Source organism: Thalia democratica, chromosome 4 (assembly GCF_965202585.1).
Source record: "Thalia democratica chromosome 4, ktThaDemo2.hap1.1, whole genome shotgun sequence".
Taxonomy (NCBI): Eukaryota; Metazoa; Chordata; class Thaliacea; order Salpida; family Salpidae; genus Thalia; species Thalia democratica.
Window position 1 is genome coordinate 68600805 of NC_139168.1, and position 72089 is coordinate 68672893.

Here is a 72089-nt window from a genome sequence, read left to right on the forward strand (position 1 = left end):
TTTACACATATAATAAAAATAGTTTAAAAAAAAGTTTTTATTGTTTTTTAAACAGTTTATTGTCATCAGCTGCAGAACACTTCAAAAGAAATATTGCTTACCTCAATGTGTTTTCTTACAAAGTGGGTTTAATGAACTGCAAACAATGTTAAACTTGACCACATTGTGATCTACTGCACATAGTCAACCTAAACAGCACAAATAGTAAAAACATCGTCCTCCAGCAAATCCTGCGGAAAGCAGTGTTTCCATACAACTCCACTCTCAACTAATGCATCGTTCCGGTACTCGAACGTTCTTATTTCTTTTGTTGCCATCTCCGAGTAATCGTTCTCCTTGTAGTATCTCCACATGTAGACCGTGTCATTGCTGTCCACAGTGTAACAAGGAACACAAAACAGCTCGGTCACAACGGAAAAGACTTCAGGGTGCGGTAAGTCGGGAAGGATGTTTTCGGTGAAATAAACGCACTGGTTTTTGAAATCAAAAACTAAAAAGAGACCAGTGCTAGCAGTTATAACAACTTTTTTTGCCGATCTTAGAACAAACAACAGCTCTAGAGAGTATTTCATCAATTTTTTGATGTTTTTCTTTTGTGTGGTAGTTCCTCCTGTTCCGAAACTTATGCTTTGACCTAATTTTTTATTGCTTATAATGTTCATTGTTTTAATGCATATTGTGATCATGTACACATCATTATGAAGGAAATCAAATAAGGACTTTTTAATTGGGTAAGCCATGAAGTAATAACATATACTTAGCTTATCGTTATCAGAAAATGTAAAAGCGATCAAAAACACTGTATCAGTATGAAATTCTTGACTTAAAATAGCAATATTTTTAGTTTTAGAGACTTTTAATGCTTCATCATTTTTTGTTTTATTTGATACCGAAACAAAAATTTAATAAATTTTATTACATTTTGTTGAAGTAATCACATAGAGGTTTCTTTTATCCGAACAAACTTGCGAAAATGTGGTATATTTTACTTCTGTATGGTACAACTTACCACTCAAAATACTATATTGTAACAAAACTGATTGATACTTTGAATGATTCAAAGTACGAATTATCAAAGTGTTTGAAAAACTGTGTGATAATATAAAACTCTGTCTATAGTCACCTAGATGTATCTTGATTTCGTGTTCATGTTCGTCTGTTAAAATTTTTAAGAAATAATCATCATCGTCCGGCGATGACAAAATGTAAAGACCTTTAAAAGATGGCCAACCATTAGTTTTGAATTTTAATGCATCTATTATAAAGTCTCTGTACAACTGTGGGTGTTTGAACAAAACGTTTAATTGGTAGTCAACACAACTTTTGTTCAAGCCATAAATAAAACTGTCTAAACACAACTTGCTTAAACATTCAATTTGTAAGTAATCTGAGACTTCATAAATTTCAAACATTTCATTATCAATACTATCAATGTGATCAGTAACTATATATTTTATTACTTTTTTGAATATTTCAATACTTGCTGGAAAGGTCACTTCAGCAAACTTAGATTTGTGATCAGCAAAATAAGGTTTTGTAATTAGTCTGAAGTAATGTGACTTTTCTAACAACTTTGCTTTTTTTACCACAAACACTTGATTTTTATTTAAACGTACTTTTAAATACTTATTGTCAATGTTTTGAATACGTTTTTCAGTGGTAATGTTTTTATCAAATTCTAATGCATCACTGTTGTTCATTACAAGTTTTAGTGGTAAACGTTATAATGTAAAGCTGTAAAAGAAGTTATATTAATTTGTTGAATTTTAAACATAAAGTATTGACTCATTAATTTTCAATTCATTTCAGTAAGTAAAAAAAAAGTGTATTGTCTTGGCAACTACTGTCAAAGAACTATGGTGAAACAATTTTTGAAAAAAAAATCAGGTAAAAACTATTCTTAACTCCAGATGGTTTAATATTTAAATAAGCAGTAATTCAGCGTACAACTTCAGATTTTATTATTTTGTTACTAATGTCTGTGAACACTTATGCGCTACACAAACTAAGTTGTAATAAAAAGTAACCTTTTTAAAATGACAGAAAAAAATGTTTGTATATGCTTAATAATTTAAAACAATAATTAAAAGAAAGTAAAAGTAAAATCAACAAATTTATAAAAACTTTATTTCGAATATATTTTTTATTAATTTCAGTAATTTTTTGTTATAAAACAATATCTGATAGCCTTTAAACTGTACAGAACTTGTTAAAAACATTTACCTAAGAAAAACTATTAATGAAGTGTTTTTTAAAATTTTTTAATACTTTGATAAATTTTAGATATTAAATATGACAAATTTTATAAACAAATTCAAAATGATAATTTTACATGGTACAGAAGTCTTAATACTAATTAATTTTAGTTTTATGTGTTAACAAGTGTAAATAAAAAGATTTTAAACTAGATTACAACTAAAACTAAGCAATTATATTTATGTAACTTAAGTTTGTTTACTGTTTAAAACTTTTAAGTTATAATTTATTTTCAACTACACTAACTCAATTCAACAAAACAAACGTTTTAAACTTCAATTTCAGTTTAAAAATTAAATAACAACTAAACAAATATATTAAACAAAATGAAAACCTCAATTTTAGTTTTGTAACGAGTAACAAAAACTTATTTAAATCCTAAACTTACTTTACCTTTAAGTAATAAAACAAAGTCATAAAACTAGACTGAATTAGAAACGTGATTATCAATATAACCAGTTTTTTTAAAGCATTTTAAACAATATTTGTTGAAAACTCACATGGCTACCTTTAAAAAATATTATTCTTTTTTTTTGTATTTAACTTTGCTCTCTCTCTTTAATTGGTACTTTTCCATTACAAAATACTTGTTATTTGTAAAACTGTAAAACAATAAAGTTAAGTAGTTATTGCTTGCGCTAGAAAAATTAAATTTTCTTTTGGTTTTTTATATAATTTTTAACACTTGGGATTTCTGCATGTAATTATTATCGTATAATCAGATAAAAACTCTTTTAAAACATGTTTTAAAAATGTTAAAATATTTTTTGTTTTAAATATTTTTAAAATTAGACTTCTAAAAATATCGAAAAAGTAAGCTACTAAAATAGCTTTTATTTTATATAACTACAGTAATAAAAAAACTGCAATCAACAAAATATTCTAGCTTAAACTTTAATAAAGAGTATTGTTTTTAAAGTAAAACATGTGTATACAAAAATAATATAACTTCATTTATCAGTAAGTAAAAAATCTCGATTGAATATTTTTATTACTTATCAACACCAATTCACATTGAAATGAGATGGTGTTAATGGGAGAAAAGATTTTTTTTTTTCAAATTTGAACCATACGCGTCGGCTGCAGTTCTAAGGTCGCTTCTGATTGGATAATGTTTTACTTATTTTCATTTCACTAATAAAAATGGGGAAAACGGATTTCTTCAAAAAGAAAAGTTTTATTAATCAAATAAAAGTCAAGTTGTAACTAATAAAACTTTTCTTTTTGTTTTTTTTTATGTTTGGTTACGTAGGGTTAGGGATAAGGGTATGAATGTTTTAGATATTCTGCTGTATAGTCAGTTTACTTCATTTGCATAAATTTGCATAATGTCATTAATGAAAACATTTTCAACAACTTACAACTGCAGCCGACCCGAAGCTTACTATAATAAGTAATATATAGCTACCTTGAGCAGTGACTTGAAGAGAATACTTTTTTAAAAACAAAAAGTGTATAGTTTAATGTCTGGTAGAAGCTTTAAAACAAGCTTACGAAATGTTGCATTAAATTTACTTAATTTACTGGTAGGCTTAAATGGTTTGTTTTTAAGATGTTTTTACTCGATCTATATCAAAACTGTTTAATTTTTCGCTCAAAATTCTACTAACAACAAAACTTTAATAAACAACAACCAATGTTACTTTTAAATATACTGTAACAGACTCCTACTGGTTAAAAACGTTGTATTTTTTGGAATTAAATAATATAACTAAAGTAAAAAAATTGGAAAAACTTGTTACTTAAAAACGATTAAAAGACTTTTATGCTTAAGATAAGTGTTTATTAGAACTATAACAAAATATCTTTTTTCGTTTGCAAGCATAAAGTTTTTTGAAACTTTCTAAATTTCAAATGCATGTTTAAATCAAAAGTTTTAGAAGTTTTAAAAATATAAAAAATTTGATTTTAATTTAAGAGATAGATTACTAATAAAAAATCAAGCTTAAAAAATTTTTCACAGTCAATGTTTTAAACTCTAGTAAAGTCGCATTGATTCAGCTAAAAATCAGTCAGTTTTTTTTTCAGTCTACTCGAATTTGGTAGTTTTTTATTTAATTAGAACAACTATTTTTTATAATGATTGATAACCAAATTATTTAAGCTTAAATTTTTTAAACTTGTGAATATAAGGCTAATGTGATGTGAATTACTGTAAGAAAGTGTTAAATACTACAAGTGTTAATTAAAATAAAAACTGCATATTATAACTATTAAAGATTTGAACAACTTTAAAGTTCATTTCAAAACAAGCCTTTAATAAAAATTGACTTAAAAATTAATTCAACCTTTTAATAAAATTCAGCCAGATTAATCAGTTGTTTATTCTCTTAACTTTTTGTTTATAAGCTTTATTTATAACTTTTACATTGTTACGTTATAGCCAACACATTTTTAACGAAATAGTAAAATAGGGCGGGGCACTTTTGATAAGTATAAAACATTTTTTGGGTCAACTCCTTAAAGAATATCTTAGCGGAATATTTAACTATTACAAACCGTACTATAAATAATGAATGGTTGAAAAACGAGTGACATAGTCTTTTTAATAAACTATTTTTGCATTAAAAAGATATCAAACACTTATTTCGTTGATTTTTTTTTAAAGCTATTGTTTTAAATTTTAATACAAACTTTAACTTTATTGTTTTACAGTTTAACATAAAACAAGTATTTCGTAATGGAAAAGTACCAAATAAAAAGAGAGAGTAAAGTTAAATACAAAAAAAAAAAAGAATATTAACTTTTAGTTGCAGCCATGTGAGTTTGTTTTCAACAAATTGTTAAAAATGCTTATAAAAGAAACTGGTTATACTTATATTGATAGTCATGTTTCTAAATCGGTTAAGTTTTATGACTTTGTTTAACTAGTTATAAGTAAAGTAAGTTTAGTTTTCAAGTAAATTTTTTGTTACTCGTTTAAAAACTAAAATTGAGTTTTTCATTTTGTTTATTATATTTAAGTAGTTGTTATTTGATTTTTATACTGAAGTTGAAGTTTCAAATTTTTGTTTTGTTAAATTAACTTAGTGTACTTGAAAAAAAAAAGTTGTAACTTAAAAGTTTTAAACAGTGAACAAACTTAAGTTACATGAGAGCAATTGCTTAGTTTGAGTTGTAATCTAGTTTAAAAAAATTTTATTTACACTTCTTAAGTCATCAAACTAGAATTAAATAGTATTAAAATTTCTGAACCATGTAGTATAATACATTTAAATAGTTTTTGAAACTTTGCCATTTTTAATATCTAAACTTTTATCATAGTAACAATTTAAATTAAAAATGTTTCAATAAAAGTTTTTTTAGGTAGATGTTTTAAACAAGTTCTGTTCAGTTTAAAGGCTATCAGATATTGCTTTACAAGAAAAAATTGCTAAAATTATAGACATAAAAAAATATTCTTATTAAAGTTCTAATAATTTTGTTTGTTTTAATTTTAGTTACTTTTAATACTCGTTTCAAATTATGATATACATAAAAACAACTTTATAGTTTTTTTTTTAATTATTCAAAACTTGTTTTTATACACTTCCTGTTTCTTACAACTAAATTTATGTAGTGCATAAATACTCACATTATTAATGATTAAAAAAATACTTTTTAAAGATGTACACCATACAACTATTTATAAAAATTAAAAACATTTTGGTGTTGAGGTCGTGTATAGTTTATTTATAAATATTTCTATTTCTCCAAGCTTAGTTATTTGACAGTATTTGCCAAGACAACACACTTTATCTTAGTTACTTAAAGACTTTAAAAACCAATTAATGAGCCTATTTTTTATATTTTGAATTCAGTAAAATATTAAAACTTTTTTTACAGCTTTACATTATAACGTTTACCACTAAAACTTGTAATGAACAATAGTGATGCATTAGAAATTGATAAAAACATTAACACTGAATAACGTGTTCAAAACACTGACAGTAAATACTTAAAAGTACGTTTAAATAAAAATCAAGTGTTTATGGTAAAAAAAGCAAAGTTGTTAGAAAAATCACACTACTTCAAACTAATTACAAAACCTTGTTTTGCTGATCACATTACTCTGAATTTGCTGAAGTGACCTTTCCAGCAAGTATTGAAATATTCAAAAAAGTAATAAAATATATAATTACTGATCAGATTGATAGTATTAATAATGAAATGTTTGAAATTTATGAAGTCTCAGATTACTTGCAAATTGAATGTTTGAGCAAGTTGTGTTTAGACAGTTTCATTTATGGCTTGAACAAAAGTTGTGTTGACTACCAATTAAACGTTTTGTTCAAACACCCACAATTGTACAGAGACTTTATAATAGATGCATTAAAATTTAAATCAAATTGTTGGCCATACTTTAAAGGTCTTTACATTTTGGCATCGCTAACTTTTTCCGCTAGAAAAAAATAGTTATGATATATATTCAGCAAAAACATCTTAACAACAAACCACTAAGTCTACCAGTAAGGTAAGTAAATTTTATGCAACATTTCATAAGCTTCGTTTTAAAGCTTCTACTAGACATTAAACTATACAATTTTATATTTAATAAAGTATTCTCTTCAAGTAACTCGTAGCTGTATATTACTTAATAAAAGATTTGGGTCGGCTGCAGTTTGAATTGTTGAAAACTTTTTCATTCATTACATTATGCAAATTTATGCAAGCAAAGTAAATTGATAAAACAAAGAATATTTGAAACATTCATACCCTTATCCCTAACCCACCTTACCCAAAGTTTTAATCTACACCTTTATCCCTAACCTACTGTAACCAAATAACAAAAACAAAAAGAAAAACTTTATTTATTAAAACTTGAAATGAAAATAAGTAAAATATTAGCCAATCAGAAGCAACCTTAGAACTACAACCAACGCGTAAGCTTCAAATTTAAAAAACAAAAAAAATATTTTCTCCCATTTACACCATCTCATTTCAATGTGAATTAGTGTTGATATGTAAAAAAAATATTCAGTCGAAATTTTACACTTAGTGATAAATAAAATTATATTATCTTTGTATACACATTTACTACCTTGAAAATAAGAAACTATATAAAGTTTTAACTAATATACTTAGTTGACTTCAATGTTTTAACAATGTAAATATATAAAAAAAATACTTTTTTAATTGTTAACATTTTCGATTTTTCTTATAGACAAGGTTTTAAAAACATTTGAAATAATCAAAAAGCGTTTATATCTGATTATATGATTTTAACTACATGCAAAAACACCAAGTTTTGAAAAATATTTTAAAAAGCAAAATAGTAGTTAAACTTTAAGCGGAAACAATAATTAAACTAACTTTATTGTTTTACAAATAACAAAAAATTTCGTAATAGAAAAGTGCCAAATAAAAAGAGAGAGTAAAGTTAAGTGCAAAAAAGAAGAAGAGACTAATAACTTTTAATTGCGGTCATATGATTTTGTTTTCACAAGTTTTTCTAAAATTGCTTTAAAAAAGAAACTGGTTATATTGATAGTCATGTTTTTATTCAGTTTATTTTTATGACTTTGTTCAACTAGTTACAGTTAAAGTAAGTTTAGAACTCAAATAAGTTTTTGTTACACGCTTTAAAACTAAAATTTAGGTATTCATTTTGTTTATTATGTTTTTGTAGTTTTTATTTAATTTTTATACTGAAGTTTAAAGTGTATGTTTTGTTGAATGGATACTTAGTATACTTGAAAATAAAGTCATAACTTACAAGTTTTAAACAGTGAACAAATTAAGTTACATAAAAGTAATTGCTTAGTTGTAGTCTTGCTTAAAATTTTTTTATTTAGAATTTTTATAAAATAAAGCTAAAACTAATTAATATTAAGATTTATGTACCATGTAAAACTATAATTTTAAATTTATTTTATAAACTTTGTCGTTTTTAATATCTAAACTTTTATCATCGTAACAATTTAGATTAGAAAATTTTTAATAATAGTTTTTATTACGTAGATGTTTAAACAAGTTCTGTTCAGTTAATAGGCTATCGCCTATTAAATATTGTTTCACATTAAAAAATTACTGAAGTTAAAACATATATATTTTAAATAAAGATTTTATAATTCTGTTTATTTTAATTTTAGTTACGTATAATACTCGTTTCAAATTGTAATATAATATGTAATCAATTTGATTATAATATATAAATTATAACAAGTATTTTTTTTTTCTGTTTTTTCGGAAAAGGTTTTTATACATTTGCTTTTTCTTACAACTTAGTTTATGTAGTGCGTTAGTGTTCACAGACATCAGTGGTTAAATAATATAATTTGAAAATGTACGTTGAATTACTATTTTGATAAATTTTAAGCCATATCGTGTTAAAAATGGTTTTATTTTTTTTTTTAAGTGTTTCAGCTTAGTTAATTGACTTTAGTTACCAAGACAACACAATTTATTTTAGCTACCTAAAAAATTAAAATTTTATGAGTAAATATTTTATTATTTGAAATCAGCAAACTAAAAGAGCTTTTTTTACAGCTTCACATTGTAACGTTTACCACTAAAATTTTGTAATGAAAAACAGTGATGCAATAGAAATTGATAAAAACATTACCAATGAAACACTATTCAAAATACTGACAATAAGTATTTAAAAGTACGTATGAATAAAAATCAAGTGTTTTAAAAAACTGTTTTTAATGTTAATGCTAAATAACATTATTAAATTCAAACTAAAAATACTTAGCATACTTTTTAGTATAACGAAACTTTTAAATAGGTTTAAAACTTTTATTCAATCGCTTAAAAACTTATATTATACTTTTAAAAGTTAACCATAGTGTACATGTTTTGTTTCTAATTATTAAGCATATGTTATACAGTTCGAACAAAATTATTTCACCGGTTAAGTACATAAGTTATTGAATATTTTTCACTTTTTTAGTGTTTTTTTAATGTAAAAATTTCAGCATACATATCATAATTTTTAAATCATTTATTGATCAAAATATTTGTTTTTAAATTTTCTACCTTTTCTAATTTTCATTACATTATTCTAAAGTACATTTATCTTAGACAAAAATGCTTTGATAATAAAGTTTTTGCAAATAACTTTAATAGTGATAAATAACATTATTTTTATTTAAAACAGCAATAACATTGTTTTTATCAGGAATATTTACTAACTGTTTAATAAAAACATAGAATTTTATAAACTATTTCTTAACATTGGATACAAGAAACTAACATAAATATTTTAATTGTAACTGAATATCTTTATACTACTTAAAAACAAAAATCTACAATGGTCAACAATAAAGCACCAGTAGTTGGTAATAGTATTTACACTCAAAAAGATATTCAGAACACAAAAGTTGAAGTTTTGAGAATTCGTTTTAATAAACAGCACGTCATAATGGCAAAAAAAGCAAAGTTTGTCGAAAAATCTCTTTACTTCAGATCAATTACAAAGTCCTGCTTTTCGGATCACAAATCTCATTTCACTGAAGTGACCTTTCCAGTAAACTTCAAAACATTCAAGAAAGTCATTGACTGGATCACTACTGATCACATTGACATAGAAGACGATGAAACTTTTGAAATATATAAAGTTTCTGATTATTTAATTATTGAAAATTTGAACAAGTTGTGCTTGGACCATTTTATTTACAACTTGAACAAAAAACGTATAGATTACCAGTTTAGTGTACTGGAAAAACAGCCACTGGTATTTAGAGATTTTAAAGAGATTGCGTTAAAATTTAAAGCAAGTTGCCAACCTTGTGTTAAAGGTCTGTATATCCTGGACGGTCATAAGCATTCATTAACAATTATGTCTGATGGACATGAGTACAAATTCAAATATCGAATGTTGAATGAAGATGAAAACAAAACAAAATTTTGTACTGTTACCTGTCGAAGCTCACTTATAATATTAAGCAGTTACTCTAATAGTTTAATAATCCGAACGATAGAATGTAAATGGGAATGTGATCCACTTCTGTTACAGTATGATCTTATAAGTGGAAAGATGTACCACTTAGATGTAAAATACACCAGATGTTCAGATGTTTGCTCAGACAATGAGAACCTGTATGTGATTACGCCTACAGAATATGAGAAAACGTTCAAGTTTTCCGTATCTGTATTAAGTAAACCAATTAGTGATGAAACACGGTGGTTTTGTAAAACTAAAACGTTTTCTCTTCCAGATTCAGACTATCCTAATGATGAAAAGCGTAGTTGTGATTACTACAAATATGTAGTTCGTTTTTCGTTCTCTGATCATGAGAAACTCAGCATTTGTTAACAACTATTAAATTGTGAGGACGAAGAGCCATACCTTCATAATGTATACCTGCTCACAATATGTATTAAAACAATGAATATACTGAGTAATAAGAGATTTAATCAATGCTTAAAATTTGGACAAAAAGAATACATCAAGAAGATGATGTACCATGATTTTGAGGTGTTGTTTGTTCTCAAACAGGACAAAAAAGTTGTTATGGATGTTTGGATCAATCTCTATATAGTTTTTGATGCTAACGAGCAAAGTTTTTACTTTGCCGAAGATATCGTTCCGCTATCACAAGATAGATACTGGGATTCGACTCATAAATTTATTTGCGGACAAGAGTACACGGTTGATAAAAATGATACTGTTTACATGTACATGGGTTATGACAAACCTGATACAAACAAGGGAGTAATAGAAATAAGAACGTTTGATTACCGCAATGATAAATTAGTTGAAACTGGAACAATATGGGAACATTATGATCGTTTTTATATATTAGATGACCATTGTGTATCTGTTTGTGCTGTTTAGTTTTAGTATGCCAATGATTGTAAGCTCGGGTGTTTTGTTGAAATATTTGATTAATTCAGTTCTGCATTCAATTATTTTCATATATGTTTGGCATAAGTAGAGAATTATAGTATCAAGTATTGTATCATTTTTATTTAAAGTTGTAAAGACAGTACAACATTTTGTATACTTGACAATAGTTTAAACTTTTAGAAAGTAGATTTTTCACAAGATAAATTATTTTAAATTTTACATTGTTAAATTTTTATTCATTTTATAAAAAAAACTTGGTATAACCTCTTTTTAAAAATCTATTTCATAATCATATACATATTCAAACTCTTCGATTGTGATATGAGTTTAAAAATCTAAGAACTAAACAAAACTGTCTACATTCTGTAATATCTAAGAAACATTTTCTTTTAAATTTTTCGTCCTATTTAGTTAAGTACGTTACAAATCGTATAATCAGAAATCGTTAATATTGATTTAAACTAAAAATATATTAAAAATACATTTAAACTTGTATATTAATCTGTATACATATACATATATTTACTAATAGTTTTTTGTACATACGTTTTCAAAACAGAAACTCGAAAATGTTTTAAAACACCGAAATATTAATAAATTAATTGTCATATTTAAGTGTTTTTTATTCAAGATTGATTTAAACTGATTTTTTGCTTTTCCAAAATTATTTGACAACCATATGTATTTGTACAAAATAAACAAAGTTCAATAAATTTTGACAATAAATAACTTTGCTTTGGCGTTTTTCATATAAAAAAAGTATACTTATTTGAGCTTTAAAATTTGCTTTTAATGTACCTTAGTATTAATATTATGTATTCTTGTTGATTTATTTGAACATAAATAAATTTTATTTTCGGAACTAAATATGTAGGGTTATCAAATATAATCTTAAAAGAGATATATTTAATTATGCTTCAAATAAACTATTACAACTTTTTTACAAAATGGTTCTCTTTACAAACATATTGTATCAAGTTATCCTATTCTGTTTATTATTTACATGAAACTATTTAACTTAAAACTAGAGTGCAGTTGTAAAACTAATTAAAGAGCTATTTTATAAATAATAAAAACATTATTTAATATCTTGTTCAAATAAAAATGCTTCAACTTAAAAATAAACAAAAAATAAATTCATACTTAAAGCATACTGTAACATATTTTAAAGTTTTATATCTTATCATAAATCATTAAATAAAGAACTAAAAACTCCATACAAAGTAGTAGCTAGTTAGTTTTTGCAATGAAACTAAAAATTTTAAAAGTGGAAACGAATTTTTGATTTTAAAAGTATATATCTCAAAATTCATATCAAAAAAATGTGTGTTTATATTAAAAATATTAAGTTTGTTCAAAATTAAACCATTTCACTTCATTTACATACTTCTGCTTTGTAGATAGCAACTAAACTTCCCTAAAGTAAAAATACTTCTTAGTTACCACCCAATCAGGCTAGTTAAAAATTCTGAAAAATCCGTATTACTTGGGCTAGTTTGAACTTGTTTGAGTTTTTTGGAAGTTTGAAGATATAGTTATTGACAGATAAGGTTTTTAAAGCTCAGACTAGTTTTCATGAACTTCAAATCAACCTTTCTTTTCACACTATTCTTTTACTTTCATATATTGTATGTGTTTACCTGTTACTATTTAAGTAGTTATTTAACAGTTATTAAAAGTACATATTGTCACAATCAGTTCCATCTAGCATTGAAAACATTTTTTATTCATAAACTTATTTCGTTTTAAGTAGCTCTTTCACGGAAAAAAGTTGCGTTCAAAACAAAAATTTCTGCTGTTAAATTCTTGTTTTTCTAAATCATAGTTTAAAATATTTCCAATAAATTAATAAATTTATAAAACTACACACATTAAATGGTAAACTAAATTGTTTACATATCATAGCATAGAAAACTACAAATTTGTATGCTAATTGAAAGTTAAACTAAATGTTAAATGTTAATAAAGTTGTTGAAAAATTTAAATAACTAGAAGTTAACTTTTCACAAACACAAAACAAAATATTAATATTGTATATACAGTAGACTACCGCTTAAGTACGCACTTTTTTTGGTACTTACCTCGCCTTAAGTACGCACTTACCTAGAAAGACAAAAAAATTCTAAATTTTCTTAGACTTAGATTTTATCTAAAGACTTGTTCCATAGAGTCATTTTCTGACGCTTTCCATCCATTTTTCTAAATTTCTCTAAACTTTTCTAAAATTTCTAAATTCTTTTTATTCAAAAGCTTTCAAAATATCTGCAAAAGAAAGACTTATTTTAATGTGACATAGCACATAACTAGTTAACCACAAAAACTAGTTACAATTTTATAAAGTCAAATTAAACATATAAAAAGAAGCAACAATAACAACAAAAAACTAAAGTTTAAAAAAAAATTAATGAGCATCTTATCATTGTGCACTTATACTATAAATGTTTATACTGATATAAACTTTCTTACAAAAACAGTCCTAAAACGTTTTTCTTTTAAATAAAATTAATCCAACACTTTTTAGCTAATGGAAAATTATAATAAATGTATTAACTAAACTAAACTTAGCTTGACTAGCAATATGTAGAAACTTTTTGGAGAAAAAATAAATCATTTTAAAATCTATTTGAAATTTTGCAGATTTTAATTATGTATTAAGCGTTGTTTAAAATAAAAATACTTGTTTATTTGGCTTAACCATTTGGTGGCTAGTTGTTAGAAAGAAAACAAACAACTAAATTTATATTATACTAATCGTCAAAAGTACGCACTAACCGTGCTAAGTACGCATTCAATTTGCGTACTTAAGCGGTAGTCTACTGTATTGTTATTTAATATAAGTATTTAGTACTCAAATTTTTAACTTTATAGTGAAGGTTTACAGATGACTTTAAAAACTAAAAGCATTTAAATTAAAATCGTTGTCAGTTAAAAAAAAAATCTCTAGTTTTAAAAAACTAAACTTACTCTTACGTTTAAAGTTAAATTACAATGTTTAAAATTTAGTGTTAATAATGATAGTTATAAACAAAAGGAAGTATTGATTCATTATACTTGTTTTTTTTTTATGGTGTTTATCTAACATCTTCACAATTAGTTCGGTTTTAATTACAAAATACGATTTGATCATATATCTTTAGTTTTAAAAAAACTTACTCATTTTAAAATACTAGAAAAATTAACTCTGATATTAAGACAAAACTTATATTACAAACTTTAAAAGTATTTAAAAATTTTATAGACGGAAAGTTTATTTCGAATACAAGTTGAAGTAGCTTTTATCAAAGATGTAAAGTAAAATGATAAATTGTGTCGTATGGCTTTAATTAATAAAGCTATATGAAGAATTTTAGTAATAAAAAAGAGTTGCGTTTAATTTATCTACAAAACTAAACGTAGATAATTGTTTCTGAAAAGAGCTGTAGTAAAGAAAACATTACTTTTACTTTATAACCTATGTTTATGCAATTCAGCATAAAACAGTTACAAATACAAGTATTTTTCTAAAAAGACGTATGTTGTTCAAAATAAATAGTTATATTTTACGTTTGTTTAAGTAGTTTGCTTGTATTGATAAAGTAAATTGATAACAAACTTAAAGTACGATACGAGTATTAAAAAATACTAAAAAAATAAAGTTCACTTAATCTAAAGGAAGCAATGACTCATTTTTTTTTTCGTTTGTGTTTTCTGTAGTTAGCTAAGGCTTAAAAATGCCTTTAGTTTTCCAATTTATAGAAAAATTAAAAACGTACAATAATGTTTTTTGGATTATAAAAATAGTAAAAATTAATAAAAATACCTGTTACAAAGGGTGCTTTTATTACAAATGTATTAGTTGAAATTGACCAAATTAAATTATACGATCAAATAGTGTTAAACTGTAAATCTGAAAACTATGATTAACAGATAGTATATAACAATAAAACAGTTTCTTTCAAAGTCTAAATATATAAACTTTCTGAGGTAAGGAATAAATTTCAAAATTTTGTAAGATTAATTTTATATTTAAACATTCTTAGGATACTTATTAAACGATATAAGTTATAAAAACAAAAACACTTTCTTTTAATTGTTAGTGTAGATATAACACAGTTAGTATTTAATTAGTTATTTTAAAACAACTAAAAATTCTTACTGTTTATACACTACGAAAATAAAGCGCACAAAATATTTGGTTCTAGGAAATGTTGCACATAAAAACCTTTTGGTTATTGAGTCGCACACAACTTAGATACCTTTTATCCTGTTGACCGAAAATATACTGTACGTTTATTCAAAACAATAAATAAAATATATTACTATAAAAAAAATTTTAAACTGTAAAGTGCGCGTTTGACGTGAAACATTCACTTTTACCTGTGTTCAAGGCGTTTTATCTTCACATTAACCCTCACTGTAGTTTAAACCAAGTAAAAATTATTATATTCTTCGTAAAAGCAGTAGTTTATTAAGCGAGAAGATAAAGACGCTCAAAATATTTGGTTCTAGGACCTGGTGCACGAAGAACCTTTCGGTTATCGAGTCGCACATCACGGATACCTTTTAATGTCTTGTCCAGGACAATACTATGTTTTATATATTGGCCTGCTAAAAAATTATACTTTGTTGTTACCATTATAGTGATAATTTCAATGTTCGATGTTAAATATTAAGTCCATAACCTTTAATAAAAATAACAGTATTTTTGTTATGTCTAATTTTTGTACGTTTAGTAAAAACATTTATAAACAGTCGTTTTATTTGTAGAATTATCTACTATAAACGACGTAATGTTCGATTTTTTAAAGTTTATTGGATTTTTCCGAATAAATTTTTTTTAGTCATTCTTGGTAAATAAAATATATTTATATTTAAGTTATAAATATATATCTTGAAGTAAAATGTCATTACCATTTAAATAAAGAATAGTTTTCTAAAACGTAAAAGTTTCTTATACTAGTTTGTAATTAATATTTTAAACTTGACATATAAAAGTTAACTGACTAGAAGACTAATGTAATATCTAGTCAAAATAAATGAGATTGATTACTAAAATTTATATTAAAATAGCACTTATTTTTCTTTAATTGAAGCTTTTGTTTTAGTTAATCGGATTTATTATAACTAAAAATCTATAAGTAAACTACTGTAAAAAAAACGCTCATAGGTACTTATTTTTGTGAAAAATAAAAGAAAGATTTTATGAATTTTACGATTTTTAAATTCGAATTATAAAAAAGAAATTGTTAATATAATGTTTTGTGTATTAACCATAATACATATAATTTAAAGTGTTATGAAATTTTTAAATGTTACTAAACTTTGCAATAGTTATGAGTTTTAAAAGATATTTAAATCATTAAATTTTGAAAAAAAAACATAAGAGCGATTTATTTGTTTTATAACAAATAATTAAATTTGTTTACTGTCTTAACTTTTCTTACTTCATGTACATATGCTGATTGATTATTTAAATTTACTATACTTTTTGATTCATTAAACATTTTTCATGATGCAAAAAATTTAAATTGATTACAACCATCTTTACAATAATTTTATCATGTCATGGGTTTTGATAAATTCAAAGAGTTTCCAAACCTGTTATCATGACCTCTACGTCATCAGGCCACAGTTTTATTGTAATTATAACTGTCTTCACCTAACTACAAGAAATTTCTTGCTAAATTTGGTTATGTAAGCTTTTTTTGTATATGTTTTTACTACTATCCTGCCCTGGACAAGATTTTATAAGGTATCCGGTGGTGTGAGAATCAATATTCAAAAGGTTTTTTTTTTGTGCACCAGGTCCTAGATTTTTATTGTGCACCAGGTGCACCAAATGTTTTGAGTGCTTTTTTTTCATTCAATAAACTGTATTATAATTATTTTTCAACTTCAACTTGGGAAGAGTTAGTCTCTTCTGATGTTCTTCTACCTTAAAAAAAAAAAACTTATAGAGCTGGACCATAAACTGAGTGCTATTAGGCCATAACAACAATTAATATTAATGATAACTGTTTTTGTTAATTAGTATAATTAAATTTTTAAACTATTCATTCTAAAATTTATCATAATAGTTTATTAACTAAAATCCAATTGAATCATTCTTTAGCAAAGAACTTAATATTTTAGTTTAATTTAATTAACAATGATTGTTTTTATAATTAAGGCCATAGGGGGGGGGGGTAGACCATGTTTTTTACAAGTTGATCTTATTTTATAGAGTTTTTACTAAGCTTCAAGATGCTTTTTACCGTTTTTAAAAATTCGAATTAGTTTTTGAGATATGACCGGCCAAAGTCGGGCCGCATAACAGGTTCCTTATGGGGAAGGAAAACTAAAACGGCGAAAAAAGACTAATGCATTCAAAATCTATCTCCTCCTTCATTTTTTAAGCAAATTCTTCAAACTTTCACAGTCTATTCTTTATACAATAACAAAAAAACGTTATTTGTGACTTTAAAAAATTTCAAGTAAAAATACTTTTTTTTTGTAATTTTATGACAAAAATTAAAAAAAAAAGTGAATTTTCATCAAAAAAAATTTTTTTTACAAAAAAAAGGTATTTTTACTTGAAATTTTTTAAAGTAACAAATAACGTTTTTTTGTTATTGTATAAAGAATAGACTGTGAAAGTTTGAAGAAGATTGCTTAAAAAATGAAGGAGGAAATAGATTTTGAATGCATTAGTCTTTTTTGCCGTTTTAGTTTTCCTTCCCCATAAGGAACCTGTTATGCGGCCCGACTTTGGCCGGTCATATCTCAAAAACTAATTCGAATTTTTAAAAACGGTAAAAAGCATCTTGAAGCTTAGTAAAAACTCTATAAAATAAGATCAACTTGTAAAAAACATGGTCTACCCCCCCTATGGCCTTAATTTAATGTTTTTAATAAATGTGAACAAAGTTTCTTCTAGTTAATAGGTTGAAATTTATTGGTCAATGGTCTTCATGGTGTGCACAAAGTAATTTTAATGTCATAAGAAACTTAAAAAACTTAAAAAAAAATATATATAAATTTTATGTGTTGTTTTTGAGATTTATTTGTACATAATAATCAAGTAGATATTAACTCTTCTATTTTTTCCTGGCTTCAGTGGAAAAATTTCTGATCTTATATATTAATGAAATATATGTTTTCAATAAAAAAAATAATTATATAATATACTAATATGTTAAGGCTATAGGTTGTCAAACATTTTTTTACAAGAGTTTACATTGGCTCCTGTATGAAAGCTTAGTATCAATTGCAAGCTATATTTTATAGAATTTGAAAAAGTAATACAACTTTAATAATTTTGTAAAAAGTTTTTGGTACAAATATATGAAGTGCTAATTTTTATTTACTAGTTTTATTAAAAAAAAAACTAGAATTCTGTTTTCTCTTAGATTTTCAAGCTAGGATTGTTATGAAATATTATTTATATAGCTAAAAAGACTTGGATTGTTTCAATTTTAAAAGTATTGAATAAGGAAACTTAAAATAAAAAAACAAAAAAAGGTGGTTGTTTCCAAATATATCTTTAATAGTTTAAGATAAAAAAATTAAGCATTTTATAGAATTAAATATTAGTTGTATACTTACTAAAAATTAAAGCAAAATTTATAAAGAATAAAAAAGATATATTTTTAATAAAATGGTCCTTGTTTCATATTTTTGGTTTACAACTTCTAAAATGAACCTACTGAGCTCACAAAGACTTTGATTGAGTATAACACACTTTCAACGTTCAACTTGCAAAAACAAGATGGACCTCCTTATGGCCAAATTAAAAACTCAATAAAAATAGTGTTTTTGACATTGGTAAGTATTTTTTTTTTACAATTATTAGTCTACAGAATTTATTTTGTAGTGATTTACTATGACAGCTTTTGAAATGACTACAGATATAGATTTTGGCTTTATTAAAAAAGTATACAAGAAATAGAAAAATTGCAAAATGATATTTTTTTGTTTGTCATACTAAGTACTTCAACTTGTCACTTTTGCACAAGGGGACAATTTTTCATGGCGTCACTTTTGCACAAGGGACAATTTTGCATGGCGCCACTTTTGCACAGAGACACTTTTACACAGGTTGAAATTTTTTTAAATTAAAAACTTTAATTTACATTTTTTGCTATTACTTTTACCCCTAACCCTAAATTTTTTAATAATTTTTTTGGATTTTATAATTTTTTTTAAAATCGTTTTTGTTATCATGTTATTTTTTTGATTAATAATTTTTATTAGGTAGATATTTGTTTTGCTATCACAACTAACCCTTACCCATGATTGGTAAATTTTTTATTTTATTTTTTTGGGTTTTATAGTTTGTTTTTCAAAATATTATTTTTTTCCTGTTGTTTTTTTTGATTAGTAGTTTTTATTAAATACATTTTTCTCTATCACTGTTTCTACTAACCCTTACTCTCCTCACTCCGTAAGTTTTGTTTTCAATATATTTTTTATATATTCTTGTGCAAAAGTGACACCCTGCAAAAGTGTCCTCTTGTGCTGAAGTGATGCTTGTGCAAAAGTAACCTATTCCCACTCTAAGGCAATACCAATTATGAAGTCAGGTTGTTTTAGAAAGTATAATTTTTCTTAGTTACTCAGCAAATATTTTGACAATGGAATTAATAAAAAAAAAAATTTTATTCACTCAGTTTGTTATTATTTTCTGTATAACATTATAATTACCAATTTCATCAAACTCATTTTAAGAAATACATTTTAAGGATATAGTGTACAAAACTTAATTGCTAGTATACAGCAGGTAATTGAATTAAAAAAAAACAAATATTAAACTAAAGTTTAATTTTGACTATAGTCAACTTACTATTGTTTATTAAACAAATAATTCTTAAGAAATGTACTTAAAACTTGTCATTTAAAACAATAGCTTCTGTTTAGAAAGAAGTTAGATGTTTGTAAATTAATTAAATTTAATTAAAGTAAGACAACAGTTTACTAAAATGAAAATGAGTTTCATACAATTAGTTTTAAGAGTTTACATGTTTGAGAATATAGTTTTTTGTAACAATGTTTTGATAAGAATATCATTTTAATGCATGAAAACTATTATAAATTGTAAAACAAATAAACATAATCATATGAAAACAAAATATATAACAAAAGTGATCTACATAAAAAGGCAAAAATTTTTTTTGGTTATAATACTTTTAGTTACATCAACTGAATTAAATTATTTATCCAATTAATTTAATAATCTACATTGATGAGTTGAACACATACAATTAGAACTTGTCTTCCTCAAAATAAATGATACTATTTTTTCCAAATTTGAAAACAAACAAGTATTTACCAGATTTATTGTTTATGTTCACTGACTAATTAAAAAAAAATTAAAACTGTTCAACATAACTTTGAACTGAAGCCTTACTATGATACCTGGAAAAGAGACAGTTTCTACTAACTTAAAAATTAAACAAGTAATATCTTTATATTTTATTAAAACATAATGTTTGTTTTTAAATTAATCATGTGTAAACTTTTATGAAACAATTACAGCCACTTTATATAACGTTCAATCAACAATGCCTGACAAAGGAAAATTTATCTTAATTTTCATTTAATAATGATGTTTTGCACATGTACAATTAGAACTTTGCCTGTCCAAGTTAAAAATTAATTAGCATTTTAAGATTTATTTGATTTTTACTAATTGAATTATAACAATCACAGATATTTTGTTTATAGCCTAGATAAAACCTCATTTGTAATGCCTGGCAAAGGAAAAGGAGGCGGTGGCTTCAAGCACGATGAAGTTCTCACCGGAGTTTTGCTGGCAGACGACTTCAGCAAGTCCTTCCACCCCATCACTCAAACCAAATGCCTCATCAAGCTGGCAAACGAGCCTCTGATCCACTACTCACTCTCTCTGTTGCACAGGAGCGGCGTGGAAAAGATCATCGTATTCTGCAAGGACTCTGACCATGAAGTCACCAGCTACTTGGAAAGCTCCACCAAGTGGGCCAACCTGCACAAGCACGGCAAGATCAAGGTGCACGGGCCCAACCCTGACGTCAACTCTGTTGGGGACGTGTTCAGGAAGCTGGACATCTTAAACATCAACGACGACTTCATATTTGTCCCTTTTGATGTAGTCTCCAACACAGACCTCTCAGCCACTCTAAAAGAGCACAAGCAGAGGAAGAGCAGCCACCCAGTTGATAAAAACGCTCCTCTGCTGACGGTGGTCATGACTGACAATGTCAACACCAAGCACGAGCTGAGGCAGCTGGATGATGATGTCATAGTTGCCTATGGCACCATAGACCACAGGCTGCACCATTTTGGCAAGACCAAGTCCTCCCAAGGGGGTCAGAAGCTTCCCATGAGTCTTTTTAAAGAGTGCAAGAGGCTGACTGTAAACTACCAAGTTCTTGACTCTGGCGTCTGGATATGTTCAAAGAATGTCATTGAAGTCTTCAGTGACAATTTTGATTACGAGACCCAAGACATTTTTGTCAAGAGGGTGATAGAGTCGTTTGAGTTCTTGGGCAAGGAGATTCACGCGCACCTGCTCAAGTCTGACTATTGCTGCAGGGTTAACAACCTGACAAGGCACCAACTAATCCAGTGTGATGTCATCAACAGGAAAATCTACCCGCTCCTGCCAGAGACCTTCCGCAGGTCGATGCGCGATGGAGAGTACAAGGTGGACATGAAAAGAGACTACTTGCACAGCACCAGCAAGCTGTCCTCTGCTGTGAAGGGAAGCTCTTTCATGCTTGGACCAAAAACTAAAGTTGACTGCTCTGTCACTATGAATGAATCAGCAGTTGCTGGAAATTGCAGCATTGGAAGCTGTTCTGTCATTGAAAAATCAACAGTGATGGACAATGTTAAAATTGGCAGAAACAGTATGATTAAAAACTCCTTTGTTTGTGGCAGCGTTGAAATTGGAAGCAACGTCAAAATGGAAAATTGCTTGTTATGCTCAGGGGTAAAAATAGCGGATGACACTGAGGTGCCCCAGAACAGCATAATTGTCTATGACCAAGACAAGGAATCCACAACTTCTGTTGTTGGCAAGGGCGGCAGGGGGCAGCAGTACTCCTTGGCATCAGACAGCTTCTACGAGGACACCTCAGAGTCGCAGAACACCGCAGACCTGGCCAACAAGCTGTGGGGACTTTCCATCGACAACGTGGACCTTGAAAGCGACGATGAGATTGATGAAGTTTCTTCGGATGAGAGCATGACTTTTGACAGTGACGACGACGGAGACCCCAACATGTTCTTGGTGAAGTCCGAACCTGAAAAGTTCAAGAGGGAGGTTGAGGAGACGATTGTGAGGCTGAGCGAGGAGCCGGAGGTTGAGGTCAGGAACTTGATCCAGGAAATCAATGCTTCCAGACACGCGTACAACGTCCCTTGGAGCGGGGTGACCACAACTGTTACGTTATGCATCATGGAGCACTTTGTGCAAAAGTACACTGGGCAAGCTCAAGAAGAGAGGAGGACTTTTGGCACGGTGCTGAAAGAAGTTGTGGACATGTGCAGTGGTTTGCTGCAGGAGTACATAGTAGCCAAGAAGGCGGACCAGGAAGCTCTTCAAGCCATCACAAATTTTTCCCAACAGAACCAGATCTTCTTGAAGAAGCTGCCCAATGTTTTGAACCTCATGTTCAACGAAGACATACTACAGCCAGAGGCGATTGTCAACTGGTATAACGAGGACACTGACCACCCTGCCAGGCAGTGTTACAAGGACAACATCAAGGAGATCATCAGCTTTATTGAGCAGTCCTCTGAGGAAGAGTCCTCTGAAGAAGAAGATTCTGATTAAGAAAAACTGATTAACTTTTAGATAATTTGTGTAAGACTGAGAGGGTGTTTTTATGTTTACTTTCTATTTTTAACTACAAGGCCTTAAAAGCTTGTATCTATGCCACAATTGTTAAACTATTAATTTGTTGTTGTAGGGTTTGGATTAGATTGTTATTTTGGCTAAATAAAAATTAAGACAGTTTTGCACAAAATTTATGAACTATTTCAAATTTTGAATATTTAAACATATTAATTTAAATATTTTTAAGTTTTACATATATTCTTGTAGTTTCTTATTCTAAATAACATACCTAGTTTCCATAAAAAATAAAAGCTGTTTGGAAGCTTTTTTATTTTATGAGATACTATTGTGTACTATTTTTACTGTTTACATTTTAGATTTGATGTTAAAATATGCAAGATTAAAGTTAAGTTGACTTGTGTATATTCATTTTTGATGAATTTAAATAGATGGTTGATGCTTACAATAAAACTTTTAGATAATTGATACAAATTGTGTTTTTCAGAAACTATAATTACTCCAAATAAAACGTGAAGATCACAAACAAGTACCCAAAGAAACTCTGACAAAAACTTTGTAGTAAGTTCAAAAGCTAAAAAAAAAACTATCAGATCTGTAAAGTATTGTCATCCTCTCAACTCTCAAAGTGATTTGTGCTTATCAAAAGTTTAGGAAAGCTAAGGATCACTGATTTGACTTCAACATAGTATAATTTAAGCATAAAGTAGTATAAAATAAAATTTATATCAGTCATCATTGTGATAAAAGATGAATGTTAAAATATAGAACTTATTTTTAAAGAAAGCTAAAAAAAAACAAGCTAAATATACTCTTTTATATGTTACAAAATATGTTAAAACTTCAAGTTATTTTTACTTAGTGAAACTTTTAGAGGTTCAACAAAAATCAAGTAAATTTTAAAACAAAGTTAAACATTTAGAAAGTTTTTAATCTTAAGGTGCAAATAAATACTTTTTAGATAAAAATTTAACTGTTTGCACCTTAAAATGAAAAACTTTCTAAATGTTTAACTTTGTTTTAACATATATCTTATTTTTGTTAAACCTCTAAAAGTTTCTGGAACTTAATAGAATTTCACCAAGTAAAAATAACTTGCAGAATACTAGATAGACTTAATATCTTCAAATAACTATAAACTTAAAGTCAGAATATATCAAAAAATGTTTATAGTAGACATTATTTAAGTCCTTTGTATCAGTTTTGTTGATGTAAGTCTTTTTATAATCTTTTTTTATACTACCATTCTCAGGCACAAATTTACTGTAGCTAATTATACATCAAAATTGAGCATGTTTTTAAATTTTAATAAAATAGTTATACGCAGGGTTTATTTGAGTAAGTATTTGTTAGTTAAATTCTTGAAAATTTCTCTTAAGACCAACTTATAAAAATCAAGATGACCTTAATGCATATTTGTATATTATGTTTCCATCTATTTATGCTAAAATAGTTTAATGATTTATTTTCACAATAAAGTATCTTGGCTTTTAGCAATTTAAAACATAAAATTAACAAGTGTACACATCCCATTACTTAAGGGCATAGGGGGGCGGGTCCACCTTGATTTTTACAAGTAGATCTTATTTTATAGAGTTTTATCTGAGCTATCAGACATTTTTAACCGCTTAAAAAAATGCTTAAAAAAATTTTAAGTATTTTTTAAGATATGAGCGATCAAAGTTGGTGACCTCAATAGGTTCCTAATGGAAGGCGCAAACTAAAAATGCAAAAAAAAGACCATTTCACTAAAAATCTATCTTCTCCTTCATTTTTTTAAGCAATCTTCTTCAAACTTTCACAGAAAGTGTATTACTAAATTTAAAAGACATTGAATGCAGGATTTTTTTAAATTTTGAAAATAACATTTTTATTAAAAAAATACCACCTATTTTTTTGTTTTTTTTTTTATGTAAAATTTTTATTATTTTCAAAATTCCAACATTCAAAGTCTTCTAAATTACAAAAGGAACGTTTCCTGAAAGTTTAAGGTCTCTAGCTTAAAAAATGAAGGAGGAGATAGGTTTTTAGTGATTTCTTAAATTTCCGAGAAAATTGACCCCAAAAAATTTTTGGTCTATACGTTTGTATTGGAATCTTTTTATAAAAATTTCAATATCTCAAAAGTTAAATAAGATTTTTTAATTCTATAAAAACTGGCTTGTAGTTTGTACTTTAAGATTTCGTTTAAGATACAATGTTATTTTAAGCAAAAAAAAAATGTAGGACCCCCCTATGCCTTTAAATGTTTAGTTTATTTATTTATTATTATATTAGTACATTTTATTATTTATATAACGAAATTTAAAGCTAGAAATTTCAGAATAAAGCTTAACTGAATGCTTTATAAAATGCTTAAAAAGTTAAAACCTAGCATCTTTGTTTTACCAAAGGTGGTAATTGAATTACTTCATCAACACCTGTTTATGTTGCTTTTATTCAGCTGTAAATTCAATGACTTCACTTTTTTCTTAGAGAACAAGCTTTTTTTCATTATTACTTACAATAAGTTATTTCAAGTTGATTTATAATTTTTGTCTTTGAAGTTTAGATCAAAAATTAAAAAAATATATATAAAGCAGCAAGCTTTTTGTAGAAAATGACTGTTGTTATATAAGCTTGAGTGTTAGTTTGATAAAAATGGTTTATAGCTTGGTAATGGTTGACTAATGACTTTTTGCAATTAAATACAAAAGTTTCAAGAAAATAAAACAAAATCATTTAACTTTTGTATAAATTGTTGAAATTTCTACTTCTTATAATTACACAGTATTTACAAATATGTTTTTATCTTTTTATGATTAAGAAAAAAAAAGTTTTATTTGCATGTTTGAAAGTTACTTCTATAGTCAAATTTTTAAAAGTAATTAAACTTTTAAAAACTTTTTGTCATATTTTTTAAAGTTTTTTGATTAAGTAACAGAGATTAAACAAGGTATAAAGTGTTGCTAAAGTCGAATTAGTTAAAAATAGACTAAAAAGGGTTATAATTCACAATAGTATTTTTTTTAACTAAAATATTTTACATTAAATACTCAAGTTTAACTTTTTCATCATTTTTTGTATAAAAAACACAATAACAGTGAACAGTAGTAACAAGAATTAACGTTATTTTAGTGTTTATTAAAACAAACAAACAAAAAAATGTCGGACATGGAAGATGATTACGACTATGATTCATCATTTGTTAGTTTTCGTTTATTTTTATTTTATGCTTACTTTATGTTTATTTGGTTCTTTGTAACAAATAAAAAAACTAAATAAATAAGTAGTTGTAGGTGAAGCAAGTACAAGTAATTTTTATATATATATTCATCAGTATTTTGTTTCAAATTTGAAAAATTATAAATCTTTTCTAATTATTATTATTGTTATCTAATAATATTGTTACCTATATAGTTGTTGTAAACTATTTTACCTCAATAGCAAAAAAAAAAAAAATTGTTAAAACTAAATTTTTTGCTCAAGTTGTATTACTAATAAAATTTTAAGCATATAGTGTTAAATTAAAATTAGGTATCATTTTACCTTTTTCATAGTATTTGTGTTCAAAATGTTGTGGGGTATAAATGTCCCAAGCATTTTGAGAAAACTTCATAATTTACCAACAATAAATTGTAGTTTACTTAAATCATTAAGATGATTAGCAAGCAAGTTTATTGTGACTGACAACTCCTGTGAAGTAGTAATTGCCTATATTACATTTAGTTAGAGACATTACATTCACTAACTAACACTCATTTTAAAACTTAAGAAAAATATCCATTTATTAAGAACATATAGGAGTAAGAGAATTTTTAAATACTATACTAGATATTAGTTTGCACATTTTTAGCTTTTGTTGGTTTTTACTGAATCTTAAAGTTCTCACTTTTGAATTGTTAGTAAAAAATATTATTTGATACCAATTTGCTTTAACAACGAAATGTTAAATAAAACAGTATATTTTTTTTGTAATTTTTCTTAAAAGTACACAATACATTGAAAAAAAGTTAAGCAAAACGTGAGTTAAGGTAAAGTAAGATTGACTATGGCTTTATTTGTAATAGATCATTCTACAGCAAAAATATTTCTATGCTAAATTTTGAAAGAAAAAGCAATTAAAGATAGTTAAAAGTTTTATATATGTTTAACTTTTCTACAAATAAAATACAATGACATACAATTAGTCTTGTAACATAAAAAATATTATATTGTGATCTCATTTTAAAAAGCTGTAAAACTGATTTTATAATCATATTTTAAAAGTAACCATTGGTGTAAGCTAAAATTAAAATGTAATTACTTAGTTTGTTTTTTGGTACATAAAAATAGCAAGTATAATAAACAAGTATTTAAGTTTTAAAACAATAATATTACTTGTTAAATTATCTGTATACAATAAATAATTTACTTCATGAAAACAAAATGTAAGCAGTTTCCTATTCTATTTCAACAAATTTGATACTTATATGCAAGCAAATGTTCTAAATTTTGTATCAAACATAACTACATAGGTACACATAAAATTTTCTGTAAGTATTTAACTTTTTAACAAAGTTTTCTTGTTTCAAATACAGGAAGAGGTATCAGCTGTAAGTGATTAAGTTAATAATTTTATAACATTTTCGTTTTTCACACTTTTTCTTTGATATACAACACATTTTGTGTACACTTTTTTGTTGGAAGCACTGATGTCAGCAGATAATAAAAGTTTTGTTGTTTTGTTTCAATTTAGTGTGAACACGTTTTTCAACTGGTAACAAATAACTGTAAAACTAGTATGACTTACACAATAAATGTTGTCTTTAATGTGTAAAATATGATTAAAGTTTTGTAAATTGCATGCTTTATTTGCACAGATAAATACAACACTTATAAATGATAGACAAATTGAATGCCGTTATGTCTTTAAAAGTATTCTTTGTAATAAAAGTACACATATACACTGAGTTGATTTAAAAGCTATGAGAATTTCTATTATTAGAGTTTTGTTGTTTTGAAAACTTTTTTTTTCTTTGCACACTATTTTAGTTTTGCACATTTTTGTTTTTGTGCTATCACTCTTCCTTAAATTGTTTTAGTATTTACCTTCTTGTGCTGCACTGACTCTAAATGCTGTTAAGTTTTTTTAAAATCAATGTTTTTTCATCACTTTTAAATATTAAATTGTTAATTTTAAAGCTGTTCTACCTATTCAAAACAAACTATGTTATTTTTCCACCTAAATATACTAAAAAAAATTAATCTGATTTTAAATAATTTGTTTATTGTGGCAATTGTATTGGGACTGAATTAAATAATTGAAATATGTTTTTGTAGCACAAAAATAAAGTTTGATTTGTTTTATTGATAATACTTGATAGTTTCTATAAACAGCACTGGGCTTTGAAAAACACTTTTTTTGATTAGTCAGTGCAGTGATCTTAAGCCTCATCAAAAGTGCACAGAAATTACTGAATAATAAATTTTGTGCACATTAAACTACAAAATTATATATTTATGATAAACTGTTTTTAATAATCTTAATTGTCTTGGAAAATAAATTTAAAGTTAAAAGTGTTAGTTTACATCATGTTTATCTTTTAGTAAATGAGGACATAAGAAACACCATTTCATAAAATTCACTTTGACAAACTTTTGTGCACAGTAAAATAGCTTCTTTGATCTAAGCAATTTTTGCTTTATTAAATTTGAAACGGTCAGCTTGCTTACTGGCGTACTCAGTTGTTTTCAAGGAGTAAATTTTTGCATTGTTGTTTGTATATAAATTTTTGAATAAATTGAAATCAAGCCTAAAGCTAGTGAAACACGTGTAAAGTACAGTCTGTTTTAAAGTTTATATAACTATTTAATCATAAAAACAGGATTACTCGAACAGTGATGAGTCTGAACAGGACGTTGGTCTTGAAAATCAATATTACAACAGCAAGGCGCTGAAAGAAGATGACCCAAGAAGCGCACTTGATCTTTTTCAGAGTGTATGTAGTTTGTTTGTTATTAATTGTTAAACAGGTAATAAGTTATCTTAGTAGCGTATATTACATAAAGAAAACGCATACTAGATCTATTTTAAAGTCTATGTTTGTTAATTGTTTATAAATAGTTAAGTTACAATATTTTTTAACTAAAATAGTAATGAGACTGAATTTACTGCCCACAAAAAATCAAAGCTCTTCAACATAATATAATTTCCATGTATAAACAATGTATGCACACTTCGTGGTCAATGAAAAAAGATAATGTATTCTTAATTATAACGTTTTAGAATTTAATACTGGTGATAAACATGATTATGTAAACTTCTAAGTTGTGCAAATCGTAACTAGTTATAAAAATTGGAGAAAGGTGATATGAATAAGTAAAAAAAAAAATCAAGCATATTTTTTAGCAAATCAAAGTTGTATATTTTAAAAGTTAACAGTAAAATTTAATGTATTTGTTGTTTCAAATTTTTATTGTAACATTCAAATACTGGAAGTGGATTGGGATTTTTCATATCAATATGATTCTAATACTTTTTTTAGATAAAGTGTTTGAGACATTATTGATAACTATTATTAGTTATTAAAAGCAATATATATTTTTTTTTTGAAATTTTTTATTACATGGAAGTGTTAAAAATACTTAGCTTACGTTTTTTGTGTCTCTAAATTTAGTAAGTTTTTTTAACTTTACACACTGTTTAAAACTTTTCAGCTATTTATATACAATGGTTGCAAATTCTGGTTAACTTAATGTTTGTTGTGAAAAAATGATTAATTAGTTTATGAAAAACATTTTTTAATAGTTTACTTAAACAGATTCATATAAATGATCATGCAACTTGATTGAATTTCTCAAAAATGATATAGAAAACTTCAAATTCAATTCATATGTATGACTGAGCATATTAATATACTGCAACGATTCGGTCATAATTAAAACTTATGTATAAATATGTATTTATTTGAATATTTTATAACATGCAGGTACTTGACATGGAAGAAGAGAAAGGTGATTGGGGATTCAAAGCTTTGAAGCAGATGACCAAAATAAATTTTCATTTGCAAAAATATGAAGCTATGATGAAACATTATAAACAACTTCTTACTTATATCAAGGTAATTATATTAAAATTATTTGGTAATTGTTTAAAATAAATAAACTTTCATCTGCAAACATACGAAGCTATTATAAAACGTTAAGAACAACTTCTCACTTGTGTACATGTGAATTAATTAAAGGAATAATAATAATAATTAAAAAAATAGTTATAAAACTTGTTGTGAAGTACTAAACACAACTACTCACTTACATTAAGGTAGATAAATAAAAAAGTATTAAAGTTTAAAAAAAATATTTTTGAACTTTCTGCAAAGTTAATATATAACAAATACTTATAGGTTTAGATTTTATATAACATTAAAAAAACGTGTGAAGCCCAGTATGAATGCTAGATATTGTAAAAAACAATAATTTGAATCTGCTAAGTTATTGTTAATATAAGTTACATTATAGGAATATTATCAGCTAAACCAACATTTAATCAATTTTTACTTTGTAAGATACTACTTTAATACTTGGCACTCTATAGTAGTAAATGTGCGTGCAGTACAGTTCAAACTAAATTGTACTGAGACTTTCAAGAGACCATATCTCAAAAAATAATTTAATTTGAAGAAATAATATATACCACAAAGTCCAATTAATATAGACTTTGGTGGTAAAACACAGTTGGTCTAAATATTGAAAAAGGTAGTTCAAAGTCATTCAGAAATATAACAATTTTAAACGTAGTAGTTTACAGTTTCCCACACCCGGTACATGTAGTAAAATCAAAATTAAAATTGTTTTAAAATAGTAACAAAAATTTATATTAAACCTTGTTTTATGAAATAACAAAGTGATCAAGTAAATAAATATTTTAGAATATCACATTAATATAATAAACCTAACAAAGTTTAGCTAATAAATAAATCTTAAAAGTCAGCTTTCCCAACAATGTTGTATGCATAGTTTTACTTTAACTTTAATAGCTTGGAATTTTAAATATACATGTGATGTTTATTTAGTTACTTACTAAGTTATGCACACCTTTGAGTTAGAATGGCTATAAGTTGAAAGTACATATATCATTAAATCTCCACTGTACTCATTTGGATATATATTATTTATTCCTTAATCTTAATAAAAAAATTTCTAAAGATTTTTTATAGAAACATTTTTAAGTTAACCTTTGAAAATAAGTGATAACTAAAATTATATTTAGTTTAGTAGGGTGCATTTGTAGTTGCAAGAGTATTTTTCAATTTTATTTTTATTCAATTTATAGTGTGTATCATTTATTATTTTTTATATCAATCTTACAATAAGTATAACGAACATAAAAAATAAAGCCTAGTATAAGTTATGTCTAAAACCAAAATCTTATCTAAAAGGTGTATTTGTCTTACAATTTATAATTTCAGAGCGCAGTGACCAGGAACTATTCAGAAAAGTCAATAAACTCAATACTGGACTACATATCAACTTCCAAACAACTCGATCTTCTGCAGTCTTTCTACGAAATCACCCTCGATGCTTTGAAAGGTTTTTTATGGTATTAATAAGTCACTAAAATAAGTGCTTTCGGTTTATTTTGCTACTTACAAAAGATGTTTTCAAAATACAATTTTTTAACTAAAATAATTGGAAAAATAATTAACTGAAAGTATTAACAAAAATCACTATGTATTTGTAAATACATTTAAATGTGATTCTTTGAATTACACTGTTTTGTACAGTAAAATAACCTAAGTATACATGTGTTTGAAAAAAAAATACCTCAACATTTTTATAAGACGTTGTTTTCTGTTCTTTACTTTAATCTTTGGTAAAACAGCTTTAACAGTTAACAATAAAGCATTTCTGCATATCTGTAAAGAGAATGTTTTTTTATTTCAAAGATGTCAAAAAAATCAATCGATTGTTTTTGACTCTCATAATCTACTGAGATTTATTGAATGTTATTACAGAAGTTATAATAGAAAACAAAACATGGATCTATTTAAAATCAGTTATTTTTTTTTCAGGCGGAAAGAACGAACATTTGTAGTTTAAGACTAACAAAAAATATTTAATGTTTTTTGTTTTTTATGTATTTAATTTATTCTTCAACATATGAACTAAACTACATAAAACGAAATGCTAGACTTAAAGAGGTTCTTATTTTATTTATTTAATTTATTCTTAAACATATAAACTAAACTACATAAAACAAAATGCTAGACTCAAAGAAATTGTGGTTTAAAACGTACAAAAATATGCACATAAAATATGAATACACATTAAAAAACTTAATTTTGTTAAATAGATAAACATAAACACATTTTTAATATTTTAATAAACAACAGACGCAAAGAACGAGCGCTTGTGGTTCAAGACAAACACCAAGCTCGCCAAATTGTACTTTGATATCGGAAACTACACCAAGATGCAGAAAGTGATTGTTGAAATAAAACAATCATGTCAGACACCCGATGGTAAAGACGACATGAAGAAAGGTATTAGTAATTTTGCTTAAAACTATTAAGTTTGGCTTATATTTGTTTAAGAACTAAGATTTGAGAATAAAGAAATAGCCCGATCAAAAAATAATTTTGTTACTTAAATTTAAAACTTAAGCAATTTCTACTCTTAATCAATATCTAACAAGGTAATAGTTGGTACAATTGTAAACTAAAAAAAATAGTTATCAACATTTAAGTTATGCATAAGGTATATCTTGTATTATGACAAACTCCTGCTTTATTTTAAGCACTACTTAGTTTTAATGTTGTGTCCACTAACTGTATGAGTTCAAATATAACTAACTAGTTTTTTTACATTACTTAATAATAATAAAAATGTTTAGGAACGCAGTTGTTAGATGTGTATGCTTTAGAGATACAAATGTACACTGCAATGAAAAACAATAAGAAACTGAAACGGGTTTACCAGCAATCGCTGTTGATCAAATCGGCGATTCCCCATCCTCTTACTATGGGTGTTATCAGAGGTAATGATATTGTTTTTACAAAATATATTATACATCATTTTACTATGGGTGCTATACATGGTTATTATATTGTTTTTATTTAACATATTTTATTTCCAATAACTACGGGTGTTATTAGAGGTAATTTTATTGTATTTAACTAAATATATTTCACAGTCTCTTACTTATGGTGTTATCAGAGGTTATTTATTTATTTTTTTTTAGTTATATTTCACAGTTTCTTATTATAGGGTATATAATATATTTTGATTTAGATTTGAATATATTTGATATCATTCTATTTAGTGTCCTATTAAATGTTTAAAATTCATTTAAACGAAAAACACTTATATTCAACTTAATACAAATAATATTTTTTTAGCTTTTAATTATTACATCACAAAGGAATCAAAATTTAAAAAAACTTATAAGCTAACATTTTTACAATTTTATTTTGCTAAAAAATATTGTTCAATATTAATAAATGCATCATTAATAGTATTTATACAATTTGATAAATTTTATTATTAGATAATAACTATTAACAAACTTATTTAATTTTACAGAATGTGGAGGAAAAATGCACTTGCGAGAGAATGATTATGATAAAGCTCACACTGATTTCTTTGAAGCTTTCAAGGTTTGTAAAGAATATAGATATAAATAAATGTTGAGTTGTTAAATTGATTTTGAAAAATATTGTTAATATTACAAATTTGTATTAGAAAATGTTTTTAGTTTAATCTGTAGATTTACCAGTATTAAAAAGTTTCTTAAAAGTTATTTTTTTTTTAAATTTGCTTGCTGCAAACATGGCCAATAGTATTTAAGGCAAAAATTTTGCTTATTTACTCTAATTGATAAAAAAATGTTTTTAAAAGAATCCTGAATCTTTCCAACTGAATATCAATAATGAACTCAGAGTTTTACAAATAAAATATACGTTTAGTTTGTATTGAAAAATAATATTGCAAATTAGCTAGGGCAGTCATTTAAATTTTGTTTTAAATCAATGAATTTGACTAAGTAGCATTGCAAAAAAATAAATTCTTAAACAAATTTCATATAAAAAAACATCTTATTTCCACTCAAACAACTTTGCCAACCAGAGTAATTTTTGTTCAAAATTAATAAAAAGTTACTTAGTTAACTATTTTAAATTTTATTGGTTCTACTTTTATATTAAAATTTTTTATCATTATTTTATTAAAGATGCAACAAGTTAGTGTTTAACAAACAACAGGTTTTATTCTGAACTAATAACTCAGTTAAATAAATAGCCATCTACCAATTTATCATTCATGGTTTTTTTATAACTTTGAAATTGGAATTATAACAATTTGGGATGATAATAAACAAAATTTGCCATAAAAATATTTTAATAAAGCTTTTCTTAGTTTTTAAACTTAAAAATCCGTTAATTAAAGTGGTCTTTCCAGCTATAAGTCTGAAGCTGTTGTTAGGTTTACCTGCTGGAACACATTTATGTCAGTGTTTTTGTCGTTAACGACTTTTTCTTAAAATTTACTGCTCTAACTTGTTACTGGGTTGTTTGCTAACACAATATATTACAAAAGAACATATCCAATTATACAAAGTTTATACATTATGACTCTAATTTAACAGTACCTGTTTTGTAAAGCCCACTTTTATTATGGTAAGTGAGCTACAAGCAGTAAATAATTATGTTATGTATAAGATTTATAAGTAATTGGTATCTTTAAGAATTAGACTGCTACAAAAAAAAAAACTGGTAAACTCGTTTTGTGAATATCCAATTTTACAACAACTTAATATGAAGTATTAAATCTCGTGCTTTATCTATTTAATCTTAAAATTGTAAATGTCTAATTTAAAACAAAATAAAGTCACATCAATATTATTCAACAGAATTACGACGAATCGGGCTCTCCAAGGAGAACGACTTGTTTGAAATACTTGGTGCTCGCCAACATGCTCATGAAAAGCGACATAAATCCGTTCGATTCTCAAGAAACAACGCATTACAAGAACGACCCTGACATTCTTGCCATGACCAATCTTGTCAGGTTTGACTGTTTTATTATTTAATTAAATTATGATTTTTCATAATCTAATGACCTAGACGTACATGTTATGACTAATCTTGTCAGGTTTAATAGTTTATTTTTTATAATTTAAAGTAAAAGACTTTTATTTCAATTGAATTTATTAAGGTGTCGGTATTAATCATTAAAAATTTATTTATTTTTGATCATTTTGATTTGAATGATATTTTTGTACTTGTCATTAATAATGTCAGGATTGCCACTTTACCTGGAAAACCTGAAATTTGAGTAATTTTGAAAAAAAAACTGGAAAAACCTTTAATTTAACCAAAAATCACTTAAAAACCTGGAAAATTTGGAATTAAAAAAAAAACTTTTATAGTAGAAAAATTTTGATTTGACACAAAAAAATTACCATATAGATAAAGATTTTTTATGATCATCAACTAAAAACAAACCTAAAAACAAGTACTTTAAAAAACCTGGAAGAAATTTTGAAAACCTGGAGAAAATTCGCCAAAAGTCAGTGGCAACCCTGCAATATGTAAAGCTGCTTTATGATTTAATGATTGTTTCAAACGTTATTCAGCTAGATTTTATGATTTTTTTTCTGAATAACGCTATTCAAAATAAAAAGTTAAATATTTAATTTTTCAAGTTAAATTGTAAATTACATATGTAAACTAAAATATTTTTTCAGTGCGTACCAGCAACACAATATTCGTGAATTTGAGGAAATATTAAAAAAGAACAAGAAGTCTATAATGGAAGACCCGTTTGTCAGGTTATTTAAATAATATATCAATATTTAATAAATAAATAATTTGCACATTTATTTTCTCAATTATTTCTCAGCTTGAAATTTTTTATAATATAACCAACATTGATAATTATCTATAAAATTGGTATTCTTTTGAATTGTGTGTTGAGTAAAAGGTTAATTGATTTATATTATATTTTCCAAAATTAACATCTACTATGTTATTAAAGCTTGAGGTCGTAACTGTTAGTCATTCTATACAAAATCATAATTTTGTTGATTTAATTTAAATCATAATTATTGCGATTTAGTCAATTTTGGAAAGTGCTTTGTGCACAAACGTACATACTGCAGTTCTTCATTGTCAGTTTTCTGGAAACTGAAAAAATTAAAAAGACAGAACGTTTTTTTTAAGCTATACACTTCAATTTTCAGGATATATATTGCTGAGACAGTTTAAAAACTTTACATTGTTGGATTTTTAAAAAGTCCTAAAACTTCAGTTTTAGGTCTTGAACTCCCAAAAATATTCCCTACTTAGAGAAAGATAAAATGGTTAATTAAAAATTTAAGAATAAGATAAGTATTTATTGCCTTTTCAGTATGCTCCTTCCATACAAAATATAATAAATTTTAACCTTGATCTATCTTTATCTAAACAGCTTCAAATTCAGTCGTAAAAAGTAATTTAAAGCTCAGATAAAATGAATCCAACTTGTAAATTAAAATACTCTCTTAAATATTTATACAGTACTAAAAGAATGCTGTTTATATTAAAAGCCTGTTCATCAAAAGCATCACAATGGTTATCAGCTGAAATAGAGTTTATTGTTATAGTATACGTTTGAGTGAGCTTATAGTATGAAGAAAACTACCTTTTAAGTTATTGTATAAAAAAGTTTAACAATATATAATATATTCAGGGAACACATAGAAGACTTGTTGAAGAACATCAGAACACAAGTTCTTTGCAATCTCATAAAACCGTACAACAACATCAAAATCAACTTTATTTCTGAGGTAATAATTGGTTGTATAAAGTAATATATTTGTATATTTATGTTGTATATAAGCGTATATTGATAACATCAGCTGTAAAGTATGTAGTGCCTGTTTTATGTAAGACATATATATTTATTTAAGTATAAACATATAGATGAACTCATACAATCATACAGTAGTATCAGTACATATTTCATTTGCATATAAATTTTTTGAACCTTAATTAAAATACTAGTTGTTATAAATTTCATGTCATTTAATTCCTTGTTCTTCATTAAGTTTCACACCAAGTCAGATGTTTTCCTTTGTCACACAAGTTTTTATTACAATTTTTTGAAATTTTCAATAACATAATATTAAAATTTGTATTCGCATATTATAAGACAATGAAGATAAAGTTACTTTCTAGTAAAAATCTAATTAAAGAAAACTGGCAATTAGTACAGAATTAATAGAAGAAAAAAACTATGAACTAATTGTATTTATCGCCATATGATCTGAATAGTTTAGTAATTATTATTATAAAATTGTTATTTAAAAATAAATCTTATTTTAACACAGCAACTTACCATAGCTATTAAGTTAACAATATATTAACAATGTAAATGTTTTTTCAACAGCAACTGAACATAACAAGCGATGAGGTGGAAAACTTGTTGGTCACGTGCATACTGGACAACGTGATCGATGGGCGAATCGACCAATGCGACCAGGTCCTCTGCATAAACAGGCACCTCGATAAGGAGGATGTTGACAGGTAACAACCTTAATACATAGTAAATATTGATTTATTAGTTAGTAGTTGTACTAGAGATTTGGTAGCAGTTATAGGTCTTTACTTCATAAAAGAAGAACAAATATATGTTTTTATATAAAATATTACCTTATAAAAAACTTATCTATTTTATCACTATATATTATGTAGTAAATAAACCTTGACATATATTAGCTTAATTTATTGTTTTATTTTGAATATAGTTCATTATGTTATGTATTATTGTTAAGTTTATACCTTATTTAAATATGCTCCTATTTATAATGAAGCTGTTTATACAATATATCTAATTTAATATTTTAAATCGAAATTAACAGATTCGAGGCTTTGGACAAGTGGGCGGAACAGCTCGATCAAATAAGCAGGACAGTTTTGAACAAGGCTACTTAATTGTGACGTCATTATGATATTACGTTATAAAAGTTGATGGTGAAATTTTTGAGCTTGGATGGTTTTTTGTTACTTTAGTGGGATTTTGTGCTGCGTTAAATATTTTACTGATGCTTGACAATTTGAGCTTAAAAATAAGCAGTTATTAAGTTTTTAATTTGTTAGTTTTTTTTAGCATTCAAATTAATAAATTAATCTTTGTTGGAACGTATTACCTGTAAAAAGATTTAACGTTTTTAAAATAATACTGTTGGATAGTACTTTTTTTTTTGCGCTTTCTGTCTTTAAAACTTATGTAATAATTTAAACAATAAATAGTTGATTCTAACAACCTACATTAACTTGAGTTAGAATTGAGTTTTACATTGCCTTCGCAAAGTTGCTATTCATTGTAAGTGCTTTTTATATTTGTACAAATCAGTTTTTGTTAACCGAAATAACACTTTAGTTTTTATATCAATACTATTTATGTTCTTTGTAAGTTCTTTAGAACTGTGTTAGGAAAACTTTCTGCTTTATTTATCGCTTGTGTTATAAAAAATATTTACACAAAAAACATTTGTTTTAATGTAAAATTGTATTTATTGTTATGCTAAAATACTAGCCTATTTATTTTTTATCTACTGGTTATACATTATTTTACAACTAAAAACCTAAACTTAAAGTTTTAAGTAGATTTAAATCAAACACATTAGACCTTTCTTTTATGTTATTGAAATTTAGAATTTTGATTCAAAATAGTACTAGATATACTACGAATTTCAATCTACATTTAAATAGGCTAAATAATGTTTAAAAGCTAATTGGATATATTTTTGATTAAAGTATTATATCGCAGTTCAAAAGGATCAATATTTAAAACTGAAATTTAACTAAAATTACTGATCAGTTTATCTCATAAGTTATCAAAATCTTGCATTAAAAGTTTTATTAAGTATTGGTTAGTTGAAATTGCTGACTATACTCATTAGTAAGATATTTTTGTAAGTTTTTGTCTCAGTTAAAGAGGGGACATATTTTTTATTTAAATTTAAATATCGGTATAGAAAGCTTAAAAGTATGGCAAACTTGATATACAGGCCTAACAACTCAAAATGATTTTTTTTCACTTAAAATTGTTATAGTCTAAGCTTGGTTGAAGCATCTAGCAATTTTTCTTTTTTTAAAGTAAATGAGTTCAAAAAACTTAAGAGTAAATTCTAATTTAGTTATATCCCTAATCAATTTTGTTTTAAGTCATTGATTTCTTTTAATTAACATTTAAGTTGTTTTTGATACTTAAAAAAAAATATTTGTACTGTAGAGATAGTTTTACACAATAATCTAATTAAACACTAAATTTGTGAAATTTTATAAGCTTTAACTACCACCCATATATAGAGAAAAAATTCAGGTGAAAACGGTAAAAGTGTTATTAAACTTTTGTGATGAATACAAGTGCATGTTTTTACAAACCAACTACTACTAGTTTGTTCACCTAACAATTACTGTAGTAGTTCATGAAAATTATTTGATGTTGTAAATATAACTAGCTAAGATAAATAAACATTTTTCAAACTTTAATATATAGTTTATTTCGGACTAGTTAAATCAAAACTAGTAGAATTTACCAACAAAACCAATCTCAGATTGTTTTATTGAGATTAAATACCTTAAATTTAAAAGTAGAATCTTAACCTGTGTTTCCTAACAGCTTTAATTAATACCTATATTGTTTTGAACAAAAATATATTAGAGCTTGATAAAGAACTTCGTAATAAAAACTTGCTCACTTGACGCATTAACAAAAACATTTGCGAAAGTCTGCAGAGCAGAAGCCTGGACTTTAGTTTGCCGTGAGACAAAACTCAAGTTTAACAAAGTTTGATCATGCCAAGTCGATCATCAGACCGCAAGCCCTTAGTAGACTGCGACCGATTTCAACCTTATTAGGACTCATCACTCAGTCACAACCGAAAAACTTGCAGTCGTCAACCAATAAACGGTTTATCATGCTTTCACACAAAGCAAACATTTGCTGACACGTTAAGTGTATGCTTATTTGTAGTAGAGTACATCGAACAAAAGTTTAAAACCTTAGCATCTAAATTTGAGCGAGTCACCATTGTGCCTGAGCTAAATCCCCACTAAAAGTATCCCACTAAATAGTTAAAAATTTAAGAGAAACATGTTGCAATAATTCGATTTGTGTAAAAAGAAGAAATAAAACAAAACATTGATATTTTAATTTACAAGAAATTCCGAACGCTTTGCTTGTTTTCTAATAACAAACTTTCGTTGTTTCTAGCGGTCAAAATTCAAATGATGTGATTAAAAAAGTGAAAAGTTGTGGTAACAAGGTCGAACTTTAATTTTTGTATATTTATGTACAGTTTGTTTATTATGTTAAAATAAATGAAAGTATGAATATTACTCTTGTACCCCTCTTAATACTTATAGGTCAAATTTTAGCTTAGATTGGATTTTAGTAAAATCATATAGTCATCACAGGCTTCAACTTTCCTATAAGTTAACATGTTAGACCAGTTAAGATTGCGATGCTAGTAATAATAAGTAAAAAAAAATATAACTTTTTAAATATTTTGATAACTGTGTGAGTTTTACAGAAATTTTCATCAGATCTTTGATAATAGGTAACAATATAAGATAAATTTAATTTTTTCGAGTTTAGTGTGATGTTAGATTTATAACTGACTATTCTCGTCTTTTTAACATTATTATTACTTATGGGCTTATAAGCAGTAAATCATCCTTAAACTTATTTTTTTTCATTAAAACCCTAAATAATGCAAAATAATATGATAAAGGTATAATAACCTTAATAAAAATTAATGAATATCAATTATTACTAATTTTATTTGTTTTTACTGTTGAATTCAAAATAATTTAAATAATGCTATTTCTAGACATTTTGATTTTTTTTCTTTTCAAAGTAGCAATTAAATTTATTTTTTCTGCTGCTTTATATGCCTTGAATGCAAATAATAATTTCATATAGTTATAAAGAAAATTATAGATCTTTGTTTTTTTAACTTAATTCTGATGAGTTATAAGCTTGTTTAAAATAAGCTAACATAAAACATATTTCACTTAAGATATTTAAGTATACGAGTTTAAACTAATTTAAGCTCTATTTCTAATTGTTTTTCAAATTATTACTAAATTATTGTGTTCCGATTACGGGACAAATCACTATAAATTGACTAACTTTCCCTTAAAACTTTCAATAATTGATGTTCATAGTAGTTAAAAACTATTTTATGTTTAAATATTAGTAAAAATTTAAAACAGTTAGCAGAACTAAGTAATATAAAACATATGATAGTTTAAGTTTATGCTAGTTAAAAATATATACACTTAAATATACCACAGATGTTCTCGTGCTAAAACTTTATTTCAACTAACGGCGTTTCACTGCTCTCAAATAAATTTAAGAACAGATCTATGGAGTCTATAAAATATTAACACACATTAGAAAAAAACCCTCTCTTCGAATGAAAAGATATTTAACGAAATAAAAGCACCGTACGAAAATGAATTAAAAAATCGAGGTTTTAAATGTAAATTAAAGTATGAAAAATTAGATGTAGATAAAAAACGCAAAAAACCGCGTAACCGACATATAACGTGGTATAATCCTCCATATTGCTCTTCAGTTGATATAAACTTAGGTAAAAATTTTTAAAGGTAGTCGATAAAAACTTCCCCGAAAGCCACTTTTATAACAAAATTTTTAATAGAAAAACAGTTAAAATTTCTTACAGTTGCATGAGTAATGTTAAAACTTTAATACAATCGCACAACAAAACAGTAATTTAAAACTTTAAAATAGACATATCAAAGCTAATACAAATAATAATTCTAGTAATTAAGTTAGTAATAACGTAGATATATACAATATTTCTAATTATACTAATCATATTAATAATAACAGTAATAATAAAAACAATAATCTTAATAATAGTAATAATAACAGTAATAATAATGATAATCCTAATAGTAAAAATTTTAATTATGGTAACAATAATGTAAAACATATTAAAACTTTAAACATTAAAGATATAAGCTGCAATAATAACTTTAATATTAATGGTAGCGAAAATATCTATATCAATAGTACTAATAATAGTGTAGATTATAATAATCAACGTATAACTAGAAGTATTTCTAAAATGATAAAAGAAAACTTAGAACAAGTAAGTGATAATAGCGCTAAAAGTATAAACAAAATGCATAACAATAAAACTATAAATAAATATTCAAAACCAACTAACTCTAATAGTAATAAGTTAAGTAATATGCCTAAAACATGTAATTGCCGTAAATTAAACAAAAATAACTGCCCATTAGAAGGTAATTGTTTAATTAAAAATGTAATTTATAAAGTTAAAGTTGAAAGTAAGGGCCCAGATAAAATTTATATCGGAAGTACAGCAGGTAGTTTCAAGGATAGATATGCTAACTATAAGCATACTTTTAAAAATATAAATAAAAAACAAAGCACGCGTTTATCGGTTTATGTCTGGAGCTTTTTTCACAGGTACGGTAAAAGGCCAAACATGGAGTGGAGTATTGTTTCAAAGATCAAACGTGCATCCAACGGAGTAAGTAGAATTTGCCCAACTTGCAATACAGAAAGAGCAGTAATTGCAGCAGAAGATAAAGACCTACTTCTGAATAAGCAATTATTACCAACGCTAGCTTTCCAAAATTTAAAAAAATGCTTAACATTATAGAATTAAGTTGAATTATATACTCTTTAGCCGACTATTTTATTTAGTTAAAGTCTAGTACAAATAAACTTTATAGAAATCAAAACAATATGCTTACTTAAAATATGCCATACTTAGGTTTTGATTTAGCCTTCTATTACTACTATCTATACGTTTAGTAAGTAAAAAACAAACCAAAAAAGTTTTAGAAATTAAATTTTTAGTTTGTTTATTATACTTGCTAACGTCTTGCCATGCAAAATTTTTTTAGTACTATTTTCGTTATTATAGCTTTTAAACAAAATACAAAAAAAAAATTGTATGCATTAGTACCAATAAATTAAAAAAATAAAATACTTTAGGCTTCATGTTTTAAAATGTTTGTTGTTTAGAAATAACGGTTAAAATCTTATATAGTTACTTAATTCTGATGTTTTAGTATTTATTTTGTTGAAACAGCGTCATTAATAAAACTGCTTAAAAAATTCCAAGTAATAAAATGCTTTATCGGGTCATGTATAACCTAATTTTATCTGTTAATTACTCTCATACGTAGTTTGTTCGTGTATTAAACTTTTTCCGAGCAACATTTTTCAGACATGTTTTGAACATACTTGTTTTATGCTTAGCTGTCCCATAAAGTTTCTTTATACTTATGAATAAAAAAATCTTTTTTAGTAAAAATCTAAAAAAAATACCTACGAAAGCATGAGATTTTGTTGATAGCAGTCTTAATATATTAACTATGTTTTTAAAATTTTGTTTATAGTTACGAACTATTTACACATTTACTTGTTTCAAGGTATAATCGGTATAAGCCTAGATAAACAAATAAAGATAATGTTCTTGTACAAACGCTTAGGAAGCTTGGAATGCTTTAAATTTTATAAATGTAGAATGTTACAATTACAACGTTATTATTTCCTATCTCTGTGAAAGTTTACACCTATCATGCTTTAAAGTTGTGGAAATAACTGTTTTTTTTTAAAATTATGTTTTTAAAAAATTTTTTATAAACTTATATACATCTTAAGTCAGTCCAAAAAAGATAAACGTATATGTTTTCATATTTCTCCTTGTCAAATAAGCTTGTCTACTTATTCGTAAATAACTTTATAGAACTACAGCTTTCTCAGTAAACACATCAAAATATATTTTACACTAAAAATTCGTTAGAAACCTACGTCATGAAAATAAAGTTTTATTCGACTAAAACAGGTTTAAATTTCAAAAAGGTCGAAACAAAAGTTTATACAACAAAAACCTACTGACATAATTATAAATTTAAGTTTTTATTAAATAGCGGATATTAGGCTTGCGTAGCTTTTCGATTAAATCAAAACTAGTTTAAAATAATAACTAAAAGTAAGTGTTAGATACACAGTAAAAATATAATTTTTGAAGATGTAATTAAGTTTGATTTACATTTAATTAAAAACGTTTTGTCTTTGACTATTTGATCGAATAATTATTGATATTATTTTTTTTGAACGTTATATTTGTTAAAACATTTTATTTTAAAAGTATTAATACCGTCTATCAGACTATTTTACAAGGTATCAAAAGAAATAGGAAAAAATTAAACTTCTTAAATTAAATAAAAGTATTTAGTTTTATTTTATATTTTTTATTGAACGACAAAAAACGCTCAAAAATTTTGATTTAAGGACCTGGTACACGGAAAAATTTTTCGGTTATCGAGTCATAAACCAGAACAGTTTAACGTCATGTCCAGGACTTAATTTTTAATTATTTCGATAGAATAATTATAGTAAAAAAGTTAAGTTTACTAAGATATCGACTTTTACGTATTTCAGAAAGTGTTTACAAAGGAGAAAGATGTAAAGTAGTACGACAACACAATGTTTCTGTTTGAAAATAAACTCTAAACTAAAAACTAAATCAAAAAAGTAAAACAAGTTATTTCAGTTTACGCAATATGGAATATGAAACGTATAATTACTCAGATGTACGTATGAACCCGACATATTGAACTTATCAAGTCACGTTTTGTTATTATACATAAACTTTGATTTTTTTAAGGGTTATATAAAAATTAGAAACATTTAGAAACAATAGTTTTATTCTTTTCCTAAAGTAAAAGATTAAGAAAAAAATATAAAAGAATGTTTAATGAAGTAGTGCTGCAAAGTTTAAGTTTAAAGAAGAACGAATATGCAATTAAATTTTAAGTTTTACTGCATTAAAAGTTGTGCCTTAAAATGTAAATTACAAAGATATCTTTAAGTTTGCAGTTACAATGAAAAAGTATCACAATGAAAATCTTAAAATAAAATTACCATAGAGAAAATCATGACTATTATTAAGACGGAACGATTATATGATTATCTAAACGAAAACAAATAACTACGTCACAAATTGAGTTTTTTCGCGTATTTATCCACATATGCCCTCATTATATCTCGGCTAGTTTCCCAGTCATACAGAGGTTTGTAGCCAAAATTCTTGCGAAATTTTGTGTCCTTTACAGTGAACACCGTTTGTAGAAGTAACAAGGTTTTGTGTGTTAGGTATGGCTGTAAAAATTAATTTATGAAATAGAAGTCGAAAAAAATATAGTTATTATATAGTTTTCTTCGCACAAGTTTTATACGAAAAACAGAACTTGTAAAACGTAAAAAATTTAACACTTTTGGTTAAAACAACTTTTGTAGTTAGTCTCATAAAGTTAAGAAGACTAAAGCATTCTGTTTTGTAAACTTTAAGTTTTAATTACTTTCAATCATATTTTGAAAAAAACATTTCATTTATTACGTTGTTTTTCAGTTCCTTTGTTTCAGTTTCATTATAGCCGAATAAAAAACACTACAAGTCATTGAAAAAAACTTAAATTAATCTGCATAAAAAAAAGGTAAGCAACTAGTATATTTTGAATTGCTCAACAAAAAACAAATCCCCTACCTGAACGTCTAACCCGAACATTCTAATAAACTTGTACACCATTGTCACCAGCCACACGATGGCAACCAAGAGCGGGAACGGAAACGCGGTAAACTTGGGGGTAATTCCCCTGTGCGAGAGAAAATGGGCGGTCTGGAGGAGGTAGGGCAGGTCCGGGCTGTCGTCTCTGATAAAGTACGCCTGACCACCAACTTCCGGGTTTGTCTGTTTAGTTTTCTATTTATTAATCATTTATTTTTATTTTCAAGATAAATATTTGTGATTCTGTAGTATTACTTGTTAAAAGTTTGATTATTAAACTTCTGCTTTTGACCGTTTGTTTTTTATGTCGTACTTATTGCTTTTATTTTATATTTTTGTATTTCTTATATTGTAGTTTATTAATAACTTTAACAGTTAAAACATTTTCTTGACTTATACTTACTTTGGTTGAGGGCAACTGTTCTAAAGTTTAACAAGAATATTACAGATAAATTAATTTTATTAATACTTATACTTAAATTAATTAATACTTTATAAATAGTTTGGTCCAAAAATATGTTGTAGGTGTATATAGCTTTTAAAAATAAAATAAAAGTAGAAGTAAAAAATACTTTTATCAAAAACCATATTACATCTCTACTTGAAACCATAATACTTTTAATAAATATTTTGAAAGTAGCTGTTAAGTAGACAATACTATCTTGATTACAAAAAAATAGCTTTGGATATTAAAAAGATGTAAGCAAGCAATAGCAAAACTGACTATGCAAACAAAATATTGTGATAAAAGTTAAAATTTAACAGGCTAAAAATGTTGAGTACAAAGTTCAATAACCAGCAAAATGTTTTTGTAAAGGTAAAAACTTTAAAAACAGTTTTTTAATTAGATACTCTTGAATATTCATGAAAATATTTTTTAAGTCATTTAAAACTGATATTCTAAATAGGTAAAAAGGAAGTTAATGTTTTAAAAGTTCAAAATTACAAATTGTGCTACGTTAAGCAATGTTTGTTTTAAGTAAACAGTATAAAGTTCAGTAAGCGGAAAAAGTAAGCGGCTAAAACAGATCTGTAATTTTATCAAGCTAAAAACGAATACTGATTAATTTAAACATTTGAAAATATTAATTGTTTTTTTACGTTTTAACTCGGTACAAGTTTATAAAACTGTTAAAAAATTGTTTTTTTTGGCAATGATATTCGTGTCACTTAAAAACACTTAAAACATATGTTTTTTTTAAACGAAATTAAAGCTTCTAAGAATATATTCTTCAAAGAATGCGTAGATTTATTATAAACAAAGCTGTTAAGACTAATTTTTTAAAAACGTACAACATTTTAATTACAGTAAAAAATGTTTTATAAAATAAACCTGTATTTAAAAAAAAAACTATTAAAAAATAAAAAATTGAAAAAAACCTGTTATTAATTTGATAAAAATAAAAATTACAGTTGATTATAAAGAGTTATTAAAAACAGATACTACATGTAATCAAAATAAATAGTAATGATTTTAAGGTAAAACATAATAAATATTTAAGTTAAACAGCATTTTTATTTTGAACCAAACTTGTAATTTTTTAGCAGCCAGTAGGTGGCACCACGCCCCGTTTTTTATAAACATCCGGGTTGTTTTACAAGTTCTTATCGCCACACATTCGTTCCGCTTCAATGACTTCTCGAGGAAAGGGTCGATGAACGCGTCCTTGGCACCGTAGCAACCCGACATCCGCAATGCCACCGTGCGGAAGTTCTGTGGTGAATATGTTCATGTAGAAATAAATGTCTACTTATGTCATAAAAAACTAGATGTGTTAAACATGAATGTGAATAAAACGCCATTAACTAGAGTTCTGTGAAAAATAAGTTAAGTTTGTTAAACAGGAAAGTGTAAGATGATTTTAAATTTCTGTGGGTTACAGTTAGCTGTTTGGAAATTGAGATGTGAGAATTTATAAGCTGTTAGAAAAAAGTTAATCATAATTTTAGCATTCAATGCAGTAGAGCTCATAAAAGCACTTAAATTTAAAAAATTATAGTTATTTTAAAAGTATTAAAAATTTAAAGTTAGTCGTTTGCTAATAGATCTCTTACCAAAGCAAGTTTACTGGAAGAGAAAATAATATATTTTTTTTATACTATTTATTTTTTTTAAATATGCTAGCTTATAAAAAAGACTGCAGTGAAAATTTGTATTACTTAGTTTATATATATTTTTGCATTTTCATTTAAATAAAATTATTTAAATTCTGAAAATATAGAAACTAATACTCAAGAAACAGACTACTATAGTGCATTAAGAATAAATAAATTAAATTAATTATATAAAAAAAAATTCCAACAAAATTCTCCCAACCTGATGATTAGCCATCTTGTACCCGTTGCAGCCCACAACCAGCCTTTCAGCCTCGTACTTGGACCTTCCGTAGGTCGAATAAGCCGGTCCCTGGTACACAGTACTCTCGTCCCCATCAACAAAGTGGTCCCTGTTCAAGTTTGGACAGATGGCTTCTATGGACGAGGTGTATACGAGGTGCTGGACGTTGTGACGTAGGCAGGCGTCTATGACGTACCTCGTTCCTGTGGTGAGAAAACGATTACCTATGTTAAGATAAAAAAAAGATAAAAAAACGTCTAGCTTGTTTTATTATTTTTCATGCATTTCATATTTTTCAATTAAATAATTTATGTTCAGAAAATTGTTGTTTTTAAATCTTTTTCTTAGTTTTCAACTGTATTTGATTTTTGTTTCTTTTCATTTTAGTTAGCTAGCTTATTTGATTGGTATAACTTTGAAATCTGTAATGTTTATATTTTTCAGAAAAAACAAAACTTTTTAAACCTTAAAAAAATCGTCCTAAAAGAGGAAGTATTTTAACAAAACATTGATATTTCTGAGTAATTATTTAAACAAACCATTAACGTTGATATCTGTGAGTATTTTCTCATCTATCAGTCCCCTGTAGTCTATCATAGCGGCGCAGTGTATTACCACATCAATTTGTCCCAGGTATTTACCGAAACACCTGTTCAATTCACCATTGTTAGTCACACTTCCAAATTCGTACTCGATTTGTATGTTCGATTCTGAAACATTTGTGGCATTTTCAATGCTTAGCTTATATTTGTTCGAAGTATTTATGTTGAGAAATTTTTTGGTTATTAATTTCTACCTTTCTTTAGTCTTCCAAGTTTAGGTTTATTACTTCAAGTAGCGTTTTATGGGAAACTACAAAATAAAGTATTTCTAACTTTTCACGTTAACTTTTTTTGCTTAATTTCCTTTCATACATGTTTGTATATATTTATGCTACAAGCAAAAAAAATAAAACTTTACATGAAAGATTAGAAGTGGTAAATATCTTTAAAATAAAAACCAAGTATAAAAATAGCTATTTTTAAAAAAATAAAATTTACATAAATTAGTGTGCTACTTTAGGCTTTTTTATTATAGATATACTTGTATAAACAGTTCCAAACTTCTTATTTAGTGCTTTAGTATAATTAGTGGTTACTAGTTGATCGATAAATTTTACTTAGTTGTGCTTAAATACACTTAAAACTCTTTAAAATATCACAAATAAAATATATCGTTTAAAACGTGTATATTTTCATTGCTAATTTGATTAACATTTCAAACTTCTCTCATTGTTCATTTTAGTAACCACACATCACGTTTTTAGTTATTCATAAAAAACACTAAAATTTGATTATATAAAGTTTTTAGTCAAAAAATTGTAGTTAAAAACTTATATTTACTATTCAGTTAAAAGTGTAATTTATTTACAAGTTTTGTAAATAAAAACTAAAACTAATAATAGGTGTTTAATACAATTTTAAAACGCTTAAACGAACTTGTATATAAAAAGAAACTTACTTTGACATAGTGCTGTTAGTTTCTGTTTAGTATTGACCGGAACTTTCAAGTCAAAAATGATTATTCTTCCAACTTTATCTGTGTTGTTTTCACACAAAACTTTTATTATGTTCTTGCCCAAGTATCCAGCACCACCGGTTATTAAATATGTCTTCATTTTGATGATTAATGTTTTATTTTAACCTATTAATATATTAATTAAAAATTTTTATTGTTTAATCTGTAGGTACTTATGGAACAAAAAAAAAAGTAAACTTAAACCATTAACACACTTTACTGAAAAATAAAAACTAAAACTAAAGTATTTGATATTATATGTAAAAATTTTAAACTAATCTAATCTACTTTCCAAATAATCAAAGTTTGTGATGTACTAAATAAAAACATGCAAAAACAAATTCAAAAAACAAACTGTTTCAACAGAAACTCGTTTTTTGAACTTTAACTCAATACAAAAAATTTTCTTCCTTTCGAAAACATATAAAAATAGCTACTACCTGTAAACATACAAAGTAGCAATTTGTATCACCAAAACACATTTTTTTGTGGTTTTTGTGATGCACTGGTTAGAGCTAATACGCTCAAGGCACACACACCTTGCTGTTATGCACACATTGTAAGGTGATTTGCGCGCGTTATAATATGTTTGCATTCAAGTAACCTTTTTAGCACTTTCTCAATACTTAATCAGTAGTTATCGTGTCTTATTACCTTAAAAATAAACGGCTCTGTCGGATAAAGTACAACTTAAAATAAAATGTTGACAAAGTTACGAGTTTATTTTGCTTTTAAAGTATTATTAAAAAATATATTTTTTGAAAACTTTGCAAAACATTAAAATTATACTTTATTTTCTATTCAAGTTGTTTTTGAAATAGAAACATATTTTATATTTCTACCATAAACAACTAGAACTAAACGAAACATGTTAGTTAAATATTTAATATTGCTATAGTTCTGAAAATCTCTAAAACTATTTTTTTACAAAAAACAAGTAAGTAGTAAACTTTTTTTTGAATTTAAATGCTTAACGAATAATGATTTGTTTATATAGCCATTTTATTTTAAAAAGATAATTACAGCGTTAAACTAACGCGTTTTTAATTACCTTTAGATGTACTCATTTAACATTGTAAAATACATTGCTTTAACTATGTACGAGTTAAAAAAAGTTATAGACTAGATATCATAACACACAAAATTAAAATGTGTTCTATAAGTATCCAAAAACTTTAGTTATAAACAAAATGTTTAAAATAACAGATATGCTAAAATAATTAAGAAATCAGATTATTTTCTCTAAAAATAAAATGCAAAATTCAAACGTTTTGTACAGTTCATATTCTAAAGGTATTAATGGAGATAAAATTGTAAAAAGTTTATATAAGTTCAAAGTCATGACGCATTTGAGTAATACTAAAAAGTAGTTATTACAAAGACTAATTAATGACCTACAAAAATTTATATGCACTTTTAATAACAACTGTTTTTGTACGCAAGTACTTTATTGACTTTTTTTGTTTATACTTGTTAGTTTTATCCTTTTTGTATTTTTTTATACTAAAAGCATTATCGTTTATGTAAAATCGGAATAAAAATCAGATCAACTAAAATTTTTTATAATTAAGAACAAAAATATAAATTTTTAAACAACGCTGAAATTGTTGTAATTACATTAAACTATAAAATTTTGAATGCAAATTTTTAAAATAAACAAGCATAAAATTCAAATGTTTTTAAAATTAGGCATATATTTCAAAATTTTGATGCTACCTAAACTATTCGTCACGGAAATGAAACAAACTAGTTTTACAATTTAGCCAACTACATATTTATACAGACTATCAAGAACAACATACGTAAATTCGTGATTAATAATTTTTATAAAAACTTTTTTGTGGAATTATAAATAAATTCTAAAAAATTAGGAGAAAAGCGAAACACAAGACTTCTGCAAACTTGTTGTTTGGTCTAGACGAAGTTTTATAAGTAATATTTTTAGAAATATACGGAAAATATGCAATATGAAACGTTTTGATATGGGTAAAAGACAATCAATTAAGTTTACATAGAGTTAAACTTGTATCATATCTACATCAATATAAATACGAATACTAAATACATATTTTTTGAAGTACCTCAAATAAACCATTTGTTTTAACTTACAGCTACGGCTATATAATTGCGAAGTAAAACTAATTCTTCTACAATATGTATTAATATTACATATTTGATTGAAATATAAAGTTTTAAAAGATGCAACAACTAGGTTTTCTTTTTTTCTTTTATCATATTTCAAAAGTGTAAAACTAATTTTGATAACTCTTAAATACTTATAAAACTTAAACTTTTTCATTGAAAACCTTTTTGTTCACTTTGTTGCAATTCACAAGTAATTTGCATAACAAGTATGTACTACTAAACAAAAAAGCTTGAAAAAAACTTGTAATTTACTATTTAGGAGTTACATTTTAACACTCTATTTAAATGGTAAATAATAATTTTTGAATGAAGCTATAATTGATCAACAGTTAGTTGAGCTAAACATTAACAGTTATCATGCTAAATACTGTTGTCTATCAACAATCCAAAACTTTATTTACATTATATATATTATTTAAACGTTTAATATGCAAAAGTCTCGATAAAAAAAGATGACATAAAAAGTAATATTACAATTTATCACTATAAAACATATAGCTTTTCAAAATTATGCATAAAATATTTAAGTCACAGGGTTAATAATAAAACTAAAGAATAACAAGTAAAATATAAAAATTTAACAAATAAATAGTTGTTTTTATTGCTTATTGTTAAAACATATCACATATAAAATTCCCCTTTAAATGGTTTTAAAAGTTTGTTGAAAGTTTGTTAAAAAGAGAGTAGAACTCTTAAAAACGTTTTGAACTTTAATGTGCTATCAAAATTTTTAGATTTGTTTCAAAGAATCACTCGATTATTTTATTTTACTTGATGCTGTGAAAAAAAAAATCAAAACGAACGTTGACTTTGTGCCTGACAGATGTGAGTATTGTATTTAATATATAAATTTTGTCTAGATTAAAATAGAAAACAAATGCATAGCAAAAAAAGTAATTACTGTCAAGTTGTAGGTAGAAAAATAGTAATGTTACGAAGTTACATAAGATTAAAAATTTTATAATAGTTATTATTAATATTCATTAATTAATAAAATTACTACTATAATGTAATGATTTTTTTTACAATACTTTAGTACCTATTTTGTTCTAAAATACTAATTATCTTAAATTCAAAAGTTTTATTTTTGGGTCATAAATCAACGATTGTTCATTATAAAAGTTAAAAGAACATGTTTAAGCAGACCAAGACATTGTTTAAATTTGTTAGTTTTTATGTTTGCACAAACTTAAGTTTTAATGAAATGCTACAGCATATAGCTTTTTATATTAAGGTATTGAGTTTTTAAATTAATCAATTTAAATATCGTCTACAAATATTGCTAAATATTATTATAAATATAGTTACAAAATAATTACTTTTTATTAGCTTTTTGTGTCTGTTTTCTCAAAGCTATTGTACGAACATATTGTACAACTGCTAAAACTTCAGTACTAAAGTTTTCTGTTAACCTTATTGTAACTTTGTTACATGATGCTAGCTTAAAAAATCTTATTAAATAATAAGTATACATTAGTGGTTTATTGAACAAAAACTAAAAATTGCTCATAAATGTTTTAGTTCAAGGACCTGAATACGCAAAAAGACCTCTCGTTCATCGAGTTGCATACCCTACTTAATTAAAATTATAACTAGCTACAAATAAAAAAAGCTTTACAGTCAATACATAAACTCTAAAACGAAATACTTAATGAAAAATTTACAACAATAAATATTTTTTTAATAATTAAGATAATTTTTTATAGGCATATATCTAACATTATATACACATAAAGTATATATTAAACTCTACGTAAAAAGGTAAAGTTTCTATCTGAAATGTTTTTTATTTTAAAATTTATCAACATTTTAGCAAATAGTTTAACTTTTTATATAAGTCAAAATAGTAAAAAAAATAAAATAAAAAATATTTTTTTTTAAAAACAAATGTGAAATTTTTCATCAAAGCATGTTTAAGAGTTTAGACTCTACTATCAACTTCATTAAACTTATTGAAAAATAAGCAAAAAAAAAAAAGAAATAAATTAAAGCTATAACACTTAAAAAAAATAAAGCTGCAACATTCAAAAAAAAAGGAGTTTGTTCATTTCTTGTAGAGAATATGAAGCAAAAAACATGTAAGTTTTTTACTACTTTTCTTATTATGAAAAAATATTCAGTATATGTGTATTTTTCCGTCTTTCAGTTTTCTTTGATATGTATTATCTATCAATTTTATATATCAAGTATAAAAAAGTTTCAATAAGTTATTAAATCAGGCACGTAGCTTGGTACGTTTCTGCAAATCTACAAAAAACGTAAACATTTGTCGAAAAAACTCGCTTATTCAGCTGTTGAATATTACTCAGTATTGAAACTCGCTTGTTGAAAATTATTCAGCTTTTAAGACCTTGTTTCTTTAGCTTAAAGTAGGGGTGGGCAACGTAAATATTTGTCGGGCCGGATCCAGATAAATATAGTCCTCAGCGGGCCGAATCATTTCAAGTTAGCAATCTTTTAAATTCAGCTGGATCCTTGTTTTGATCCGGATCCCATTTTAAACATATTATCCGGATCCGGCTAAATACTAACTTTAGACAAAGATCTAGATCGGAATGGAAGCTAATTTCAAAAAGATTTGGATGCGGTTAGATGCTTATTGAATTTTATGCTAAATTTAGTTAAGTATTCATAATTCTATATATATTATAACTCTGGACCGAATTAATACTAGTTTGTCCTAAAAAATTATAATTTGTTTACTAAAAGTTACTTGAGCCTAACATTTCAAGGTAACAACAAAAAAAAATTGCTAACTATTCAAAATTAATCAATTTTGGAAATCCTTATCTGGAGTTTATATTGATAATATTTGTTCAAAAACTAACAAACAACACAATATTAAATTACTATTATTTAATTTAATTAAGCTAAAGGAGATTCTTTACATTTTTGCATGTATAAAAGAAACAAAACTAAAATAATTCTGATATAATAAACAGTTTTACCTTAAAAAGCAAAAAAACATAAATAAAAGATCTTGAGTTATCTTTCCTATTAACAACCCAGTTGAAGTGTGTTGATTCGTTGACACACAGAAACATATGTTGGTAGAATAAAGGAAGATTACTGTATAATTTGTTTTTATAAATAAAAGATCTCGATGAAACACTTAAGGTTGATCATGTATTAGAGTTGTTTAAATCTAGTTGCATGACAGTTTTGGAAAATCTGCAACTGCACTGAAATACCGATTAGGTTTGAACTTAGCTTATCCTTGTTAATGTTTATGGTCGGAAATGTTTGTTTTCAAATGTATGAAGTATCGAACATCACATCTAGTTCCATGGTCATCTTTAGAAGTTGACACACTTTATCTCGATCAATTATATATAAAATCTATCTAAAAATCTTATAAAAGCAACAAAAATTATATGTTTGATTTCAAATTTTCTTATTAAATTGTTTAAAAAACAGTTAAGCTTAGATAACAAATTACTTTGGCTTGAAACTTTAACACTTTTATTTTAAAAATATCAAATAGTTATAATTAACTTACGAAGTTTAACTAAGTTCTGTACTTTAAAAATATTATTATCAAATAGTGCACCTAAAATACTTTAATAAGGGTACTAACATAAAATAACGAAATATTGAAACAAAATAAGAAATTAATATGTATTTTTAGCATAACAAATATTTTAGTCTAATAGACTTTTAGATTAAGATCGATTTCACTAGTGAAAATATTACTAAACGAAAATCTAAAAAAAAAACTGTCACATTATACTTTAAATGTTAAGTTTAAAGAACTTAGCATGAATCATTACACTAAAAAGAAGTCAATGAAACATTTTTCGATCATAAAAGTTATTAACAAGTTGTTTAAAATCTGGAAGTTTATTTGAAGTAGATATTCTCAGTAATGACTGCAAATTGGTATCAGTAACTTGAACGCAGCTTACTGTTGTTTATATACATGGTTAAGAATGTTTGTTTGCAAAAATATGTAGACCAAAACAGAACAAATAACTTCATTGTCATCTTTTTTAAATTAACAAACTTTGACTTGTTAAGTAAGTCATAAAATCTGTCAATTTTTCAGTTTTGAACTTTTCTTTTTGTGTACTGCCAAATTGAAGTTCAACAGTTCTAACAAAATCACTAAGTACATTTTCGGTGTCAAACGTCGACGGTGATGAAATAATGTCGAATTCTTCACTTAATTGTTAAAAGTCTGCAAAACGACGACCAAACTTATTATCAAGTGAAACTATTGTCATCAATTGGTCATCACTAAACTTAACCCTATATTTAATCAAAAAGTCCTTAATGAAAAAACAATAGCAGAAAAAGTGCAAATTGTAGTCTAAACTTAAAACATTTGACAAAAACTTAAATTTGAGCAGTTTGACTTAAAAAATTTTTCGATGTTAAAAAAGATATTTTTTTTTTACTTTTTTAAACATTTAAAAAATAACTCAATTCTTATCTGGAAAAGACAGCAATTTTTTACACGTCTATTTTTTATGAAAACACTATGGTAGGTAAGATCATCAAAGTTACTTCAGCAAACGATTGCTTTGGGATAACTTGAGAAAGTATTACTTCAACTGACTTGAAACAGAACAAGATACTATAACAAAATAGTGTTTTATCACCACAAAATAATAAGCCATTTTAAGAAACGTTTTCAGGGTCAAAGTTTTACAGTTTTGTTTAATGAAATAGTTCAAAAGAGGTTCTGTATAAGTTTTGTGATAATTAAGTTGACTGGCCGGACTTTTTTTAAATTTTGAAAATGCTTAGCGGGCCGGATCATCCACTTGCGGGCCGGATTCCATTTAAAATTAAAAAAGGTTTGGGGGCCGGTCATTTTCACTCTGCGGGCCGGATCCGGCCCGCGGGCCGTACGTTGCCCACCCCTAGCTTAAAGTAATCGTTTATACTTATTTTTGCACTCCTGAGAAACAACTTTACTTTTACGGGTGCTCTAGCGCTTTTAGTGTCGTAAATATTAAACAAATTGAATACATCTAAATTGTATACAAATAGCTTGGTTTAAAAATCTATTATCACATAGTAAACTATTGTAAAAAAATCCATTTTGAAGTTGTAGATTGATTTGGTTAAAATGATGTGAGAGAAAAAAAAATAAGTAAGTGTGTTTAAATTTTAATATTTTTGTCTTACAAAAGAGCAAATACAGATAGAAGATATATAAAAAGAAAAATTTTAAAATAGATGAGCCTCAAAGTAAGTGAAGAATTAACTTTTGTTTTAGATCAAATTGACTATCTGAGTTGAATGTTTTAAGATTAAATCCCTGTAGTTGACAAATATAAAAAATAAAAAAAATTTGAAACAGTAATAATATCATGATTTTCTGAAGTTTTATCAATAAGATTGGAATCTATTAAATCAGAAAAAATAACACAATAAGACAAATAGCTTGCAACAAAAAGAAAAATTTAAAAACTCAATAATATAAACACTTTTTAAGAAAAATATAAACAAATTATTACTTTTTAATTAAAACTTGTTTCAAAGATTTTTTAAATGCTTAGTAAGTTAAAGTTTTTATTTATCAAGATTAATATAAACAAATTATGGTTGTTTTATTGTATTTTAGAACTTCATTTTTTAATTAAAAGTGATTTTAAGGATTTTATAAATGCTTACCTTAGTTAAAGTTTTTATTGCATTTTTTAGCAAAGTTAAAAGATTTAAATTATACATTTTAGCCACACACTCAAAGGTTTCTAGATAACTCTAGGATATTTAGAGTTTTATTTTTGAACTCAGGCTGACTCAGTATAGTTTTTTTTATCTATGAAAAACTAAAGACATTTCAGGTTTGTTAATAATGTCATAACAGATGTTTTTCTAGATTTGAATGAGATTTTGCTAGCTAGTTTTAATAAATTTTTATTTTATTACCAATTTGAAAAAAAAACATTGATAGATTTGAAAAGTTAGTCTCATTTCAAAAAATAAGAAGAAAAATTCAAAAATAAAATCCTGGAATTGGTGTTGGTCATAGGGTAGAGCTGTTGTTAATACCTATTTTATTTATATTGTTATATTATTTGTTTACAATGAGTTTGTTTTCTATGCATATTGTTTTACTATATAATAATTTTTTCTGAGTTTTTGTTTTTTTTTCCAATTTTCGAAGGTTTTTCATTATCTCTGTTTCAATTTTTAAATAGTTTACAAAATTACAAAAAACTAAGTTAGTACATTTATATTTTTTAGTTAGCTTTACATTTTGAAAATTGTTTTTGAGTTTTATTTGTATTACTACTGTAAACTTGGTACACTATGTGTGGATTTTAACAAATCTAGTTGTTTCACAGATTTTAAAAACTAAGTTTAAAAGTTAAGTTTTCTAAGGTTAAAATTATGCAAATATCATTTGAAAGTAAAACCACCCTTTTGATATCATTGACACTCAAAGCTATTAACAAATCCTTAAAACAATCAATATGAAGTTCAGTTTGTTACAATGAGTTCCAGATAAGTACTTCAAGAAAAAGCTCTTTGAATGATGTTTTTAGACAACTATGTAAAATATAAAAATTGTTTTAACTTGTTTTTAAATACTACTGTAAATTTTATTTTTCTACAAGCATTGTTGTTTATAACATGAAGATTTTTGTATTTTATATTTTCTTTATATGTATCAAGAATATGGATTTTATCTTTTGTTTTAAAATAAGTTAATAAATTTTAGAGTGGTTTACTATTTAAAAAAATATATCAGTTTAATTCTTTAATCTATGCTTGATAAATGATAAAAAGTTTTAAAATAAGTTTTATATAACTTTTTCAATCTAAGATTAAAAAGAATAAGTTAGTACTATTTATTTTAACAAATGTATAGTTGTATTATAAATTAAATACAAGTTAAAAAAAATAATATATTTTATGTTTAAAAATCTTTATGTTTGAGTTTATTTATCTGTTTCACATTGTATCTGAAAAATATTAATGTTTATAATTCAAGGTTTGTTGTTATTTAACTAAGTTGTTTTATTTAACAAGTTTTTTTTTTTAAAGTTTGATTCTGTTTTACAGCTTTTATTTAACATTTTTTTTAACAAGAAAACGTTTTATTCTTATTTACAGCATAAATCTTTATGCTATTAAACCTAGTAATAACATTTACAAAGAAGTGTACTCTTCCTTTCTTTATGAATTATTTTTGACAAAATAAAGTAATTGTACATCTGAATTTTATCTAATGTTGTGAACTTTTTTAATTTATATCCTTTTTGTTTTGTATTCAACTCCTAAAATTTATGATTTTTAAATCAGTATAAGCAACAATTTTTGCAAATATTTCCTGAAGTCGGGAAACTGTTTTCAAAGTTATGTATTTTAGGCCTACCAGTAATACTATTAAAGTTAAATTCTTAATAATTTTTTTATTTAAATGAAAAGTTTTATAGGCTCATAAAAGTTCGACACATAAAGAATTTTAGGGGTTAAGAGCAGTACAACTTGCCTTGTATTCAGTTATTCATTATACTTCAACATAATATTTACTTTTAAACTTTTAACAAAACTGTTTACTTTCATATAAAATTAAAGGTAGTTAAAACTACTCTATTCCCGTTATGACGTCATCACACATTATTATTGATTTTTTTTGCAGATTCGTAGTTTTTTATAGCTAGCTACGTCCCTGGTGCATACTAATGTTCACCGATGCTCATTTTTACATTTTCGACTTAAACTTAATTTAGATTAAATGTAGTTTAATATCTATTTTTTTAATGTTTTCATTAGACGCTACATTTAAGTGTGCACATAAATATTACAAATATGATACGATTGTGACATAACGTAAAATAGCTTTTTGTTCATAACTTATTCGCATATTAAGTAAACTTTCTTTGCACACTAAAGTACACAGTTGATCATTTTGGAACTAAATTTTTATATTTGTAATTATTTTAAGTTAACATTTATATGACACATAAGTTTATATTAAAAATTTTCTTCAACTTCAAGAACTGCATTTAAGCCTGAAAACATTTTTTTAAGTATTATAGTAAACTCAGGATAATTCAAGCTAGTTTTTAGTCACTTAGACTAGTTTTCCTTTGCCTTAAATAACTCAAAATCTTAATCCTCTTAAACTTAAATAGAAATTTAAGTGATACATTTCGTAGAATAACGCTGTACTTAAAAATGTCTTTCTATGAATATAAGTGTAGAAAAATAGTTTTACTATCAACAAGTATACACAGCAACACAGTTTTAATGACCTGTATTTGTCTTTAAATTCTGTCTATAGTTTAAAGTTGGCCCAACACTTAAAAAAAAATACAAGTTTTACCAGTAAAAAAAGTTGATAGAGTAAAAAAACCTATTTATTTATACGGTTGAAAATAAATATTGTGATTTTTTAGACTTTTGTTTTGTTTTTCTGTTTCATTATTAAAAAGTTTTTTATGTTCAATTTAATTTTTGCAAGATTTACTTAAAAAAAATATACAGTTACTAGTGTTGATACACAATAAAATGAGCAAACTCAAACTAGTTTGAAAAGCACAGGCTGTTTTATTATTGATACTTAAATGAAACGATTAAAATCAGTTTTAAAATTATTAGTTTTCTAAAACAAATCAGGCTTGTTGTCTTTTATTAGTTAATAAAATCTTTATTATAGGGTTGCCAGCTAGTGTTGAATGTTTAAGATAGTAATTAATTTTCTTTGGCTCAGTATGTAAATCCAACAAAACGTTTCAATTTAGATAGGCCCACTGTGTGTAGGTTTAGTTAAATCATTCAAATAATTGAAGTGAATATAAGGAAAAGTGCGAACAAAACTTAAACCATTGGATTATAAAAATGTGACTAAAACTAAAACTGCGGCCTGCAAAGATTTTGAAACTTTAAATTTGCTTCAATTGCCTGCCGACCCTTGTACTAATAACTAATTTAACAAACCTGTAAAAAAACAGTTAGTTATTTCGGCAGTTCGTCTCTCTATAGTCTGTGATGGTATATACCCGATCTTTACAACTGTAACAGAAAAAATATTTTACCTGATCTTAAAAAACTCTAAACTGTGACAATCAAGTATAAGTTCATATGATAAAGCATATGATATAAAAAGAAAGGTTGTAGTTGTTAATAAAAAAAAAATAAATAGCTTCTTATAGCTTGAAAGTTAAGTATTATAATACTGTATAATTTTTTTTTTAACTATTGAAAATTTATATTTTACTTTATTTTAAATTCATAAATTGATATTAAATTTTTTTATGTTCTTAAATACTATATTTATATACTTAAATAAACAATTGTATGCATTGTATGTCTTATAATAGATAAAAATCAAATCATTTGAATGAATCTAAAACTGCTATAAAGAATACCTTGTAAAATATACAGCTTTTTTAAATTTTAAAATGGAAAATTGAAAATGTATCTTATAATCAAAAGTTTAGTTTTTAGTGATTAAAACTAAAACTTAAAATATCTTAAAAACAAATATTTTTAAAGAATAGTACTAAAAGTAAAAGGTTTAGTTTGTTTAAGTTTAACTAAAAACTTTAAACTTTAAAAGTTATTTTCTTTAATAACTACTCTAAAAGTTTTAATTCAAAACTGAAACTAAAAATAATAATATACGTTTGTTTTTAAAGAACAAAACATTTGATAATTTTACTTTGCACAGTTACTACTAATCATAAGGTTATTTATTATGTAGTAAAACTTATTAGTATAAATCTAATATTTTTAAAGTTATTTCATAATTGTGAACAAAACTAAAAATTAAAAAAAAAATCAATACTTAATTAAAGTTAAAAGATCTAAAACTTGTAAATATTTCATATAAATAGTAATACAGTTTGTTTTTGGAAAACTTAAACTTGGAAATATTTTTTAACTGTATAAAACTTAAATTGAATTTTTTTATCCACAATAAAACTTTAGTATACCTGCTAAAGTTGTATTTATTGTTCTTTAATTATCAAGCTGTTACAATATCTTATTTTGTTTAGTGAACAAATATTTAACGAGGTGAAACAGATATACAAAACACTTATTATTACTTTAATAATATCTTATACTATACATAACTCCAAGTTCCTTTTTAAACTTAAGTTTGTTCTCTTCTTTTACTCTCTCGTTTAGTTATGTCATAAGACATAACACACAAACTGTATCTAACTTTCAATAAATATATCAAAACAAGAATTCACAATTTTACAGTCTAACACACACTTTTTAGGTATGAGTTTTTTGTTTAGTAAGAACTTGTTAGTTATGAGCTTTCTGTTTAGTAAAAACTTTTTAGTTATGAGCTTTCTGTTTGGTACGCACTTGTTAGGTAAAAGGTTTTTGTTTAGTTTTCATTTGATACGTATGATCTATCTGTGTTGTACGCACTTGCTATGTATTAGCTTCTGTTTAGTACGCACTTGATAGGTATTAGCTTTCTGTTTAGTACGCACTTGCTAGGTATGAGTTTTCTATTAAGTACGCACTTGTTAGATATGAGTTTTTTGTTTAGTAAGAATTTATATTTATAAGCTTTCTGTTTGACACGTACTTGTTAGGTAAGAGGTTTTTGTTTAGTTTTCATTTGATACGTATGATATATCTGTGTCATACGTATTTGCTTAGTATTAGCTTCTGTTTAGTACGCACTTGATAGGTATTAGCTTTCTGTTTAGTACGCACTTGCTAGGTATGAGGTTTCTATTAAGTAAGCACTCGTTAGGTATGAGCTTTCTATTTAGTACTTATATGTTAAGTATGAATTTTCTCTTAAGTAGAAAAGATCAATTTTTTTAAAGGTAAAATATACATTATTTTATAGAAACTACTACTTTAAGTGATAAAAACTTAAGCTCTTTACTTTAAGTCTCTTACTTTATTCTATTTTAATCTCATGAATTGTATTATTATTTTGTAAACAAGTTTTTGAGCTTATGGATTTATTAAAAGTATAATGTATATAAAAACTGTATTCAACTATTCAGTAAAACAAATTAAGTTAGTCAAAGTAATATGTAAGCTATAAAATAGTTAAGCAGTTTTTTGTACTAAAATGCTTTATTAAGGCAAACGTACGCATTAATCCAAACTTTTTTGCCTCAAAATTTAATGTTATTTACATTTTTTAGAATTTTAAAGTAATAAAGCAAAATTTGAAAATGAGTCCGAACCAAAAACAAACTGATGTTAATGACAAAACTGATGTCAATGACAAAAAAGTAACTGAATCAGCAAGCTCTAAAATGTTCTCAGGTACTTAACAAAATCAACATTCATTTAACTATTAATCATTTTAACTAAGAGTAAAATATTACAGCTAATAATGTCTGAAAGTTACAATTAAATTTTGTACATTAGTTTAATTCTTTTAATGTTTTGTTAAATTGTATTATAGTATTGCGCACAACTGTTTGCAAATTTATTTGTTATCATAACGGTTGTAGTCTTTATACTATGAATAGTTAATTTTTGTTATGAAATACAGTTAAAAAGTTAACAAAAATAATTAAAGTATAATTCGTATTTTGGTTTTATAAAAATAAAAAGTTTTAGTTAGTTTAGTACGGCCCGTGACTTGTTGTTATATTTGAACAAGCTTAAATAAAACATAAAGCTGGGCATTTTTGCCAAACTTTTTAGTACAAAGTAGTTTATGAATACTTTTCTTTTGTTAATGTTGGGAGGTGAAAATAGAAGTCGCTTGTTAAAAAGAGTGAATAAAAAAACGTAATAAAGAACACAACTATCGTAGAGAAAAAAAAAACTACATGATCTTCCTGTTTTAAAATGATTAATTAATTGCTAATCAAATACACAGAGCTAGACTCACTACAAACCAAGCAATTGTGCAAGCGTTTGAGATCAACTTCCGTGTTTGAAGATGAAACGTCAACTGAAGCTAAAACAGCTGTATTAGAAAAGCTCAATGAAACAATGGTGAAGGAGTTTGTAAAAGACATGTCAAAGAAAAGGGTTAATTCTATAAATAACTTATAATTTATAATTATTTATATTTACATCTTTAAATATTATAATTTTATTTTTAAGATTAATAAGATTTATTTTAAGCGTAACGTCATCGATTACATACTCTATTTAATGTTTTTAAAAACAGTATAAGTATAAAGTGATAAGTATCTTTTGTAGTTAAAACACTTATTAATTTATTTTTTTTCTAATACTTATTATTTACTGATATTGAATACAAATAACATAATGATAATAACTTATTAAACAGTTTTAAAAATAACTAATACAAAAAACTTATTTATAGTTGAATTTTTGCTCACCTAATTGGATTAAATGTTTCTATTACTTTGCAAGTTTTTGTTTTGTTTAATAAAAGTAAATGTATATATTTATAAATTACTACGTTGAAAAAATAACTTATTTTGACTTTTTGCCTTTATAATAATTTTTTTTTCTTTTGTAATTTAAGACACTTTTTATTTTTCGTGGTAAGACAATTCTTATGTTCCACTCACAGATCAAAACAGAAAGCTTTGAGGAGTCGATCGAAGGAAAACTGATGCCGTTCGGTTCCTTCAGGATGGGAGTTTCAGGTAAAAGTTCAGATATTGACGCCATTCTCGTGGTGCCGAAGCACATTTGCAGGAAGGACTTCAACACAGAGTTCTTTCAAATGCTCGAAAAAAGACCTGAAACCACCTCGATCAATGTTAGTTTTTATAAAATTATTTTGCTATGAATATTATAAACAGATTCTAATTTAAAGAAAACCTTATTTTTAATTTAACTTTTTATTTTTTAAAGTTATTTTTGAAGTATAAAATAAAACACACGCTTTGACAATTAATATAATTGATGTAAGCAAAGTAAATCAATATAAAGTATTCAAAATAAAGTTATTTAAAACCCATTTTATTTATAACTAGATTTCAAAGTTAACCATAGGAGTGTTTTTTGACTTATAAATAAAATTAAATTAAAAATTTTACAGCTTATAGCAAGTGCTTTTGTGCCGATCATAAAGACTGTATTCGACGGAATTGAGGTTAGATTTATCATTTTTAAAAAAGTTATAACTTGTTAATATACAAAAATAGTTTCATACATTAAAAGCATAAATAAGAACTTCACTAAAATTAAAGATTGGATTCATTTTTACAGTTACAAAGTTTTTAAGGTATTTTTTTGTTTTAAAGTTCAATAATCTGAAAACTTTACAAAAAAATTAACAATTTTTTTTTCTATTACTTAGTTTGTTGAAATGTAATAAAAGTATTAAACTTTTTTATGGAATGAAACTTTTTGTAATTTAATTTTTAACTACTATAATTTCACAGCTTGATATCTTATTTGCGCAAACTCACAATACCTCGATAAATGATAATTTGGACCTTAAAAGCAACGAAGTATTGACTGAAATGGATAAAACGTGCGTCAACAGTCTTAATGGACTGAGAAACACTGAAGAAATACTGAGTCTCGTTCCCAACAAAGAACAATTCAGAACAACTCTGAGAGCAATCAAGCTATGGGCTAAAAGTTTGTACTTTATTTGAAAATATAAAAAAAACTAGGTTTAATAAGAATTGAAACTTGAAGAATGTATAAAATTAGTAGTAATAGAATAATAAGGAAAAAATTAAAAGTCAAAATATTGAAACTCAAAATATTAATTCAAGCAAGATATTAAAACACAATTTAGTATTAATTGTTTATTACTTTCCTAGAAAACTAGATTTTGTTAATTATATGTGAAGTATATTTCAGTTTACACATTGTGTTTTGTATAAACCATATTTTTATGAAAACGAGGTAGTATATAAACTGTCATTAAAACTTAAAAGTTTATATTCTTGTTAATTTTAAAACTTAGTACTCAGATAAATTCAATTTTTTTTATATATCTATTAGAAAAAACATGTTAACACATTACGATGAATTACCTAAAGCTAATAAAGCTAAATTTTAAAACCAATATGTAAATAAAAGTGTTAATATCATACAGACAGGGGAATATACAATAATATGATGGGGTACTTAGGAGGTATTCAATGCGCTATGCTTGTAGCAAAAATCTGCATGAGTTATCCAAACGCTGCTGCTAATGTACTCTTGTTTCAATTCTTTAACATCTTCAGTAATTGGTGAGCATATTAAAACAAATCAACTTATAGTTGTTCAATTTAACAAACCTTATTTAAAAAGTAATTTTGTTCATATATTTATACTAATAATAAAGATATGCGTTTTACTGGTTTATTTTAATTTTAAAATATGCTTAAAACTCTGAAATTAATTAAGGTAAGAGATATTTTAAACTATAAGTTTATTCATAACTTATTAAGAATATCTAAATATCAAGTATCATCTAATACTGCACTGTATGATTAATATTTAAAGACATTGTACTAATACCAATGTAACAGGAAATGGCCAAAACCTTTGATACTGAAAGAGTTAGAAGACGAAAACTTAGGTTTTAAGATTTGGGATGGGTTTGAGGGGGTTCTCCCTATAATAACACCTGCCTACCCTCAAATAAACTCCATGTACAACGCCAGTGACTCGTCGAAAAAAATAATTTGCAAGGTCCGTTTTCAACTTCTAAGACTATAATAAAAAATATTTTAAGACGTAATATCTAAAAAATAACTTTTGTAGATAATTGTTTGTGTATAAATAATCTGCCAAAATAACTTTAATGGTTCTTTATGGACGTATATAAATATACGATATTAAACTAAGTGTAAAGTACAAGTTTGTTTTTTTTTATTGAAATTTGTTAAATATTTAAAGTTAAAAGTCACTTTAAATTTAGTTAATAAAGAGTTATTTAATTTTATAATAAGTTCTACAACTAATACAACACATCTATAATTAAAACAATCAATTATTTTAAATACAGGAGTTTAAAAGAGGACTTGAAGTATTAAAAGAAATATTATTAACACAATCTAATTGGAAAAAACTATTTCAAAAAGCAGAATTTTTTAACAAGTATGAGCACTTCATTGTCTTTAACATATCTGCAAGGGATGAAAAACGTTTTGAGTCTTGGTAAGATTTTTATTTTTAACAGATGTATTTTATGCATAAATATTAAAGATAAAAAAAACTACAATAATTTCTGACAATATTTTATAACCTAATGTTTAGTATTATATAGGTTTTGCTTGGATAAACTTATTTTGTAACATATACTACAATTTACATTATTTAAGTGTTAATACAATATTAGTGATTTTAATTCTAATTATTTACTTTATACGAGATGTAAGTAGAAGATTGTATTTTTTTTAAACTTTTAGTCTTAAAATAATAGTTTCTTAAAAAGTTTTAATTGTTTTCATAAAACAATTTTACAAAATAAAACTCTTCACAGGAAAGGGTATGTAGAATCAAAGCTAAGGACAATAGTATACTACTTGGATGAGATGTACGATATAATTGAAGAAGCTCACATTAATTTGCACTACAACCAAATATCTAACGATGAAGAGTATGTACATCTCGCTTGTAGTTTAAGAATTAATAAGTAACGACAATAAATTTAACTGTTGTGTAACATACGTTAGCTCAGGATATAAAATATACATTTTGCAACTTATCACTTATTTATAGCTTAATAGTTTATAAATGTATAATTTTTTTTAGCTTTTAAATACTAACTAAGTGAACTTCCAACAACATCAAAAAGAAAAAATTAATAAATAAATTATCAAAAAAGTATGAAGAATATATAGTTGTATCATTACATTATATATATAGTTAAAGTTTATAAAATTTAATGAAAAATGCAAGGTAGCTAAAATAATAATTAATTATCAGTTCCGGATGGCATTCAAAGAAATTGTTTATAGGAATCAGGTTCAAAAAAGGGATCAATCTTGCTGGTGTGATGGAAATCTGCGTGCAAAAACTCACAACCGGATACAAAAGAACCAATGAAAACGGTGGAACCGAGTTTTACGATCCATGTCAAGTGAAGGTTTGTTGGTAAAATATGCATATTGTATTTCAGCATACTTAAGCTGATAATTAAACTTTGCTAGTGTCAATGCTTATTAAGAATAAAAACTAGTATTTATAAATTGATTATTTACAGTAGTGCTTGATTTTTCATAAAATAAAATAAATATCACTAAACTCCATGAATATCAAAAACATTCCCCACTATAGACTAACTTATTAGTTTTGTCCTATAACAGTCGATAAGGTTGACATCACTAGAAACTTAACTTTACTTTCAAAGCTTTAAGGCTTCATTTTACAGCACAGATGGTATAGGACGCTCAAACTAAAACAGTTCTACTATTTAAATTCGGTGTAACACTTTTACTGACAATTTTTAAGACGTTGAGTGCTTATGATAACTAACATTTTAACAACTTTGACTAATAAGGGCTTCAATATTCAAAACCATGGTCTTATAAAATGCCTGGTTATTATAAATAGAAACCAGGGTCGGAAGAATAGATTTTAATGGATCGTTTAATTTTATTCATAAATAAATTTGTTTAAATTATTGTTCATTTCTGAGTATATTTTTTTTACTGACAATTATCATAAACAGATCACATATGATCAATGCAAAAGAGATACAATTAGAGATCATTTGCCTGACGAGATTGCTAAACAAGTAGAAATTATCAACGAAAATAAAGTATGTTTTCATTTAATTTTATTAATTTTATACACGGAAAGTAAAACTAACCATTGTTCGTCATAAGTTAACTCATAGTTTTTCTAATAAAAACTTCAATAGAATTTTGTAATTTCTTATAAAGTAGAGTAGTTGTCTTAAAAGTTACAAAATTAAATTTATAAATTGTGTAATGCCAAATAAGTTTATTAATAAACTAGTGAACTCTTTTATTGAAACAACTTATACTACCTAGGGTGAAAACAATTCTCCAACTTCATTACTTGAACTTAGAAAGGAATACTTAGAGCTAGTTGAAGCCAGCAAGTCAGAAGAGAAAAAATCAGACTACCCTACCAAGTTGAAAACATCGCTACGGAATGGTAACTCACCTGTTCAAGCTCCTTGGAAACGTAGTAACCTTGTTGCTACGGAGAATTCTGACAACTTTGTTGCTAAGGAAATTAGTCAAATACCAGTCGTGGGTACTAAAAATGTACAGATCGCTAACAACAATGTTGGTAACAACAATGTTCATGTCACTAGCAATACCTTTTCCGCTTTCCAAATCAACCCAAGCTATGTTCAACAACAGCAAATGGTTGGTGTTTTTGTTCTAAATAATATTCTAGTGCTACATTGTATAATAGTTTTTATATTTAAAATACTTCATCGAATGTTAAAATCAGCTTTCAAAGATTCACGTACAATTACAAACTGTTTATTTACAGAATTTTAATTCTTTCTTAATTCTAGATAGTCTACTTTAATACTTTTAAGCCTATTGTTTCAAGCTGTTTACTCAAACAAATCATTTTACAGGTAAATGAACAGCAAAAATTGTACCAGCAACAGTTGCATATGTTGCAACAACAGCAACAATTGCAGAACTTCTTCAGAACCGTGCCTCCGCCAAACTACAACCAATCTTTTCTAAACAGCATTTACAACTTTGCACCTTCTTTTGTAAACATACAGAACAATATTGCAGACGTGCAATATCTAAATTGCTACAACCAGTTTCCTAACATCAATCATTTTGATAACAACCCTCAAAGTAAGAGAATTTGTTTAGAAAACGAGCAAGAACATCAGATAAGTACTTTTAATGACATCAGAAAACGTAAAAGAGATTTTTTCGATAAAAGAGGTTCTTTTGATGATAATAAGAAAGATAGAACTTCTTCTAAAGACATAAGGAAACGAAAAAGTAGTTATTTTGATGACAATAAAGAATACAGAAAAAATTCTTATAGAAGCAGCAGGAAACATAAAAAAGAAACTCATGATGACAGTAGGAAACGTAAAAGAGAATCTTTTTATGACAATAAGGAAGATAGGAGAAATTATTCTAATAAAAGTCGGAAAGGTAAAAGAGGTTCTCCTGAAAAAAATAAGAAACATAAAAAATATTCTTCTGATAAAAATCAGAAAGATGATCAAAAGAAATCACATAGAAGTTTGCAAAATTCCAGACTATTTTCACACAGCATCCAGCAATTAACCAGGAACGATCAGCAAAGTGAAAGGAGAAGTTCTGATGCTGACCGTGGCAGCAAAAAATATATTTCTTACAAACACAAAACTAGGCGTTAAAATCAACAAAAAAAAAAAGAAAAAAAAGGTAGTCTTTTCTTATGTAGCAAACTATACAACCTAGCATTACTTGTTTAAATATATATTTGTTTTAATGGTTTAGTTTTGTTTATAGGTTAGTTAACTATTAATTTATGTAATGATGTCTGCCGGACAACAGTTTGTTAGTGGTTATTAAGATTAGTATGTAGTTAGTTTAAAATATTGTTATTTATTAACCTTTAACTTTTAAAAACTATAATTTCTAAAAAAGTAAGTTTCTATTACTCTTATAGAGTTTATAATATCTATTGTTATTTACTCTTAGAAAACTCAGAAATAAAGATTTAATAGTAGCCTGTTTTTAATTTGTGGTACTAGTTTTTTTACTTGTTTACCATATCACTTTTTATTAATTTAAATTTTACTAAACAAAAACAATATCTTCATAAAAAATTTGCTAGAAAAGAACTCATCAGAAAAAATTCAAGAAAAAAACTCCAAAAAAAAGTTCTGCAATTGTATTGTCTAAAAAAAAAGAAGAAAATGTTAACGTCCAAGGAGAATGTTGTTTGTACCAGCATTAAATAGTTTATTTGTGTTGTGTGTTTTTAAATCGTTTTATTGTAGGTCTTCGCAGTATTTAATAAAAGAAAAAAATAAAAATGAGTTAGTGTTTTTATACTTATGCTTGTATAGCTTATTTAGTTAAATTCTTAAAGTCAAGTTAGTAATCGAAAATTCGATATTTATTATTTAAGTGTATTTTCTTTTATTTTTAACTGTTATGAACAGTGAACAATTTAGTATGTTTTAGTCCATTACTGAACCTAACTTTTCTAATTAAGTGCTTAAATGAAAAATGTTAAATGAATATAAAAAAATATTTTTACTATGATTTATCTTTACACGTTTAATTATAAAAACTCTTTTTACTAAAAATATATTTTCTTCTTAGAAAGAATATGTGTCCAATATATAAATTTCTTGTTTTTAACAATACCTAATTAAATATTTATTTTTTTGCTTTAGATATATTTTTAAAGAAATATTAAGTATTTTAACTAAAATTTATACTCTTTTTTAAGTCAAAAACTAGAATGCAAATCAGGGGCCTTTGTGATAGCATTGACTAGTTTCCTTTGCAACCCTCAAAAAACTAGAATAAACGTAGTAAAATGCAAATGAGTTTGGTAATCTTTTGAAATTTTTAACATATAACTCATATTGATATCTTAAATTTTTCTGATCAGGTAAATTTTAGTTTATATTTGTTAAAGGACTACTACGAAATAACTTAGTTTTTTATTTTTTTTTGTAAAAATAAATTCATTAAAATCTTATAATTAAAAAAGTTGCACAATTAAAAAAAATTCATTCAAAATTAACCAAACAAAATTAAAAAAAAAAAAAATTTTAATGTTTTTATTTAGATAATTAAACATTATTTGACATTAGAATAATTTCTTTCAAACTATATAAATGAGACTCAATTTTTAGAACAAGATATATTTCATGCTTCTTTCATCAGTTGTTTACTAAGCAATAAAAATAAAGTTTGAAATTTAACTTATATAGTGGAAATGCAATCAACGTAATTAATAATAATAAAGCAAAGAGTAATTAACAATACATAAGTACTTATAATTACAATGCAACTAAAAAAATATAATAATAAAACAGAGCAACAACTTATAAAACAATTTAAGAAAACAACGAAACAGTATAATCAAAATCTTTATGTTTACATAACTTAGGTTTTCTTAATAAAATACAAATAGCCTCAAGTTTAATTAAATCCGAAATTTGAAAACATTTTTTAACAATTTTAAATCTTTTTAAATTATAATTACTAGCACAAACAAGGTTATTTACTAAGTGTTCAGAAATAGCAGATCTTTTTGAAGCATTTATTACTCTAATAGATTTAATTTTCTCATTACTCTTACAAAATTCGTCAATACTTTTTGGAATATGTTCTTTTATTCTTTTGCCAAATTGTCTTGAGGTCATCCCGACATAACTGGCTTCACAGAAGCAGTTAAACTGGTAAACTACCATACTTTGTTTAAATTCTGCTATCGAATCTTTTCCTCCAGGTCTGAACATTGGTTTCGATATAAAAATAACAATTGGCTTAGCCGAATGATACGTCCTACTTACTAATTTACAAATCTCTCTTTCTATTACTCCTGAGTTCTTATTGACATAAGGTAATACTAAAGGAATCAAGCATTTCTCAGGCCCTACTGGCTTTATTTTGTTCAAACTATTAAGATGTAAATTTATAGTTTTATTAACAAGTTCTTGTGGATAACCATTTTCATTTAATGAAGACATCTATAATTCGATCAAACCTGTTGGTTCCATTACTCCAAGATTGTATGGCTTACCAAAGATACATAAGAAAGATGTTCCTTTAAGACCAATCCTATCCATGGTGAACTCTGCTCAACATAAGTTAGCAAAATTTTTAAATGACCAACTTTA

The 72089-nt window shown here is 25.6% G+C and overlaps 3 protein-coding genes across 3 annotated transcripts; 2 read left to right on the top strand and 1 right to left on the bottom strand.

The window, feature by feature from the left end:
- Positions 1-20703: 20703 nt before the first annotated feature.
- On the top strand, positions 20704-23164 carry LOC145834106 (translation initiation factor eIF2B subunit epsilon-like). The gene has a single exon (XM_082941453.1). It carries the CDS (start codon positions 20733-20735, stop codon positions 22803-22805), a length of 2073 nt encoding a protein of 690 aa, XP_082797579.1. The 5' UTR covers positions 20704-20732; the 3' UTR covers positions 22806-23164.
- Positions 23165-25947: 2783 nt separating this feature from the next.
- Positions 25948-38288, top strand: LOC145835014 (COP9 signalosome complex subunit 2-like). The gene is made up of 12 exons (XM_082942544.1): positions 25948-26012; positions 28673-28786; positions 29777-29908; positions 31256-31376; positions 32180-32329; positions 32680-32823; positions 33369-33442; positions 34693-34850; positions 35530-35613; positions 36513-36609; positions 37212-37348; positions 37684-38288. Exons 1-12 carry the CDS (start codon positions 25971-25973, stop codon positions 37754-37756), a joined length of 1326 nt encoding a protein of 441 aa, XP_082798670.1. The 5' UTR covers positions 25948-25970; the 3' UTR covers positions 37757-38288.
- A 6399-nt stretch (positions 38289-44687) lies between these two features.
- On the bottom strand, positions 44688-49417 carry LOC145834844 (3 beta-hydroxysteroid dehydrogenase type 7-like). Its single transcript, XM_082942360.1, has 6 exons — positions 49250-49417; positions 48289-48459; positions 47729-47952; positions 46943-47125; positions 45391-45594; positions 44688-45005 (listed from the first exon to the last, which is right to left on the bottom strand). The coding sequence occupies exons 1-6, from the start codon at positions 49404-49406 to the stop codon at positions 44841-44843; spliced, it is 1104 nt and encodes a 367-aa protein (XP_082798486.1). The 5' UTR covers positions 49407-49417; the 3' UTR covers positions 44688-44840.
- Between the last annotated feature and the right edge of the window lie 22672 nt (positions 49418-72089).

Coding starts and splice junctions, on each gene's coding strand:
- LOC145834106 (XM_082941453.1), top strand. CDS start 20,733: ATGCCTGGCAAAGGAAAAGGAGGCGGTGGCTTCAAGCACGATGAAGTT.
- LOC145834844 (XM_082942360.1), bottom strand. CDS start 49,406: ATGAAGACATATTTAATAACCGGTGGTGCTGGATACTTGGGCAAGAAC. Junction 47,126..47,728: donor ACAAGATGGCTAATCATCAG/GTTGGGAGAATT, acceptor TATTCACCACAG/AACTTCCGCACGGTGGCATT. Junction 45,595..46,942: donor TGGCTGCTAAAAAATTACAA/GTTTGGTTCAAA, acceptor AAAACTAAACAG/ACAAACCCGGAAGTTGGTGG.
- LOC145835014 (XM_082942544.1), top strand. CDS start 25,971: ATGTCGGACATGGAAGATGATTACGACTATGATTCATCATTT. Junction 32,330..32,679: donor TAAAGACGACATGAAGAAAG/GTATTAGTAATT, acceptor AAAAATGTTTAG/GAACGCAGTTGTTAGATGTG. Junction 32,824..33,368: donor TACTATGGGTGTTATCAGAG/GTAATGATATTG, acceptor TTAATTTTACAG/AATGTGGAGGAAAAATGCAC.